Source organism: Giraffa tippelskirchi, chromosome 1 (assembly GCF_054371585.1).
Source record: "Giraffa tippelskirchi isolate mGirTip1 chromosome 1, T2T-mGirTip1v1.2.pri, whole genome shotgun sequence".
NCBI classification, from domain to species: Eukaryota; Metazoa; Chordata; class Mammalia; order Artiodactyla; family Giraffidae; genus Giraffa; species Giraffa tippelskirchi.
Genome location: NC_137275.1, coordinates 226,676,499 through 226,728,672, shown reverse-complemented (window position 1 = coordinate 226,728,672; position 52,174 = coordinate 226,676,499). Strand labels below are relative to the sequence as shown.

At 43.3% G+C, this 52,174-nt stretch overlaps 1 protein-coding gene across 1 annotated transcript; it reads right to left on the bottom strand.

Annotated features, from left to right (window-relative positions):
* Nucleotides 1–1,879: 1,879 nt before the first annotated feature.
* Nucleotides 1,880–7,317, bottom strand: FAM110C (family with sequence similarity 110 member C). The gene is made up of 2 exons (XM_081576839.1): nt 6,189–7,317; nt 1,880–2,587 (listed from the first exon to the last, which is right to left on the bottom strand). The coding sequence occupies exon 1, from the start codon at nt 7,125–7,127 to the stop codon at nt 6,219–6,221; it is 909 nt and encodes a 302-aa protein (XP_081432965.1). The 5' UTR covers nt 7,128–7,317; the 3' UTR covers nt 1,880–2,587; nt 6,189–6,218.
* Nucleotides 7,318–52,174: the final 44,857 nt, after the last annotated feature.

The window sequence follows — 52,174 nt, the reverse complement described above, 5'->3', positions numbered from 1 at the left end:
CATGGGTGGTTGGTAAGGCTTCTGCTGCTTAAGTCACTTCAGTCATGTCCGACTCTATGCGACCCTATGGACTGCAGCCTGCCAGGCTTCTCTGTTCATGGGATTCTTTAGGCAAGAGTACTGGAGTGGGTTGCCATGTCTTCCTCCAGGGGATCTCCAGGACCCAGGGATCTAACCTTTGTCTCCTGCATCTCCTGCACTGCAGGCAAATTCTTTACTGCTGAGCCACCAGGGAAGCCCACATAAATGGCTGAGTTCACATCATTTTGATCTCAGATAAATCTGACCTAGGATACACTTTATCCTATTCTGACAGTAGAAAGGCACATAACAATTCCACTTAAAGCATTCACATAAAAAATTAATGGAATCTGCAAATAGAGAAACTCCAAATACAAAAAGATCCTTTAAAGAAAATTCTCATCTTTGACATTATCTTTTAAATTAAGTATAATCCAGTGAATAGTGAATAGCAAAATAGCAGCATTAAAAAAAAAAAAAACAGGGAAAATTTTCTTAGAGCCGGGAATCTTTGTCTTTATAGAGTCTACATTGAAGAGGTACCCTCCCCAAATGCACAACCGGGACTTATTGACAAACAAGTCCCTCCAGTAGTGAGCACAGTCCAGAGTACCGAACGTGCCGCTGACAGTCAAATGGAAAATTCAGTTAAACAGCATACAAAAAGATAACCGAGGACAGCATGACTGAAAGTTATGCTGGTAAAAACCAAAACCACATGAAATGTAGGAAAGCTATGTGAAGACCAATGCTTATGTAAAAATAAATATTTAACTCTAGGACCTATTCTCACAGCAAAAGTTACAAAAATAGAATACAGTATTAAACAAATACATGAATATATCAAAATTGGTTTATTTACTTTTGAGAAACCCATTTCTCTTCCCTCCCTGTTCTAATAATTATATTCTTATTAGATATATTTTGATAAAACATTGTAAGCTTTGACCAGGTGACAGATTGTCTTTGGGTTGTTTTCATGGATACAAAATTTCTCCCAGAAGGTTCTGAATTTGAAATTTCTTTACTCTGAGTGTCAGGAGATGGGACACAGTAACTCCTTACCAGGAACACTCCGATCCTGCAGTCTCCCAGCCACCCAAGGGACCGCCCTTGTCTCAAACATCCTATTCAGACAGAGTGAACTGCTGCCACACTTGGAATGACTGCATGATAGATGAGGGTGTGAATTAGACCAAAATGTAGGGCATTTCACGTCATGAGTCCATGTTCTGCCTAAACAGAGGTCTTTTTTATCCTTTTCGGAAGTTGAGGACAAGAGAACCATGGAGGCATATTTGACACGGTGCTGCAGAAGAGAACCACTGACACAGATCTGAAGGAAGGAAGCTTCAGTACTCTTCTGCCAACTCTCAAGAAACTGTCCAGGTACACAAAAAGGTTTCCTAGCGGAATTTCAACTCTTTATCTTTTTCTGTTATCACTGCATGTCTACAGCCCAACAGGCGTGGCCTTCATAGGGACCCTGCAGCTGTCAAGTGGACAGAATGAGAGACACAGATGCATGGAACAATTTTATGGACTCTGAGGGAGAAGGTGAGGGTGGGACGTTCTGGGAGAATGGCATTGAGACATGTGTATTGTCATATGTGAAACAGAGCACCATTCCATGTTCGATGCATGTGACAAGGGCTCGGGGCCGGGGCAGTGGGATGATCCAGAGGGATGGGAGGGGGAGGGAGGTGGGTGGGGGGTTCGGGAAGGGGAACACATGTAAACCCATGGCTGATTCTTGTCAATGTATGGCAAAAACTATTACAATATTGTAAAGTAATTAGCCCCCAAGTAAAATAAATAAATTTATAAAAAAAAAAATAAATAAATAAATAAATAAAAGTGCCTCCTGATTCACTTCATAAGATGATCAATTGCACAGCTGGGAATTCACTGTAGTTTACGGCGCGGCGGTACTTAGAAAGGGAGGTCTATGTGTGAGCGCGGCGGTACTTAGAAAGGGAGGTCTATGTGTGAATGTGCAAGTGTGAACACGTGTTTGCTCTTTGTTAACCACGGTATTTGTGTAGAATACATCTTCTTATGATCACAGAACTTTGATTTAAATAGTGCCAATCTGTCCAGTATGATTGAAAGCAGTAAATACCATGGCATTTGTGTTTGAATTTCATGCTCTTTGCCTTTTTTCTTTTCAAAATTAATTATCATTAAAATGTATCATGGTACCTATTTGTCAGCAAGCCACTCAAAAAGATGCCCTTGAAAATATTTCCAAGCAGCTTTTCCTTCTTCTGCTGCCATCTGGAAGCAAACAGATCCACCTAACACAAGAAAATATTTTCCAGAGCTTCAGCTGTGCCATACGGTTAAAACTCAGCTAATTTCCAAGTTCTGTGTTCCCACCTTCTCCACAGCATTTCAAACCTTCTGAAATGACAAGCTTCTTCAATAGTGTGTTTTATTCCTGGGAAAAGAGCAATTGTATGGATACTTGGGTACTCTAGACAAAACCTGGCAGTGAAGATGGGCCTGGGGTCCCAATCATCCAGACATACTGCAAGGAGTCCCCATCGTCCAGAAGGCTTGCTTCCTGAGGAGTAAGGAAAAAGCTGTCAATCAACACCAGTTTAGGCAAAAGTTATAAAGTCAAGCATTGAATTACAAAGTTTGGTCCCTGCAGTCTTTGGTTTTATGATACTTTCTGTATTTCAAACATCTCCTTTGTGCATTTAAAAATTTGAAAAGAAATCAGTAGCAAACATAGCTATCATCTGGTTTCTCTGTATCCATTTCCCTGTAGGCCTTTTTCTGAGGCAGTAAAGAAAAACTTCTTTGAATGTTGATCGGTAAGGCCAGTGCTCACTAGCACAGAGCTGGACAACAAAATAGAACACAAAGCAAGCAGTACAAATAAAATGTAAAAGGCAAACAGATTCTGCCCTTTCAAACACAGTACTCTCTAAAAGACTCAGGGGCTGGCCTGAAGATGGAGGTAGCCTTATTACAGCTCACATCACTATGTTCACCTAAAATGCACTCCTAGTTGGTGAGTATGAGCTTCCAAGCTAGTTGGAAAAGACAGAAGTGGAAAGGCAGGAGTGTCCCAGTTTGTCTGCTCTGTGCTCCATGGCATCTGTGCAGATGTTCAGACAGTTCTACCTCCCAGCTTCCAGTTACCCCACATTATCAAAGAGAAATGTGAAAAGAGCTGGGGAATGTCTGATATTTTTACTTTAGAATTGAACGATATTTATCCCTAAAAAATTCAAAAGACAAGTTGCCATTCTTTTATAACGATACTAAAATCAGTAAAACCAGGGATGGCGGAGCCTGGTGGGCTGCCGTCTATGGGGTCGCACAGAGTCGGACATGACTGAAGCGACTTAGCAAAATCAGTAACATATATTCTATGCAAAAGATTTTGAAAACCAGAAACCTAAATTTTGGCAGGCCTCCCATTTTAATGAATTGAAGGACAGGAAGATGATTAAACACCAGTAGACAGAAGAGTGGTTTTCATGAACTTTACACTGGGAAATAGAATACCAAAATTATCCACGTGTAACTATCAGTCATGGATCCCAGTGGAATCACATGCAGCTTCTGTAAGTCATTCTCTAGCTCTGATGGTCTCACTTTTGAAAAGTAAATATTTTTAATCCATGGGGTAATAAATTTATGAACTTATTTAATTCTGGATGGAATATTTTTATTTTACTTTATAGTACCTCTATCTACCAAGGGGACAAAAACCTTCACATAAAATATATCTTCTTTTTCACCTAGAAAAGACATCTTCATTCATCTCAAATTTTCTGAATTTTTCATGAAATCCTAAAACACATCTGTGTGGATTCCAACACAAATGGCACAATAAACTAGAGAAAAATTGCAGCTGTAGTTTTGTTTCCATAGCTTCCAGAAGTTAGGGAGCTATTCTCAGGCAAGTAATCCTGTGATGAAAGGTCAGCTGCATTTTGTTCAGGCTGCCAGAAGACCCTCACCAACGAAGGTGAAGGGTCTGGAGTCTGTCCTGACTCTTTCTCAGAGGGGGTTTCATGTCTGAAGGTGGTGAATCGAGGGGACTGTGGTCAGGATAGACATTGTCCTCATTTCAGAATGAGGACATTCCACTGGGATCCATGACTGATAGTTACACATGGATAATTTTGGTATTCTATTTCCCAGTGTAAAATTCATGAAAATCACTCTTCTGTCTACTGGTGTTTAATCACGTTCCTGTCCTTCAAGTAATTAAAATGGGAGGCCTGCCATAAGTTGGAGAAAGGGCATGCATTTCTTCCTCACAATTCTCCAAGCAGCAAGCCCTTAGGTCTCTTGGGTTGAAGTTCAAAGAACTTGAGCTGTTTGGGGTCTATGAGAGTAAATTTGTAGAGAAAAATCTTTACAGAGCTGGTGCCTGCCAATGACACACAGCAAACTGGGCAGGTTCTGTGTAACAACCATCTCCCTTCCCTGAACAGTAACATGAAGCAGGTCAGAAGGCAGGTGACACGGCCCTCCACGTGAAACAGCAGCACTGTGGGGAGGCAGGGAGGAGGCGAGTGAGCGCCCTCCGTTTCCCTGCAGAGCCATCCCGGGCAGTCCCCCAACCCCGCGTCACTCTCCTCTGGCCTCGACTACTTCCCTTCGCCGTAAGTCATATCACAACAGACAACAGTTTTTTGTTGTTGTTGTTGTTATTGTTGTTTTCCTTCTCTAGGTTACAGTCATGGAACACAGACAAACACATTTCAGACGATATGGAATTACAAAGTGTAGAGGTTGGAAACCCTCTGCCACCCGCGTTCATTTTCTGGACAATGGGAGCCTAAGCTAAAAGTGGGGGAGTGACTGCTAACAGAAGACAGGCTCCCAACTCCCCACTGAGGGCTCCATCTGCTACACCGTCAAGCCAGCCTCTCCTCCTCCATATCAAGGCGTTCATGGCCACCCCTAACCCTGGCCAGCAGTCACTCACCTCAGGCCCCAAGACAACTGGTGAAAAGTACGAATTAATGTACTGCTTTTAGTTTAAATTCTGATTGCCTTTATACATTCCGTGGGGACTCAGGCTAGGGGAAATGCAATGATCCTCAATAAACTACAAGGGAGTCTGCAAGTCATGACCCTTCTGAATTCAAAAGAAACACTGAGCCCTTCTCTTTGTGTGAATTGTCACATCTGTACTAAGACCACGGCCACTTGGGGAAGTTAGGCATTTTTCAGGCCTCAAACACAGGTGAGCTATGTGCAAACACGTCTTAGGGCAGACTCCCCCACCATGCTGAAGACTGATACCATGTCTTAAATTAGTTTATCTCAAGGGCAGACAAAATACTTCCATCACATTAACTTTACAAACACTTATAGCAAGTTGTCAGTGCAGGGTCAGAGAAAACAAGATGCTGTAGTGCTTACAATCTTGGTTCTCAAAGAGAACCCTGAAAAGGTATCTTCCCTTCTCCCTTCACTACCCCAGAAATACCCTCTCCACAGAGGTGACAGTGAAAATAAACATTCCTTAGTTCCTCGAGGAAAAAGAACTTCCTGCGATCAGCCTTGAGATACTGACTCCAAGGGGAAGAAATACACCTTCCCTGCTATCATCAGAGGCAAATAAAATACAGAATCACTGCCAAGTAGAACTCGAAGACATTAGTTATGATCTAGTCTCTCCCTCAATTCAAAAAACTGAAGCTCTTTCTTGGGCACAAAGCTGCCCGAACGCATCTCCTTAGAAAGGTCTCGAAACAATTTGAACAAAATTTAGGCAAAAATCTTTTACAGCTAAATGAGTGTCAAACGGCTGAGAAGATCCTGTAGAGACGTTCTCCTCCCTCTCGGCTCGGTGAAGGCCTCCAGGAAGCGCACAGCCTTCCTTTCTGGGGAGGGGAGATCGCAGTCCCCCCAGGGCCCCCGCGGACCGGTCAGCGGGCATCAAAGCCCTGGACCCACGCAGGGCGCTCGGGCTATTTCAACGCAGGGAAACAGCAGGGGTGCACTTGGTGCACAGAGCGACCTTTCCTGGCAGCCGGGAGAACCGACCCAGGCCGGGTGTGGCAGCCCTCTGACGCAGGCGCCCCTGCGGCTCTCTCTCTCGGCCCAGAGTTACTTTAGAAGGCAGGGTCCCCCAGCTCGGTCCCTCCCCAGGACCTCACAGACACCCCTCCCGGGCCCCGGACGCACACCTCTGCCCGGGTCTCCTGGGGCGCGGGCTGTCACGCTGGGCCCTGCAGCCCCTGGCCGGGCGTCTCCTTGGCCTTCTTACAGGTGTACAGCCACTTGATGATGCGCGCGTTCCTCTCGACCACCGAGGTGGTGCTGGGCACCTGCTCCGTCAGCTCCTCCTCCTGCAGCCCCTCGTCTTCCCCGCTGCGCCGCGAGAAGCCGCTGTCGGAGGTGGCCACGCTCACGCTGCGGACCTTGAGGGCGCCGCGGTCCGACCCGGCCGAGAAGTTCTCCCGCCCGAGCGCCTCCACCACGTCGGGCTCCAGGCCGCAGTACTGGAAGAAAGTGTCCGATTCGGCCAAGGACGCGGAGTAGCGCGAGCTGAGGTCGGACTGCGAGCGCTGCAGCCCCCGGCGCCTCGCCCCCAGCAGCTCCGCGCCGCGGGGCGCAGCCGAGACCCTGGGGGGCGTCCCGACGGACCGCGCGGGCGCGGGGGGCGCGGAGGGGCCAGGCTCGGCCCGGGCGGCCCCCTGGGCCCTGACTCCCCACTCCGCTTCCACCCGGGCGGCGCCGGGAGGCTCGGGCGTCTTGTCCTTGCTCGGCCCCTGGAAGAGCTTCTTCACCAGGCTTGCCCTGGGGCTGTCGGCTCCCGACGCTCGGGCGAAGTCGCACTTCTGACGGTAGATGACCAGCGAGTCCGGCCTTAGCGGCTTCCGCGCTATCGCCCGGCGCGCCCCGGGGCCGGGGACGCGCGCCTGCCCTCCGGTCGCCTCGGGGCTGCTGCCCCTGCCAGCCGGGCCTGGGCCGGCCCCGAGCGGGCCGCGCACGTACTTGGCGCGGTCGGCCGCCAGCCTCTCCACCGCGCTCCTGCGAGCTGGCCCAGCCGCGTCCGGGGCCGCTGGGGTCCCGGAGTCCGGGGCCAAGAGCCGCGCGCTGGCGGGCGCGTCCAGGGCGCGCATCCTCCAGGCCCGGCCCACTGCGGAGACGCTCTCGGACTGCGTGCGGTCGTCGGTGGATCAGCTCCGAAGTCGGTTCCGTGTGGGCAGCGGCGCCCGGGTGCCCGGGTGCCCGGCCGCCCGGGGCGGGGGCAGAGTCCGCTCGGACTGGAGAACCGCCCGCCGGCCCCGCCCCTCCCGGCCCCGCTCACCTCGCGCCGGGCCCGCCCGTTCTGGGTCCCGCCAGGCTTCGCGCGGACCTGCTCCGGGGGCAGCGCCGAGCCCCGCGGGCCCGCAGGGCAGAGAGGCGGGGAGGGCCCGAGACGGTGCGGCCCCGCGGGCTCACCGCCTCTTCCCGGACGCGGGGCGCGGTCACCTCCGACGCCGGCACTTCCGGAGCGGGGAGGGCAGAGCGGCTCCGGCGCCACCCCCCACCTGGCAGGTGTCTCCTGCCCTTTGAATTCTTAAAGTGACCTCGGGATGTTCGGAAAGTGACTTGAATTTCCTGGAGTGCTCTTGCAGGGCACTCCTCTTAAACTGTAGGAAAGGAAAGGCTATGACGCGCCGCAGGACAGGTCAGTCTGTGTGTCAGGCAGAAGGGAACCAGGAACCGGGACTGGGTCCAGGCTCAGCCAGACGGCCTGCCGGTGGCCCGACCAGACTGGACCGTCTGATGCCGGCACTCGCGGGAGAGCGGCGACTGCGGAGGCAAGGCTCAGGGATTCGGGAAAAGCCTGAACACAGTCCCAGAAGACTGCTGTTTTTACCGTAATCAGTGTAACACGGAAACCCCGGGTTCACCAGAGGAGTGAGTCAGTCTAGGAATGCTGAAAAAGTCTAAGGGAAAACATTGCCAAAATTCCATTCTTTCAAAAGTTGGACAAAGGACTAACAATACCTGCCAGACGAGTGATGTGTCCACGTTATCTCCTGTGAAAGCCAACTCCGTGATGCGCTGACCTTTCAAAGCTGTGGTTGAGTGCGCCTGGCGCAGGGCAACACAGCAACACCTGGCTGCAGACAGGAAGTTGCCTTAGTTCTGGGTCTGATTTTTTTTTTAACAGAAATGCCGATGGGCACCAAGCGGACTGGTGGTGAGTCAGCAGGGGCCGAAGCTCAATGATTTCAAACGGGTTTGGCAAACCTGCACCCACTGACCACCAACTACCCAGAATCCCAGCAGGTGCCAACTGGGTCTTCAGACCTTGAGTTTCTCTGAGGTCATATCCTATAGTCAGTGATAGAAACACAAGAAACCAGGTCTCCTGAGAACCAGGCTACCCAGTTAGTGTCACCAGAAAATGCCACACTGACGTGAAAAGATGACTGTGGTCCCGAAACTGTCAGAGAGAGAGAGATGGAGCCTCTGCTAGCTCCAGGGATGGACAGATAGGATATTGGTGGTGGGAGGACATGGTTGGAGCCCAAAGCCCAGCTTTTACTCAGGCCCCCTTGTCTATTGTCAGTCAGAGAAAAAACATTTTTAATTGCTTAGCCCCAAATGCCTCCTTTCTGTGTTTACACTGGGACCGTTGCAGCAGTTCAGAGAGAGAGAACTCCTAAGCACAGGGTATCTGGAATTTGTCTGAGCCTGGGTCCACCATTTATTAGCTATGTTCCATTGGACAGAAAACAAATCTCTCAGGGCCTTTGCTCTGTCATTTGTAAAAGTCTTCATTTGTATAGCGTAGAACATTCACTGCTTTTTAGTGAGCACTAAATGAGGTCTCTGCCCTGGCTTCTGGAGAGGCTGTCAGGTTGAACTTCTCAGTGTCTCTTGTTAGGGTCAGGTTGCTCCTCTGTAAACCAGACCTCATTACTTCCACCTGCTAGGACATTTATTAATGAGATTATGCATATAAAGGGCTTAGCACTATGTCTGGTACAGATCAAAGTTTCTTTTTTAAAAATTTGATTTGGAAGAAAATTGCTTTAAACACAGACCAACTTTTCAATAAATAAATGTTTTAATTATGGTGGTTATGATTAGTGGATTATCACATTTTAAATAAGGTTAGTGAATTCACATATGAGTATTGAATAAAACTACTATAAAGTTGTATTTAAGACATAGATATTAAGATACAAGAAAATTTTCTCCGTAAATTTTTCTCACTGCTCAGCTGGTGGCTTAGACTTTGAGCCTCATTTATCCCTGGCATCATCTCCAAAGACATGATCAGAGCAGGAATAATGCTTACAGACCCAATGATCCAGAAACTCTCCTCCAGAGAATATGTCCTGTGGAACTAAGAAGAGATGTGTTCACAGTATGAAGATATTCACCGCAGATAAGCAGTTGAAATCAACCTACATTCAACAAAAGGAAGAAAGTTAGATAGTGGATGACATACCCATGGGATGGAGCATCATGCAACCGTTTACAGTCATGCTTCCGTAGGGTATTTTATGGAGTGCAAAATGATCAGGGTGTATGTGAAATTTTAAAAATGGGAAAAATATAGTGGCAGTCTTGAGTAAATAGCTAAATATCATGAAACCTGCAAAGACTAAATCATGAAGAAATAGAAAATCCACATAGACCTATAGCTAGTAGGAGATTGAATGAGATATCAGATGTCTCCCATCAAAGAAAAACCTTGTAACTGATTATTGACTGACGAACTTTTGAAGAAGAACTAATAACCAATTCTTCTTAACTTTTCACCAAAAAGTGAAGAGGAGGGAACACTTCCTAACTTGTTCTATAAGGTCTGCATTACCCTCATACCAAAATCAGACAAAGATAAAATAAGAAATCCATATATTAGTATCCTTTATGAACATTAATGCAAAATTGCTTAACAAAATACTAACAAGCATAATTCAGGAGCATATTGAAAGGACTACCTACAAGTGGGATTTATTTCTGGAATGCAAGGGTGGTTCAATGTATGAAAATAAAACAATATAATATCAACAGAATGAAGAGAAAGAAAAACATACAAGGTCATTACAACTGATACCAAAAAAAGCACTTGACAAAATTCAACATACTTTCAAGATAAAAACACTCAACAAACTAAGAATAGAAGGAAATTACTTCAATGTAATAAAAGTCATATGTGAAAAAGCTAGAGTGAACATTAAACTCAACAGTAAGAGACTGAAAGCTTTTTCTCTAAGATTAGAAACAGGGCAAGGGTGCCTGCTTTCATCACTTCTATTCAATGTAGTACTGAAAATTCTAGCCAGAGTAACACGGCAAGAAAAAGACACAAAAGCCGTGCAGATTAGAAAGGAAGAAGTAAAGTTTCCTCCGTTTGCAGATGAGATGATCTTATATGTAGCAAATGCTGAAGATTCCAGAAAAAAAAAAAACTGTTAGAACAAAATTCAGGAAAGTAGGAGGATGCAGGTTAACACACAAAAATCAACTGTGCTTATAAATACTAACTGATCAATCTGAAAAGAAAATTACAAAACATTTGCATTTACTATGGTATCCAAATAATGAGTAAAATATTTAGGAATTAAACCAAGAGGTAAAAGACTTATATGATGAAAACTACAAAACACCACTAAAAGAAATTAAAGAAGACATAAATTGAGCTACATCCCATGTTAATAGTTTGGAAGACTTAACCTTGTTAAAAACCCAATATAACCTCAAATGATCTATAAATTAAATCTAATCCTTATGTAAATCCTGATGATATTTTTGCAGAAATAGGAAAAAAACCTATTCTAAAATTCATGTAAAACATCCAGGAACCCCAAAGAGCAAAAAAAAAAAGCTTGAAAAAGAAGAAAAAATTGGAGGACTTACACTCCTGGTTTTATAACTTACTGCCAAGCTAAATCAAAAAAGTGGGACGTTAACATAGAGACAGATTAAAGACCAGTGGAATAGAATAGACTCTTAAACCCTCAGATATATGGTTGAATGAATTTTTATAGGGAGTGCCAAGATGCATAGATAAGGTACAGTCTTTGCAACAAATGGTGCTAGATAAACTGGATATCCTCATGCAAAGGAATGAAGGTGGACTTTTACCTAACTCCATATAAAAAAAAAATTAAATCAAATTGGATCAAGAACCTAAATATAAGACCTAACACAATACAAATCTTAGAAGAAGACATAGGACAAAACTTTGTAACATTGAAATTAGCAATGATTTCTTGGCACAGGCAACAAAAAAAACAGACAAATTGAAATTCATAAAAATGTTTTAAAATGTATGTATCAAAATCACTATTCACACACTAACATGGCAACCCACAGAATGGGAGAAAATATTTGCCAGTCATGTATCTGATACAGAATTAATAACCAGAGTATATAGAAAACTCCTAAAATTCAGCAACACAAAAACCCAATTCAAAAGCTGACCATAAATTTAGACATTTCTCCAAAAAAGATTACACAAATTGTCAATAAGCATATGAAAAGATGTTCAGTATCAGTTATCATTAGAAAAAGGTAAATCCAAACTACAAAGATGTACCACTTCATGCCCATTAGGATGGCGACTATTAAGAAAGAAAGAAAGAAAGGTCAGAAAGCAACACGTGTGGGTGACGCTTTGGAGACACGGGGACCCTTGTGCACTCTCAGTAGAGAACAGTGACACCTCCATGGCAAACAGCATGGCAGTTTATCAAAAAATTACAACTAGAGTTACTGTGTGTCCCAACAATTACACTTCTGGTTATATATCCAAGAGAAATGAAAGCAAGATCTTGAGGAGATATTTGTATACCAAATTCACAGTAACGTTGTTCACAATAGCTAAAATATTGAAGCAACCCAAGAGTCCTTCAGTAGATAAATGGATCAGCAAACTGTGTATATATCCAACAGAATATCATTCAGCCTGAAAAAGGAAGAAAGTATTGCAATGGACTGCAACATGGACAACCTTGAAGACATTATGCCAAGTGAAATAGGCCAGTTACAAAAAGACAGATACAGTGTGCCTCCACTTATGGAGTTACTTAGGGTAGTCAAAAAATTGTGAAGACAGAAATTTTAATGGTGGTTGCCTGGGCTAGGGGAGGGGATTCTGGGGAGTGATTGTTTAATGGGTCGAGTTTCAATCTTACAAGATGGAAAGAGTTATGGAGATGGATGGTGGTGATGGTTGCACGACAATGTGAATACATTTAACATCACTGAACTGAACACTTTAAATGGTTAAGACATTAATTGCCATGTTATACAAGTAACAAGAAATATTTTACCATAATAAAAAAGTGGAAAAAAGCAAAAACTGTGATACAATCATACCATGGACTATTACTCAGAAATATAAAAGAATAAACTGATCTACCCAATTAGGGTGAATCTATAGTGAACTGTGTTGAAAAAAAGCCCATCCTGAAAGTTTAAATATGTATGGTTTTATTTGTGTAGCATTCTCAAAATGACAAAGCTGTAGAAATGAACAAATTAGTGGTGCCAAGGCTAAGGGAAGAAGTAGGAGAAAAGTGGGTCTAACGACAAAATGACATGAGACACTACTGTGGTGATGGAGATGTTCTGTACCTTCACTGTATGACTGTCAGTATCCTGGTTTTGAAATTTTATTGTAGTTTTGCAAATATCTACATTGGGATAAACTGGGTAAGGGACACACTGCACATCTCTGTATTTTTTCTTATATCTGCATGTGATTCTATCTTTGTATCTCAAAATATGTTTAACAATTAAAGACTAAAACAGTAATGTAAATCAGTGAATAAATAAATCTGTGTATCAGTTATTCCAGTCCTTCAGGTTCTGAGCATGTTGTAGAACATGTTTATGTATGTAGAACACATTTACTGGCACTAACTGTATGCAGAACACCATTCCAGCTGCCAAGATACAGCAACAAACCATGCTAAAAAAATAAGCATAAGCCATACTTCAATTTATGCATTTTTTCACGAGTTGATTTACTGTTAGTTTTTCTGCCTTGGTGATCAAAGTGTTCCAAATGTCTGCGTGTTCCTCTGCCAGTTCATCCTTTTCTAGTTAAGCCTGTTTTACTCCAACATATGCACAACCAGGAAAAAATCACTACGGCATTCTGCTCTCTGTTGTGTTTAATGATAGGGGCTCCCTGGCTTATCAACACCTGGACTCAACGGACTAGATCCGATAGACAGAGTGCCTGATGAACTATGGATGGAGGTTCATGACATTGTACAGGAGGCAACGATCAAGACCATCCCCAAGAAAAAGACCTGCAAAATGGCAAAATGTTTGTCTGAGGAGGGCTTACAAATAGCTGAGAAAAGAAGAGAAGTGAAAGGCAAAGAAGAAAAGGAAAGACATACCCATCTGAATGCAGAGTTCCAAAGAATAGCAAGGAGAGGTAAGAAAGCATTCATCAGTGATCAATGCAAAGAAACAGAGAAAAACAACACAGTGGGAAAGACTAGAGATCTCTTCAAGAAAATTAGAGCTACCAAGGGAATATTTCATGCAAAGATGGACACAATAAAGGACAGAAATGGTATGGACCTAACAGAAGCAGAAGATATTAAGAGGTGACAAGAATACACAGAAGAACTATACAAAATAGATCTTTATGACCCAGATAACCACGATGGTGTGATCACTCACCTAGAGCCAGACATCCTGGAATGCAAAGTCAAGTAGGCCTTAGGAAGAATCACTATGAACAAAGCTAGTGGAAGTGATGGAATTCCAGTTGAGCTATTTCAAATTCTAAAAGATGATGCTGTGAAAGTGCTGCACTCAATATGCCAGCAAATTTAGGAAACTCAGCAGTGGCCACAGGACTGGGAAAGATCAGTTTTCATTCCAATCCCAAAGAAAGGCAACACCAAAGGATGCTCAAACTACCACACAATTGCACTCATCTCACACACTAGTAAAGTAATGCTCAAAATTCTCCAAGCTAGGCTTCAACAGTACCATGAACTTCCAGATGTTCAATATGGATTTCAAAAAGATGGAACCAGAGATCAAATTGCCGACATCCTTTGGATCATCGAAAAAGCAAGAGAGTTCCAGAAAAACATCTACTTCTGCTTTATTGACTACACCAAAGCCTTTGACTGTGTGGATCACAACAAACTGTGGAAAATTCTTAAAGAGATGGGAATACCAGGCCATCTGACCTGCCTCTTGAGAAATCTGTAGACAGGTCAAGAAGCAACAGTTAGAACTGGGCATAGAGCAACAGACTGATTCCAAATCGGGAAAAGAGTATATCAAGGCTGTATATTGTCACTCTGCTTATTTAACTTATATGCAGAGTACATCATGAGAAATGCTGGGCTGGATGAAGCACAAGCTGGAATCAAGATTGCTGAGAGAAATGTCAATAACCTCGGATATGCAGATGACACCACACTTATGGCAGAAAGTGAAGAACTAAAGAAACTCCTGATGAAAGTGAAAGTGGAGAGTGAAAAAACTGGCTTAAAACTCAACATTCATAAAACAAAGATCATGGCATCTGGTCCCATCACTTCATGGCAAATAGATGGGTAAACAATGGAAAGAGTGAGAGACTTGATTTTCTTGGGCTCCAAAATCACTGCAGATGGTGACTGCAGCCATGAAATTAAATGATGCTTGCTCCTTGGAAGAAAAGCTGTGACCAACCTAGCCAGTATATTAAAAAGCAGAGACATTACTTTGGCAACAAAGGACTGTCTTGTTAAAGCTTTGGTTTTTCCAGTAGTCATGTATGGATGTGAGAGTTCGGCCATAAAGAAAGCTGAGCACTGAAGAATTGATGCTTTTGAACTGTGGTGCTTGAAGAATTGATGCTTTTGAACTGTGGTGTTGGAGAAGACTCTTGAGAGTCCCTTGTACTGCCAGGAGATCCATCCAGTCAATCCAAAAGGAAATCAGTCCTGAATATTCATTGGAAGGACTGATGTTGAAGCTGAAGCTCCAATACTTTGGCTACCTAATGCAAAGAAGTGACTCATTGGAAAAGACCCTGATGCTGGGAAAGATTGACGGTGGAAGGAGAAGGGGACGACAGAGGATGAGGTGGTTGGATGGCATCATTGATTCGATGGCCATGAGTTTGAGTAAGCTCTCGGAGTTGGTGATGGACAGGAAAGCCTGGCATACTGCAGTCCCTGGGGGTGCAAAAAGTTGAACTCTCCTGAGCAACTGAACTGAACTGACTTTAAAAATTGTTAGCTTATTCTATCCTGAGCATAAGAGAACACGAAAAGGTTTACCTTTCTGCTGTAGTGAGACATTCCCCCCATAGACGTATTACTTGAAATCATACTATTTAATCATAGTTCTAGTGTTATTACTAGAACAGTAGCTTATACCATTCAGCCAAAGTCACACCGCTATTAATATGATAGTTCTATTTGTTATTGACACACATGAAATTGGCACAGCTTCAGCTGCTTATGGACTAAAATAGTGGTTGTGGTTGATTATCCATAATGTATATACTTTCTTTTCCTAGTTAGGTACATCTAGGTCATTCGCTGCTCTGTGCTTCAGAAGAAGGTGGATAACAGAAGAAAGAGAGATACAGAAGACATTTCCTGGCCTTTGGGGGGTTGATGGAGAGGAAGTGGAATGAGCCCAGTTCAGACAATAAAGCTGATTCGGGTGGCACGTGATGCTGTAAGAGTCACACTTTGGCACGTGATGCTGTGAGAGTCACACTTTGGCACGTGATGCTGTGAGAGTCACACTTTGGCACGTGATGCTGTGAGAGTCACACTTTGGCACGTGATGCTGTGAGAGTCACACTTTGGCACGTGATGCTGTGAGAGTCACACTTTGGCACGTGATGCTGTGAGAGTCACACTTTGGCACGTGATGCTGTGAGAGTCACACTTTGGCACGTGATGCTGTGAGAGTCACACTTTGGCACGTGATGCTGTGAGAGTCACACTTTGGCACGTGATGCTGTGAGAGTCACACTTTGGCACGTGATGCTGTGAGAGTCACACTTTGGCACGTGATGCTGTGAGAGTCACACTTTGGCACGTGATGCTGTGAGAGTCACACTTTGGCACGTGATGCTGTAAGAGTCACACTTTCCTGGTTCCTCTCTACCTCCGGACTGGATCAAAATCTCCTGCACCTGGATTGGAAGATGCATCAGAAAGGAAATTAGAGGTTAATAATGGTGAGTGTCTTGGTCCTGCCCTTCTCCTTCCAGCTGAGCTTCGGAAACTGGCTGGTGGGGCAAGGATGAGACAAAGTCATGACCGGCTTGGGCTCTGAAAGCAGAGGAACCCAGGAGACCATCTCTTGGTCTGTGTGTCCTCCCTAGAGGCTGCATCTTGGCGGGGGACATGCATGACTGAGCAGGGCCTCAGAGCTGGACCTGGACCCCTGCGGGTGAGTAGCAGGACTCAGCAAAGAGTGGCACGGATGGGCGACCGGAGACCTGAGGGGGCAAGGCAGGCAGATGACAGCCCGAAACCCACTTGCCACACAGCCCCTGGGATCCTGGGTGGGACCCTGTGTAAATGAGTGGGCAGGAGATCCAAATCAAGGGGGCAAAAAGAGCTGGAGTTTTTTCCTGCAAATATTAGGAGCTCAATGGACATTTGTTAGCAAGATTTGTTATCATAAACATTCTAACACTCCTCTTAAGACAGAGAATTTTGATTATAAACCATAGACTTACAAAATTTAATTTATTTTGCATTCAAATACATGTTTAAAGTTAAGGATTGCATTAATTTTTTTTAATGAATCTCTTGTTTGAGTAGAAAGTAAATTATAGAATCATATATACATTTTGATAACTTTAAAAGAATAGAAGACAATGTGCTGTTTTGCATGCGAGCCTATAAAGATAATAGAAAAATATGGTATGAATGTACACGAAATTTATCATAGAAGTTTCCTCTAAGGAGGGGCAGAATGGAACAGGAGCTTCAACTATAACTACAATGTTTGTTTTTAGAAAAAAAAATGTATTTACGACAAGCATTAAAATATGTGAGTTTCACCTTCTCTCACTCTTTCTGGCTCTCGGGTGAGCCTTTAGAATTAAGTGCTGATGTATCGTCGACTAGTTTTTTTTCCTCAGTTGCAGTTGGTATTGATGATGGGGCAGTGTAAGTGTGTAACGATGTGTTGGATTGTGACTATTATTGTAAATTTGACATACTGGTAGTCAAGTTGGATGTTACAAATAGAATTTCAGCATGAGGGGATTGGGGGTGAAACTTTCCAGGGAATGGAAACAAAGGCTTCAACCTAAAACAGTCGATGCCATTTTCAAAGGGGGAAATCTGGTGACAGGAAAAGTGGAATAATAACCTGAAAAGAAAGAAGCTGCTTTGATTGGTGAGAGGGGAACATTGTGTAGACCTGAGGCAGAAAACCAGCACTGAAGGTGTGTGTAAAGAGGAAGTGGCTGGTTGGCTGGCTGAAATATATGTGGAAGTGAGCACACAAGAGCCAAACCTGGAAGGAGACTATTAACTCCAGAGAGAAAATAGTGGAATACAGTACGAGATCAAGCAAAAGAAAACAACCCATCAAACAACCTCTCCCCAACATCAGGACACACTCCACCCTCTTTCCTGTTGAGGGTAGTGCTAACAAACTCCACAGAAGGAGTTTAAAGGAAAATATTTAAAAATAAAAAAGAGACTGGGTTCTGGTTTCTCTTTAAGATGAGGAATACCTGATATACTATAAATAAATACATTTAATGAAAATGATATTAAACCACACTTTGCAGGATAAGATTGAATCATATTGTTTTCTAAACACAATAATCAAGTCAATTAAGCAAAAAAGCCAGTATGAAAACCTCAAAACTTAGATGAAATCCAGCTATTGAAACCTGACTAATTTGTAACAACAAACCCACAAACAAAATCATAGATGCTATCTGATCTTACTGTCTCAATTTGGTTACAGTAACTTTGGATCTTAGAAAGTTCTTTAACAAGAGAAACTTATCAAATTACCAGGAAGTATTCTTGTCTTTCTTTCTTTCTCTATTATTTGAGAGAAATAAACATTGAGTATAAGATGTCCATGCATTATTTACTAAATTTTTCCATTTTTAATTGAATTTGATATATGTGGTGATATGCGGAGTTCAAGTATCTAAAGAAATACACTGGAGTGTAACTGTTACAGTAAAACTGCCCCCAAACCAAGGTAAACCTTCTCTACCATGGGACACGTCGGGTGCCTCGTTGAATGCTCCTTAGGAGAAATAATGAACAGACACTGGAAACCAAAGCATGAGCGATGCTACACAAATGAGCTCACTCTGCTGTCTACTTATGGCCAGACTACTGCTTTAAAATTAGATACCCCCAGCTGAGTGCATAAAATTATGTTGAAACACAATTATTTTCATTCTAAGAGAAAGTCAAATAAAAATTACACAAAATACCTTCCCATAGTCTAAAACCCATCAGTGCAAGCTGAGCAAATTAGGAAAGTTTTGACATGGTGCTTCTTTAAATATTTCACTAAGATTATAATGAAAAGATGACACCTATTTGGGGGAGATGGTTTAATATCTACCCAATAGGAGAAACTGAAGTTATTTGCATATCTCTTTATTATGGTAAAGAATCCGCTTGCAATGCGGGAGACCAGCCTGGGTTCGACCCCTGGGTTGGGAAGATCCCCTGGAGAAGGGAAAGGCTACCCACTCCAGTATTCTGGCCTGGAGAATTCCATGGACTGTATAGTCCATGGGGTCGCAAAGAGTTGGACACGACTGAGTGACTTTCACTTATTATTTTTAAGGCTTATTTTTCCCATTCTAAATGTAACATAGAAATGAAACCAAAACAAATAGCACTGCCCATGGCACCTAGAGGCATAAACTTATAGGGCAGGGATACACTGATTCCAAACCACCACCTGGTTTGGCCTAAACCCTGCAAGTTGATACTTGGGGGCCCTGCTGACGTTAGGTGTTTCCCTGCTGCTCAACCAACCCTCCTCAGTGATCTCTGCTTCCAGCCACATGCCCCTGCAGCCCACCTCCATCGTCTCTGCTTTGTTCGTGCTCTCCCTCTGAAATTATTCAGCAGCCCTACTCACAGGAAACCTGATAGGAGTTCAGACTGCCTGGTGCTGTCAGTTCAGTTCAGTTCAGTTCAGTCACTCAGTCGTGTCCGACTCTTTGCGACCCCATGGACTGCAGTACGCCAGGCCTCTCTGTCCCTCACCAACTCTTGGAGTTTACACAAACTCATGTCCATTGAGTTGGTGATGCCATCCAATCACCTCATCCTCTGTCGTCCCCTTCTCCTCCTGCCCTCAATCTTTCCCAGCATCAGGGTCTTTTCAAATGAGTCAGTTCTTCACATCAGGTGGCCGAAGTATTGGATCTTAAGCTTCAGCATCAGTCCTTCCAATGAATATTCAGGACTGATTTCCTTTAGGATGGACTGGCTGGATCTCCTTGCAGTCCAAGGGACTCTCAAGAGTCTTCTCCAACACCACAGTTCAAAAGTGTCAATTCATCGGCACTCAGCTTTCTTTATGGTCCTACTCTCACATCCATACATGACTACTGCAAAAACCATAGCCTTGACTATATGGACCTTTGTAATGCCTCAGCTTTTTAATATGCTGTCTAGGTTGGTCATAGCTTTTCTCCCAAGGAGCAAGCGTCATTTAATTTCATGGCTGCAGTCACCATCTGCAGTGATTTTGGAGCCCAAAAAGATAAAGTCTGTCACTATTTCCACTGTTTCCCCATCTATTTGCCATGAAGTGATGGGACCAGATGCCATCCATGATCTTCGTTTTCTGAATGTTGAGTTTTAAGCCAACTTTTTCACTCTCCTCTTTCACTTTTATCAAGAATCTCTTTAGTTCTTCTTCACTTTCTGCCATAAGTGTGGTGTCATCTGTATATCTGAAGTTATTGATATTTCTCCTAGCAATCTTGATTCCAGCTTGTGCTTCCTCCAGCCCAGCGTTTCTCATGGTGTGCTCTGCATAGAAGTTAAATAGCAGGGTGACAATAGACAGCCTCAGTGTTCTCCTTTCCCCATCTGGGAACCAGTCTGTTGTTCCATGTCCAGTTCTAACTGTTGCTTCTTGACCTGCATACAGATTTCTCAGCAGGCTGGTCAGGTGGTCTGGTATTCCCATCTCTTTAATAATTTTCCACAGTTTGTGGTGATCTACACAGTCAAAGGCTTTGGCGGAGTCAATAAAGAAGTACTGTTTCTTAAACTTTATGCACTGTTCCCTAATCACATTATGTAGGTTCCTCAAGACCAGAACGTTTATTTTTCCATAATTGAATCCCACACTAGCATAGTATCTGCAAGTAGGTAACCAATAGAAGTTTGCCAGTTGGGACCTTCCTGGCAGTCCAGTGGTTAGCACTTTGCCTTCCAACGCAGAGGCTGTGGGCTCAATTCCTGGTAAGGGAGCTAAGATGCCACATGCCTCTTGGTGAAAAACCCAAAACATAAAACAGAAGCGATATGTAACAAATTCAATAAAAACTTTAAAAATGGTCCACCTTAAGGGGAAAAAAAAAACCTTAAAAAAAGCTTGTCAATTGATTTGTATATGTATTTTGTTGGTCAGTTATTGACATCTCTGCTTTTCAGTGACTTCTTTAAATGCTTATTAAAATGCATCACTGGGATTTTTATAACATATTTTCATGCTTTAACTTCATTTCATTATCAGAAGTTTAATTGCAGCATTTTTGTTTACAAACTTTGACATATGCTTCCACATACAGATAACGGCCAATTCCTGAATCTAATGTGAAAGCTAAATTATAATTTTCAAAGTTACTAAATATAAATCTTTGATGAATGGGTTCTTTGCTTTCTTTTATTCAAGCTGAGGAATTTGAAAAATGACATTACTAAGTCATTTTATTAAGTGCTTTGTTGCATTCTAGTTATAATAATGCAAAATTATATTAGAGTAATGCTAATGAAGATAGAGGTAGTATTTATTATAATTCATTGCATAAACTTTAAAATAATTTTTTCAAAATGAGTTTGTGAAACAAAATATCAATTATTTTCTCCATCAAAGGCTGCTTTTATTTTCAGTAAAACCATTGCACGAAAGTGCTTCCTACTCTGTGTACTAATCAGTGTTAAGGTGGGCTGAGTATAAGATGCAGATCTGATTATAGTCAGGGGGACCATGGATCTTTGTTTGCCTGGAACAGTTCCAGTTTATACATACTGTTCTGACATACTTATTAATATTGCCCCTTTACTTTAAAAATACCTTAGTTTGGATGGTCACCCTAGTTACACTGCCAGGTTAAACCAAGTGTGGGTCTCCGTGTAGGTTAGTTCACCTTTCCTGGGCTCAGTTCACCATTGTAAAATGAGGATTTTGCCCTAGGTGATACATCAGGTCTGTTCAGCTTTACTATTCTGACCTGTGAATAAAGCGTAGGTCTCAAGAGTCATGTTCCTTATATTAGTTTTCTCGTTTTCAGTATAACAAATTTCCTCAACAAAAATTCACAGAAAGGCTCCCTTAAAACAGTTACTTAGTATAAAACAAAAATCCACATTCTGCTCTTTGATTGGACAGAGGCAGGCTGACATTCGCTCAGCTCTGCGTGACTCATTCCTCTTGTAAAGGCTTGTCAAGAACGGCAAGACCCTGTCGACAATCAACCATTTTCCTACGTAGGTCTTAAAGTTACACAAATAAAGTTAAATAAACTTTACCTCTTCTGAGGAAGGAGACAGAGAGCTGGGGGAAAGCGTGAGAAACAATATAAACCAACAGCAAGGCAGGGGAAGGAATATCTGCACGCCGGCACCAGCGACGCGGGGGGTGTGACCCTGCGGGAGGAGCAGGCACCCGCCGGGGGTTCATCCGCTACAGCCAGATGCCCAGGATGTCTGAGATCCTCGAAAGGAATACAAGGGAACTATAAACTGTTTCAGTATTTTGAAAATGCAAATGGAAGGTGTTCATCAACTTCACAGCTGTGTTAGCTTATCCAGAAGATCAGACTCCTGAGGTTTCAGCCCGCATTCTGTGAGCCCATGCAATGGGAGCGGGATAGGACACACAGCCAGACAGAAGAAAGCCTGGCTGAGACAATTCTGTAACAAAGAAGTGCTGACCTCCCTCTATTCATTTTGGATGAGACATTTTTACTATAGAAGTCAGAGTCACATGCAGTCCAGGTGTTATATACACCCCAAGACTAGTTCTTTAGCTTGGGAATTTACGAGGAAGATTATAGGCTTTGTTGAGAATAGCTGAAAGCACTCTGCAGTGAGAAGGATACACCCTGCCTGGTTACAAGCTTCACACGCCAGAGTGCATCAGGCAGGCGCTGACGTCAGACAGTAATTCTGTCTTCCCCACGCTCTGCTCTGCTCTTTCAGGGCAGCTGGAGACATTACACTGGTTTGTTCCTTCCAGACCCAGAAAACCCTCCTGTGTGCCTCGTGGCCATTGCCCTGTGTGTCTTTGCTGCACACTTGCTCTTGTCCAGGGGTTTTACTAATAATTACACAGAGTTATTGAATTTTACTAAGGCATTTTCTCAAATTGCAGTCACTATATGCAATTTTTTTCCTACTAACTTCCATTTGATTTGCTCTGAACTTTGCCTGATGCCTGCTTTGCTAGTTACAGAGGTCAGTGTTTCTTGTATAGTAAACCTGACCCAGGAGGAGGGGGCCATGGGCAGGCTGTGGGGAGCAGTGATGGTTAAATGTGGCAAGCTTGGAGAGGGCCTTGAGGCCAGGCAGGGATGAGGTTTGAAATGTTGGGAGACAGGCTCACCAAATGTTTCTGAGTAGGAAAGTGACAAAACAGTGGGTTCTTAAATAAATTAGAGTATTCTAATTTGGGGGACTGTAAACTAAAGTCATACTCTAAAAGGGATGTTTTACTTTAGGCCCCAACTCCAGGAAGAAAATTGTTTTCCCAAGTGGTCTACAGAATTGTTGAAGAAGATATTCATAAAAATGCCCAGGGAAACAGGTTTTGTCATGAGGAAAGTTTGGGAAATTGCCTCTTAATTTATCCTTTTTGTAACTAAGATTTCACAATAGCACTTTAAACATCTACACTAAAGAAAGCCATTCAGTTTTGGCTGCCATGTCACTCCTCGGACTTACTGGAAAGCAAGGTTTGTGCTTGTATGTTTATGTCACAAAGCATCAATGTTCTGCAAACTCTGACCCAGGCTTTGTTCAGAAAGAACAAAATCATTCAGTATAAAAACCCGTTTAATACTGAAAGATCTGAAAGGATACTACATTTGTTACTTTCTTATTATACATCAGGAGCTCCTGATGTTTTATACACGTCCTCTCCTCTCCTTACTGCAGAGTAAGACATCACTGTAACCATATCAGTTATGAAAAGATGAACGTTCTTTCTCTTAAGCTACTAAAATATCTCTGCTTTAATTTAAGCCTATTTCCTTTTGCTGATTTTCATAGAAAATCAGAAAAAAAAAAAAAGGATCAATATCCTGTTTCTAGAAACTTGCTTCAATAATAAGGAGAACACATTTCTATTAATAACTTTCTCTTAACTTTTCTCTTACTAATCAGTCACCAGTCTGAATCGCTATGGTCACTTTTTTTCCAACCTCTTTCTTATAATCACTCAAGGCAGCTTTGAGTTCTTCAGAAAAGAAGAAACAAAGAGAACAGAAACTTCCTGGTGCAAAAGAGGCCACTGAGTCATTGGTCCTGGAGCAGAAAGCTCCAGGTCCTGCGGATGGGAAGGCTCCAGGGATTGGCCTGAGAGAGGGGGACAGAGGGGAGGCTGCTGCTCCCCAGCAGGAGCGAGGCCATGGAGGGAGGGGTCCATGTGTGCTGGAGGCTCTCAGGACGTCCAGAGCTGGAACACTATCCCCAGCTGCCCAACAGGGCGTGAAGCAAACACCCCACTCCTCAGGAGTATGACTGGGAGCCAACCGAGATGACAAAGGGACCCAGTTGTTCTTTCTTACCAAGAACCTGGTGTGCTTCATCTCCAGTTTAATCCTTCAAATAGTGACAGTTTAACCTGAGAAGGAGAAAACATTGCTGTCAAATTGTGGTCACATGCTTATAATTCTCTCTATAAAGGTACAGAGGCTTTAACCTTCAATGAATATGATTTCACATAATTGGCTGACAGTTCACATGTTACATGAACTTGTTCTGAGGGAGCAGATGAAGGTTAAGGAACCTAAAGATCTATATTAGGAAACCTAACTATTCTGTCCATGGCTGTGCCAAGTAATGAAGGGGCAGTTGGAAGAAAGCCAATGGCTTGGCACCTTCACCCTGGATAGCACAGGACGAGTGACCTTCTGGGACACAGTGCAAGCTGGTATCTTAAGCAACACTGCATCCCCCTCTGAATCAAAGGATTAGGAAGTTTCTAAAACTGATGACTAAGAACTGGATATTAATTAAACAAGGAGGTAAATAATAAATTACCTGTACAAAGATATACTTCCTGAGATAATCGAGAGTTTAATAATCTATGTTGTACTTTGGAAGGAAGTTCATTCATTTTGGGAAACTTTTTTCTTAAAGATCCAGACAGTGATAGACCAGGAGGCCTGGCTGTGTGGGCCTGCTCCAGGGCCTGGCCCACAGAGCGGGTTCTGATTGTAAATCAGCCGGGGATGGAGGAGAGTGCTGGTTTTAAAGCCAGGAGTCTGGAGCCAAGTCCTGGCTCTGTCAGCAACTGGTTACAAAGCCTGACATATTGCACAGGGTAGGCTCACCTTCCTCGTGAGGTTTTGTAGGGACGGTGAAGGGTAGTATGTGGAGAAGTCTCGGATGCAGTCAGTAGCCTTTCCTCCTCCTCTAATGAATTCTTTTCCCGTTCACCCACAGATAATCCTCTTTCCCTCAATTCTGAAGCCCTCGGGCTCCCAAAGTTACAAAGAGTGCTGGGTGCAGCAGGCAGGCGAGTATGTGTCATTCCGCAAAGTCCCTGCAGGGTCCTCGGGGCGGGAAAGTCTACCGGAAATTCACGACGGCCATCCGTCTGGTACTCCAGCTGAGTAGATTTACACTAGTCTTTTTCCCCAAGAACTCTCTCTCCTCTGTCCCAAGGGTGCCCTCGGGTTCCCGTGATGGGGAGTACGCACCCATGTGTTGTGAAAGAGCCACATCAACCATTAGGACTTTACTCTGGTTTTTATTAGACAAGGGTGAAATAACTCACGTGGAGCCTGCTCTGTCGATCATGATAATTTCTAGCAAACCGGAAGTGTGTCCTACTCACGGCACAGTCCTTCACCTCTCACTGCTTCTGTGCCCTCTGCTCTGACCCTGCAGTTCCTCCCTCAAGGGCTGAGGCCCCTCCCAGCCCTTTGACCTCAGGCAGTCACGTGACTCACTGAGGCCGACAGGACACCAGCTGCCCTGGAGCCCAGGGGCCTGAGGACCCTTCTGCTCTGCTGCACCCTTGCTTCTGGCCTTGTGAGGGGTGCAGGGCTTTTGAAACGGGGCCCGTGGTCCTTGCCCCCGTGTCCTTCAGCCTGGCATTTTCTATGGAAAAACTTTAGCCACAGAGCGAGTTTAATCTGAGAAGTGAAAACAGCAGAAACAAATGAAAACAGTCAAAGGAGACCAAATATTAACAGTCACTAAGCAAAGTCAAGGACATTCAGTTCCTCCTCAAGGGATAGAGATAATATTCTGAGCCGTGTCCTGCGAGCTGTCTTGTAGATACTGAACCCCCAGCAGTTGGAGGCCTTAACTACATGATGACCGGACTGTAGCCATGTCACAAGGCACCATAATTCTGAGAACTGGCCTCAGGGAAACGGGGAAAAACTGACCCTGGAACTGAAGACTAACTTACTTAAAACAATCAAGATGATGCTGATCAGACCACCGATGACCAATTTCAAGATGACCATCAGAGCCGACCGCGCTGTTTCTACATGGAGCCCCCTCCCTCTGTCTGTAAAAGTTCCTGCCCCCGATTGTCAGCGGGAGTTGGCCTTTGGACAGGAGTCCACCCTCCTACCCAGTTGCCAGCATCCAAAATAAAGCGAACTTTCCTTTCCATCAACCTAAGAGATTTGGAAATGTTGTGCTTTCCTGAAGCAGGTAGAAGAGAAGATCACTGATGACATTGTGAGAATAAGGACCTTTCAGGACCTGTAGGGATTCTCTCCACCATCACAGGGGGGACTGAGACATTTCTACAGCAGGTAGATGAACATTCCTCTCTTCTCCTCATGTCACCATCCCTACCTTCTCCAGGCTGGGTTAACGGGCATGTGTGTGTGTGAGAGAGAGATTGATCCCTGGGGACGGCACCCATAGTGCAGAGGTCAGGGATACTGGTGTCAGCTGCTGGACGGCCTGTGTCCCAGACAAAAGGCAAGCCACTATTTCTGCATGTAATCAAGCCAGGCAGTCAGGGCATACATTGTGTGTTGGGACTAGTTCTGGTTAGTGAAAAAACATTTCTGCCTTGGGGCCTGGGATTAGAAGTGGGTGCTAGCAGAACACGTGGACTTTCAGATTCCAGTGAAACATCACACATCATGAATAGCAAAATGCTGAGTGAATGATTCTAACCCTGGAAAGGACAGACTGAGGTGACTGATTCAAAGATCAATGTGCTGTTTCAGCACTGACTTATTGCTAACTTCCCTCCATTTGCGTTTCCTTGTTTGACAATTATTCCCCATCGGTTTATTCCTGATGGGGAAAGCTGGCCCTCCCTTTTCCTGGAGAAACTCTGGGTTGTGGGTTTCAGCCTGGCTTCCCTTTTCCTGGCCAGTCTCATTTCTGCACAGCCCCTGTGGCCTCAGCATCAAACAACACAGCCTCAACTGAAGACAGAACCAGCTGCTCCGGAGAACTCTCTGGAAATCCACTGAAGACTTTGCCAAGGGAAGGAGAAAGTTTCCTAGTTGACAAAAGGGGATAATAGCTTGGGACTGTTCAGGGGCCTCTGGTGATTTAGCAAATAAATTCTGATCAACCCAACACAGATTCAATCAAACCCCCCAAAGTCGTCTCACCGGGGTTTCCGTCTCATCTGAGTTTAAACTGTGCTATAGTGACCACCCATCTGTTACGGAGACACCTGGAGAAGCTTTCTGGGTGCCATTCTGCCAGCACAATATTATTTTTTCTACTAGGTTTCAGAATAGAAACCATTTTACTTCAGTCATGAATAATAAAATGCTCTTTGGATGAATCTCAGTGACTCACAGTGGAAAGGTGCTATTTAGGAATTTTCAGTAAGTATCTTAAAGTGAGGTGATTAAATATAATAGTATCCAAAAAATGGAAAATAAGTATCATCAGGTAGATTTGGTGTATGTTCCTCTTTAATGCTCTATTTGGGGTAAATATATCAGAGACAGGAGTTCAAAACCAAGTTCCACCAAGTCAATAGAGGTGAAGTCTTAGGCAAGGCATGTGGCCTTTTCTAGGACTTATTTTCCTAACTTGTAAAATGAGGGGAATACCATCTAATGGTAGAAAGTGAAGAGGAAGTAAAGAGACTCTTGATGAATATGAAAGAGGAGTGAAAAAGATGGCTTAAAACTCAACATTAAAAAACCTACCACCTGAGCCATCAGGAAAGCTCAAGATCATGGCATCTGGTCCCATCACTTCATGGCAAATAAAAGCAGAAAAAGTAGAAACAGTGACAGATTTTATTTTCTTGAGTTCCAAAATCACTGCTGATGGTAACAGCAGCCATGAAACTAAATGACGCTTACTCCTTGGAAGGTAAACTCGGACAAACCTAGACAGCATATTAAAAAGCAGAGATGTCACTTTGTCAACAAAGGTGCATATAATCAAGGTTTCTCCAGTAGTCATGTATGGATGTGAGAACTGGACCATGAAGAAGGCTGAGCCCTGAAGAATTGATGTTTTCTAATTGTGGTGCTGGAGAAGACTGCAAGGAGATCAAACCAGTCAATCCTAAAGGAAATCGGTCCTGAATATTTATTGGAAGGACTATTGTGAAGCTGAAGCTCCAGTACTTTGGCCACCTGATGCGAAGAGCCAATTCATTGGAAAAGACTCTCATGCGGGGAAAGGTTGAAGGCAGGAGGAGAAGGGGATGACAGAGGATGAGATGGTTGGATGGCATCACCGACTCAATGGACATGAATTTGAACAAACTTCAGGAGATAGTGGAGGACAGAAGAGACTGGAGCTCTGCCGTCCATGGAGGTCACCATGCTGTCACAAAGCGTCAGACACGGCAGCAACTGAGCAACAGCAGCCATCCACCCACAACACTTGGAGAAATGCGTAATTCCTTGTCCTGTGCTCCCTCGGAATTGTGGGTGTTTGGTCACCATGGCCTGATGCCAGCCCTTCGACTGCATTAGAGATGATTCCTCACTTACTCTCAGGTGAGCCCAGTTCCCCGAGCGGGCAATGCACAGAGTCCAGAGCTCAGAGAGGGTCCGTGCGACCACATGGCTCCTTCGTCCTGACTCTGTGACTTGCTGGTGGAGGGGTACTGAGTGGGTTATAATGTTTCACCCTCCTTCTGCTTCCGCCTCATGGGGATAAGCAAATAGTCTCTACACTATTGTGAGAATTTAGTAGGTTTTGTAAGAAAGAGAAAGCCTTCAGTACACCACCTGTTCATGGTAGGTACACTATTCTTTTTGGATAAATGAAGGAGCTTATTCTCAGATTCTAACAGCCAGGTGTCTTGAAAGACCCACCTGAGTTAATTCGCTGCTGCTTTCTCTATCTTCTTTCCCTGCTTCCACATCTGGATACTAGACAGCTGGTAGCAGGTGGCCATCCTCTGAGGTATGGAGTTTTCTTTGCGGTATCAGTAAAGAAGGAAACACCAGTGATAATACTGAGAAAAAACTACAGGGTCTTCACATAACAGAAGTCACCTTTCTCACTCACATTGGGGCAGGGATGGGTAGGTGGGGAGACTCTGCCAAAGGTGTGTGGTCCCGTCTGCAGTGCAGATAGTTTTCTGAGAAGTCGCTGCCTGTGAGGCCTGCATTCACCAGCATATCCTGCGTGGGGGACGCGTGCAGCTGAGGCCCAGTCAACGGAATACGGACAGAGTGACGTGCACTCCTTTAGGGCTGACCCTTAGGCGTGTCCTGTTGGTCCCTGCTGATCACTCTGTCCTGACCCCATCGGCCACCAGGTACCGATGGAGCCGCCTTCAGTGGGCCTTAGAAGCACACCTGGAAGACGGCGGAGTCACTCTCAGGCTGAGTCCTTGCAAGTCTGCTGATGCTGAGTTCTTTCTCCAGGTCCAAAACAGCTAATCTTGGGCATTCTTGACTGTTACTCCAATGTGACAAGCAAGTCCTCATTGTCTCCCCGACTGCTTGTAGTACATATGGGCTCATATTCTTTACCCATTAATTTTGATGAATATGGGAGTGTGAGTTCAAATGCATTTGACCAGAGAAAACAAGACAAGAATGTTTGTGCTGATGTAAGCTGTCACCACATTTTTGAATATTGGTTTACTGCACCTTTTTCTTTATCCCACTCTATTAATATCTAAACATGACAGTAATGTTTCTAAGATTTAAAAATATTTTCATTATTGATATTTATGTATGACTTTGCCCAATAAGTTGACAGAAGGAAATATTTTATTCCTAGCTAAGAAACATATCCCTATATCCAATGCAGAATTAAAAAAATAATTTTAATCACAAAGTATTATACGTAAGTGAGAAAGTACATAAAGCATAAATGTATAGTTTTAATGAATTGTTACACGAACACTAATGTGGCCACCACTCAGACCAAGAAATGAAAGGTCAACAGCGTCTCCTGTATGACATGTCCTGATTTCCCGTCTTTCTGCCAAGCATCACTAAGGCTCAAATTACCACTCGTTAAAGAGGAGGATCCACCACAGGGGGACCCTCAGGCTTCTCCCAAGAGGCTGGTAGAAAGGACCCCATTGGATTGGGCTGTGTTCAGTGATATGAGGTAGAGTCTGAGGAAGCTCTGTCTGGGCTGGAGGCTCCAGGCATCAAAACTATGGGCGGTTGTATGACTGGAGGGTCTCAACAAGTCTGAGTAGGAAAGAGGCTGGGCCGGTGAGCTGGGCACTGCCACTCGCCTCGGCCGGTGCTCTGTGGTTTGGACCAGCTTTGCGTCTGTCTGTTCAGACACGTTCCTGAGAGCTCTGCTCCTGTCCTCCTTCACGCCTGCTGCTGACGTTTATGAGCAGAACACCAGCCAGCTTCGGGTGTTGAGTGGCAGCCTTTCTCTCAGGGTCCACACCCACTCCCCGCTGTGTCGTTTAAAAGTCTCTTTCATGATGCTGGGAATTAAGGATTTGGACTTGTCCACTAGACAGAAGCAGGTGCATTTTTTGACCTCACATTCAAGATGAAGTTTCTTTCTATTCTCCAAGGAGTACTGAAATAATATATAATTTTCCTCAATTTTATAATTAACTCCAGAAGCAAGCATTTAAGGATTGAAGAAAGCAATCAGATGGATTTTCCCAGAAATGTTTTTATTTTCCTAATAATTCTTTATATATGATTTTTAAAAGACCCGCTTGCAGCTTTATATGTGATTATGTTGCAGTCTTTAACCTTTCTCTGCCCTCAATTTCATGCTAAGTATCTAATCTGTGAAGATGTAAAAAGAAATGATGTGTAAAGAACAACTTAATATTCAGCTAATTTTCAACAAGAAATTTGCTTCAAAACCATATACAACATATTTTCTTTATTTGACCATAATGGTAGCTAACCTATAACTCCATGATCAGGACATTTGCACTATTCAACTTTGATGTAACTCGTGGAGCTTTGGGGTGACCTCCCTGTCTGTAACATGAGGATGATCAGAGGGATAAAAGAGGTAACACTGGAGAAGGTGCACTAGAGAGTCGCCACTGAAGCCTGTAACAGTTGATCCTCACAACCACCAAAGGAGTTGGCAGATACCAAGATCACCTTTTACAGGCACTTTGAGGAAGTAAATAATTAGCCGAAAGTCTCACCCAAGCATCACTAGATTCATAAATTGCTTCATATTTAACAAAGTTCTTCTAACTTACCTTTGCAAATTTTATCTGTGTTACACTCCTGTGTAACAGTTCTTATTTTCCCTAGGAGAGTATTCAACCAAGAGTGGCTCAACAATTTGCCCAAGTTCATTAAGTTTGTGTCAAAGCCAGAAGCCAAGCTGCTTTTTCCCTCCAAATATTTATAGTCTTGCCACTCTTCTACTGCATTTTCATGCATGGCTGCTCAAGTGTTTTTCCTAAAGAAAAATATACTAATTTCCTATTAAGAATCTCATTTGCATGCAGGGAAAGCAGAAAATACAAAGCTAAGAAAAACAAAGGCATATATCGCCACTAGCATTAAGGCTGTGGCTTTTAGTTCAAGAATTATTGCAAGTAAAATCATGACTGAGTAGATCTTTCTGGATTCAAGTATGGTTGCTTCCTGATGACTGTTTCCTAAGTCTGTGCCAGCTGCAACTGGTAATTACTAAACACCAGGCCAGCTTTCCCAGCACTTCCAACAAGCAGTGCCACCTATTCTGTTATTAGTTGTCAGTGTTTTGGAATATTCGGAGGAAACCTGAAGTGGAAAACCATTAGGCATTAGTCAAAACAGGAGAAAAATATGCAAAGTTCTAACTACTGACTTCAGAAGACATGCATCACCTACAGACCCTCTGAACTTCCTCCTGGCACAAATGCAAAGCGGTGCATTTTTCTTTCTATTTTATCCAAATGTCAATAGTATCATGACTATTATACAAGCAAGAAGAACGAGACATAATAACAGATAGCGATGGTCACAACTCTAGTGACATAGAATTATTGCCAAGGGTGAGAGGGATTAATGTTCCTTGACTGAAAAATTCATGACTCTAGAAAGAACAATGGACCTTAAGGCCAAATAACAAAGATTGAAATCTGCCTTTGCATCTCCTGGGTGAGACTTTTGGCTAATTATTTAATTCCCCAAAGTGCCTGTAAAAGGAGATTTCAGTATCTGCTCTGCCACCTCCCTGGGTGGTTGTGAGACTCAACTGTTACAAACTTCAGTGACCGAGACGTCTTTACTGATTCTTTTACGTACCTCTTACCAACATTAGTAATAAACTTTATCTGTAAAGTAAAAGGATTAATTTGAAAATTGCTCAGATTATCTTTTAACTTGAAAACTGAGAAACTGTGTAACCTTTTGCCTTTCCCATTTTCTGAGCACCGACTTCATGCTCAGTCGTGTCTGACTCTGCAACCCCACAGAGTGTAGCCCGCCAGGCTCCTCTGTCCATGGGGTTTCCCAGGCAAGAATACTGGAGTGGGTTGTCATTTCCTCCTCCATAGGATCTTCCTGACCCAGGATCAAATCTGTGTCTCCTGCCTTGGCTGGCAAATTCTTTACCATTTAGCCATCTGGGAAGCCTTTTCATATCCTAGGACCTCATAAAGCGAACAAGGGTGCAGAGAACGTATCATAACTCAGGCCCTTTATGTGCTACTCCATTGTGTTATGATTTAGTTACATACACTTTACCAGGAACACACACACACACACACTCATACACGCAATCCCCAGTTTAACAACACTTGTAAAATATTTATATATTATTTATTGGATGATAATTGGGCACCTGATATATACTAGGCACTTGGTACCGAATAACAATATTCCAGATTTACAAATGAGAAAACTAAGATTGCACAACATGAGGTTATATATTTAGTTCGTTCAAGAGTCAGGATTCAGACTGAGGTCTCTCTTATTCCAAAGGCTGTGCAACACCGTTCTGCTAGGCTGCTGTCTCTCCAAGACTCCCATTCGATAAGAGAGAGCTGTCTTTATCTTTTCAAACTACCTCTGCTGAGTAGAAAGAGAGTTGAACAGAATCTTGGAGGAAAAAGCATTGTCTGGTTGTGGGAACCAAAGTCTAAACATGCTTTTGCTAATGTGAGCAACACACGTTCACGCTTTGTGCTAGTCACCTTAGCTGTGTCCGACTCTGTGCAGCCTACGGACTGCAGCTTGCCGGGCTCCTCTGTCCTGACTCGGCGACTTCATGAACTGCAGGACTTCCCTGTCTTTCACTATCTCCTGGAGTTTACTCAAACTCATGCCCACTGAGTCAGTGCTGCCATCCAAACATCTCATCCTCTGTCCCTTCTCCTCCTGCCTTCAATCTTTCCCAGCATCAGGGTCTTTTCCAATGAGTCAGTTCTTCCCATCAGGTGGTCAAAGTATTGGAGCTTCAGCTTCAGCCTCAGTCCTTCCAATGAATATTCAAGACTGATTTCATTTAGGATTTCTTTTAGAATTTTCCACAGTTTGTTGTGATCCACACAGTCAAGGCTTTAGTGTAGTCAATGGGGTTCTGGCCTTGAGAAGAACCATCTCATCCTCTGTTGTCCCCTTCTCCTGCCCTCAATCTTTCCCAGCATCAGCGTCTTTTCAAATGAGTCAGCTCTTCGCATCAGGTGGCCAAAGTATTGGAGTTTCAGCTTCAGCATCAGTCCTTCCAATGAATATTCAGGACTGATTTCCTTAGGATGGACTGGTTGGATCTCCTTGCAGTCCAAGGGACTCTCAAGAGTCTTCTCCAACACCACAGTTCAAAAGCATCAGTTCTTCGGTGCTCAGCTTTCTTTATGGTCCAACTCTCACATCCATACATGACTACTGGAAAAACCATAGCTTTGACCAGACAGACCTTTGTTGACAAAGTAATGTGTCTGCTTTTGGTTGGTCATAACTTTCCTTCCAAGGAGTAAGCGTCTTTTAATTTCGTGGCTGCAATCACCATCTGCAGTGATTTTGGAGCCCAGAAAAATAAAGTCAGCCACTGTTTCCACTGTTTCCCCATCTATCTGCCATGAAATGATGGGACCAGATGCCATGATCTTAGTTTTCTGAACGTTGAGTTTTAGGCCAACTTCTTCACTCTCCTCTTTGATTTTTATCAAGAGGCTCTTTAGTTCTTCTTCACTTTTTGCCATAAGAGTGGTGTCATCTGCATATTTGAGGTTATTGATATTTCTCCTGGCAATCTTGATTCCAGCTTGCGCTTCCTCCAGCCCAGCGTTTCTCATGATGTACTCTGCATATAAGTTAAATAAGCAGGGTGACAATATACAGCCTTGACGGACTCCTTTTCCTATTTGGAACCAGCCTGTTGTTCCATGTCCAGTTCTAACTGTTGCTTCCTGACCTGCATACAGGTTTCTCAAGTAACATAAGTAAACAGCACCTATTCTGATTCATGAAACTGTGAGGTTGAATGGCATCCTGCACTGTTACTCTAGGATGGAAAGCACTACAGCCTAGGCAGCTATGCTTTAATGGAAAAGTAAGGCTTGGAGTTAAAAACTGGGTCCTGGCCCTTGCTCTGTCCCTTAGGAGCTGCATGCCTTTGAAGAGATTGTTTAGCTTCTCAGAATTGTGCTTCTGCTGTTTTCAGGACAAAAGATAAATCATATCATGCTTCTATCACAAAGACATGTGAAAGGATTTTATAAAACATAATGCTCTGTAATATATAAAAAAAGGTTATTGTTCACATTGGTAGCAGGCATTGCAAGCACCAATTAAAGTTGAGCTTGCAGTTATGACCTGAAGAAAGAAAGATTGTTCAGTGAGCAGGTGAGTGAAAAAATGCCATGAGATTCCAATTCCAGCCTTCAGGGTTTGGACACCCAAGAGGGAGCTGAGGGAGCTGAATCAGAGAGTGCTTTTGAGGCTAATGTTTAAGTTCATAAGCAGAACCAACTTGAGGTGAGGACAGCTCGCAAACAAGTGTTAGTGGGACAGTCACTGCAAAGTCCAGCTGGAACCTCACTAGGAGAAAGCGTCAGGTCGCCAAGGCCAGAGACGAGCAGAGTGGACTGCTGCGGGGAGACCCAGGCCGAAAGCAGCAAGCCGGCGGAGCGGTGTGGAGGCGTCAGGGTCTGGGGGTCCAGGCCCAGGGAGGGTCATCTGGGGCAGTGCGGGCTGTGGCCTGCTGGTCTTTTGCAGCCACTTCTTCAACTTTAGCCGCAGTTCCTGTCCTGAAGGGGGCAGGACTCAGGGCCACGATGAGGAAGTGAATGAGCAATGTCAGAGAACTCGGGAAAAGTGTGTGCATCAGAGGAAGACTCTTTGGTACGGAAGACCCTAAAGTCCAAAGCTACTAGTAATGAGGGAGCCGTGAGGCAAGAAACTGTAAGCGTAGTTGCAGTGAAGTCTGCCAGAACCCGAGGAGGCTTAAAACCAAAAACAGCGATTAACATTCTTCATCTAATACGAGAGCGATTTGAAAGTTCTTATGTTGTCAAATGCTGTTGACAGCTGCTGCTTTTCAGAAAAGGTACACACATGTATATATTGTTAAATTTTTTTTTTAATCTTAGCACCTTTTATTAATGATAATAACAGTTTCTTTAGGAGTCCAGATGATTTACATTTTTGTTGATTATAGAGCAAGAAGATGTGAAATATAGATATAGATACTTCTCATACACAGTGAATATTATCCATTCATGACAGAGAAGGAAATTCTGCCATTTATGACAACATGGATGAAACTTGAGGGCATTGTGCTAAGTAAAACAGGCCAGATTGGGAACTACAAATGCAGTATTTTATCACTTATATGTGGGATCTAAAAAAAAAAGCTGGATTCATACAGAGTAAAACAACAAATGGCAGAGGCTAGGGTGGTATATTAAGCTATACAATACTATATATCAATTATATCCCAATAAATCTGAGAAAAAAATAAAGTAACAACTTTCACAAACTAGAAACTACAAAGGCTATAAGAAAAAATAGAAACACTAAAATAAATATTGAAACATCAGACTAAACCACTCTCTGCTCAAGATATATTAAGAACATTATATAATCAATAATATAGCTCTTATGGATATATTAAATTCAGGCTTCTGATGAAAAAGACTACATTTTATTTCAAATAATGAAACTTTCCAGAAAACTGGAAGACACAAACTGAAAGACACAAAACCTCAATAAATTAAAATATTAGCATTCTCCAACAAAGATGTGCTAAAAAATATAAATTAATGACAAAATAAGAGTATAAACAGCTTCATTCACCCAATTATAGCCAAAAGACATGCTATTAACTAACTGAGATTTCATATTTTCTAGAAAGTAACAATGACAACATAATATAATATCTGAATCTGTAGAGCCAAATGAAGCAATTACCAAAAGAAATTTTATATCAATACTTATGTCTAAAAAAATAAAAAGTTAATCCATCAATTCAAAAAGCTAGAAAGAAAACAAAAATTCAAAAGAAAGCAAATGAAAGGTATTACTAAAGGCAGAAACAGAAATTAATTAGGAAAATGTTGAACTATGTAAACTAAAAGCTGTATAGAAAAAAATTCATTCTTGCTATTATTATTTTGAATTACAGAACTGTCTTTGTGTGGACATATAATTTCATTTCTCTTTCATAAAAACCTAGGAGGATTCTTTTTTTGAGTTGTGATTTTTTTCAAAGATTGACAGAATTTTCTAATTTTAAATTCTTAAATTTAAAAAATTTGAGATGGTGAGTAACTCTTAGCCACTTTCAATTACAAATATAATAGCAGAGGATATTGCTTGAAAGTAGTTTATGAAAAAAAAAGTAGTTTTATGTTACAACATTAAAGATTGTTAAAATTTTTCAAATTCTGAGCATAATGTAGAAAGCTCTCAGCTTTCATCTAGGCAGGATTTAGGCATATCTGGGAAAACCTGCCCGGCATCTGTGAGGGGCTGCCTGCAAGTGGCTCTCAAGCTCAAGGGCAGACACTCAGCCCTCCTCTTGCTGGGATTCAGACGGGTCCAGTGTGTCAGCTGAGGTCACAGAAGCTTTTCCTCGAGTGTATTTACAGTTGTGGGACAGTGGGGTGCGCGAGAGGTTCCAGGGCCTTCAGAAGGACTCATCTTTAGGGAAAAACTCAAAAAACAGACGCAAAGAGTCAATCCAGTCTCTGCAGCCATTCATCAGACACTTGAAATAGAAAAAGTGAAACAAACTAGATAAAAGTAAAAGATCTATATATAGTCCAGTTGTTTTAAAACATGACTGCTCATTAAAAACATTCATGGAGCTCTGGAGCAACAGACGGGCATTTATATTTTTCAAAAAAAAGTCAAGAGAATTCTGATAACCATGATGGTTTGATCACTCACCCAGAGCCAGGCATCCTGGACTGTGAAGTAAAGTGGGCCTTAGGAAGCATCACTATGAACAAAGCTAGTGGAGGTGATGAAATTCCAGATGAGCTACTTCAAATCTTTAAAAATGATGCTGTGAAAGTGCTGCACTCATATGCCAGCAAATATGGAAAACTCAGAGGTGGCCACAGGACAGGAAAAGGTCAGTTTTCATTTCAATCCCAAAGAAGGGCAATGCCAAAGAATGTTCAAACTACCCCACAATTGCACTCATCTCACATGCTAGCAAGGTAATGCTCATAATCCTTCAAGCTAGGCTTCAACAGTATGTGAACTGAGAACTTTCAGATGTACAAGCTGGATTTAGTACAGAAATAAAATTGCCAACATCCTTTGGATCATGGAAAAAGCTAAAGAATCCCAGAAAAACATTTACTTCTGCTTTATTGACTACACTAAGGCCTTTGACTGTGTGGATCACAACAAACTGGAAAATTCTTTAAGAGATGGGAATACTAGACCACCTTACCTACCTCCTGAGAAACCTGTAATGCAGGTCAAGAAGCAACAGTTAGAACTGGACATGGAACAGCAAACTGGTTCCAAACTGGGAAAGGAGTCCGTCAAGGCTGTGTATTGTCATCCTGCTTATTTAACTTATATGCAGAGCACATCATGAGAAACACTGGGCTGGATGAAGCACAAGCTGGAATCAAGATTACTAGGAGAAATATCAATAACCTCAGATATGCAGATGACACCACCCTTATGGCAAAAAGTGAAGAAGAACTAAAGAGCCTCTTGATAAAAGCGAAAGAAGTGAAGTGAAACTCACTCAGTCACGTCCGGCTCTTGGAATTCGCCAGGCCAGAATACTGGAGTGGGTAGTCTTTTCCTTCTCCAGGGGATCCTCCCAACCCAGGGATCGAACTCTGGTCTCCCGAATTGCAGGGGGATTTTTTTACCAGCTGAGCCACAAACGAAGCCCAAAGTGAAAGAGGAGAGTGAAAAAGCTGGCTTAAAACTCAACATAAAAAAAAAAAAAACAAAAAACTAAGATCCTAGCATCTGGTCCCATCACTTCATGGCAAATAGATGGGGAAACAATGGATATAGTAACAGACTTTACTTTCTTGGGCTCCAAAATCACTGTGGATGGTGACTACAGCCATGAAATTAAATGACACTTGCTCTTTGGAAGAAAAGCTGTGACCAACCTAGACAGCATATTAAAAAGCAGAGACATTACTTTGCCAACAAAGGTCCATCTAGTCAAAGCTATAGTTTTTCCAGTAGTCATGGACAGATGTGAGAGCTGGATCATAAAAAAGGCTGAACCCTGAAGAGTTGATGCTTTTGAACTGTGGTATTAGAGAAGACTCTTAAGAGTCCCTTGGACAGCAAGGAGATCAACCAGTCCATCCTAAAGGAGATCAGTCCTGGGTGTTCATTGGAAGGACTGATGTTGAAGCTGAAACTCCAATACTTTGGCCACCTGATGCGAAGAGCCAACTCACTGGAAAAGACCTTGATGCTGGGAAAGATTGAGGGCAGGAAGAGAAGGTGATGACAGAGGATGAGATAGTTGGATGGAAACACTGACCCAATGGACATGAGTCTGAGCAAACTCCAAGACATGGTGAAGGACAGGGAAGCCTGGCATGCTAAAGTTCGTGGGGTCACAAAGAGTCAGACACGACTGAAAGACTGATAAACACAATTCTGATATGTATCTGGTTTTAAAAAGTGATTACAGGTTTTAGTATTAAATCCTAGTTTTGGTGATATAGAGTTCTATTATTTTTTTGTTGCCCAATCATGATACAGTGGTATTAAGTGAGTAATAGTTATATAACCACAATAGTAAAAGATGTTTATCAAATTTTCACAATCAAGAGCCAGACAAAAATAAAAGATAATTAAAATTGCAAGCCATAATGGGAACGTGATTAACCTAACAATATAAAATAATTACATACAACTTGGGTGATCAAGCAGAGGGATGTGGTAAGCGGAAGTGCACACAGGCACGTGTTTTCATCTGCCCAGCCAGTCTATGTCTTTTGTTCTTTTTTATTTTTAATTAATTAGTTTTTTTCAATCAAGCTTTGAATGAAAAGATCATAAACTAGCAGTGTCTCGTCGGTGTACATTAAGGGTGCACACTGACTGGAGAGGTCAGTGACCAGCTTTACTGCGACACTTGCGGGCCATGCCCCTGCGGTCTGACCTGAATTTATCCAGACTCTGGAGGGAGGTGAGCGCTCTGTGGTGACTGACAGTGGCGGTGGCCCATACAGGAGTCTGATCACGGCCCCCCTTCCTGGGAAGGGTGCCTAGCAGGACGTGATCCCCCTCCAGGTCCTGCGCAATGAAACAGCGAAACCCCATCCCCCTGTTCCAAAGAGGTGCTTGTGAATGGGCCAGCACCCAGCCTGGGGTGCCCCCGTGCGGGGCAGGGAAGTAGTGATGGGTGGCAAGCAGAGAGGCTCCCCTTGGCACCTGGGCCCATGGGGCCTGGCCAAGTGTGTGCGGGGAGCCTCCCTGTTCTGAATGAGGTCTGTTATACAGCATATTTGAGGTCATTAAATTACAGCAATAAACAGCAAGGTGAGGTGGGGGGCTCCAGGTAGAAAGTTAAAGTGGGGTGACAAGCAGGGGCTTCTGAGCAGGGGGTCCCGGCATCCTGGACTTCCACAGCACACACCCATCCCTGATGGGGAGTGTCAGGCTGAGGCTCTGGTCAGGCGTCTATCAACTCCTCCAGGCATCAGATTCATGGGTTCACTGACTGGTTTCTGGGGAAGCCAGGCCTTGGTCCCTGCAGGGGGCAGCTCAGAGCTGGGTCCTGGTCTGTTCTAAGGCCTGGGGCCTCTGCTCTCGTGCCCAAGCCCAGGGGACGGACAGACGTGGTCCTGAGCCCTGCCCTCCTGGCTACCCAGGCCTCACTTCAGCCAGTCTATGTCTTTTGTTCTTTAATTTTTTAATTAATTAACTAGCTTTTTAAAAAATGTATTTATTTTTAATTGAAGGATAATTGCCTTACAATATTGTGTTGGTTTCTACCAAACATCAAGATGAACAGTCTATGTCTTTTGGTTGGTGCATTTAATCCATTTACATTTAAGGTGATTATTGATGCCTATGATCCTATTACCATTTTCTTAATGGTACTGAGTTTATTTTCTGTAGATCTTTTCCTTCTAGTGTTTCCTGCCTAGTGAACTTTCATTAGCAATTGTTGTGCAGTTGGTTTGGTGATGCTGAATTCTCTTAACTTTTGCTTGACTGGAAAGCTTTTGATTTCTCCATCAAATCTGAATGAAACTCTTGCTGGGTAGAGTACTCTTGGTTGTAATTTCTTCCCTTTCCTCACTTTTAATAGATCATGCCATTCCCTTCTGGCTTGCAGTGTTTTTGTTGAGGAATCAGCTGATAGCCTGATGGGAGTTCCCTTGTATGTTACTTGTTGGTTTTCCTTTGTTCTTTTAATATTTTATCTTTGTCTTTAATTTTTGTCAGTTTGATTACTATGAGTCTCGGTGCATTCCTCCTTGGGTTTATCCTACCTGGGACTTTCTATGCTTCCTGGACTTGGTTGATTAGTTCCTTTCCCATGTTAGGGAACTTTTCAGCTATTACCTCTTCAAATATTTTCTCAGGTCCTTTCTCTCGCTCTCCTCCTTCTGGGACCCCTATAATGCAAGTGTTGGTCCATTTAATGTTGTCCCAAACATCTCTCAGGCGGTCTTCATTTCTTTTCATTCTTTTTTCCATATTCCGCTCTGTGGCAGTGATTCCCACCATTCTGTCCTCCAGGTCATTTATCTGTTCTCCTGCCTCAGCTATTCTGCTATTGATTCTTTCTAGTGTATTATTCACCTCTGTTTCTCTGTTTGTTCTTTAGTTTTTCTAAAAAAGTGAAAGTCGCTCAGTTGTGTCCAACTCTTTGCAACCCATGGACTATAGCCAGCCAGACTCCTCTGTTCAGAGAATTCTCCAGGCAAGAATACTGCAGTGGGTTGCCATTTCCTCCTGCAAGGGCTCTTCCTGAGCCAGGGATCAAATCCATATCTCCTGCATTGATGGGTGGAGGTGGGCTCCCTACCTGGTAGTTGTTTAGCTTGAGGCGACCCAGCCTTGGGGTCTATGGGGTCTGTGGTAGAGTTAATAGCAACCTCCAAGAGGGCTTTTGCCAAGGGCTACCTTCATGGACTCCTGTTGCCAGCGCCCTTTCCTGTGGTGAGCCCCTACCAACCCACACCTCCACGGGAGACCCTCCAACACTAGCAGGTAGCTTTGGTTCAGTCTCCTGTGGGGTCACTGCTCTTTTACTCTGGGTTGTGTTGCCCTCCAATACTGGAGCCTCTGTTTCCCCCAGTCCTGTGGAAGTCCTGTAATCAAATCCCGCTAGCCTTCCAGGACATATTCCATGACGATTCCCAGTCCCTCTGTTGTATCACCAGGCTGGGAAGCCAGACTTGGGGTTCAGAACCTTCACGACAGTGGGAGAGCTTCTTTGGTATTATTGTTCTCCAGTTTGTGGGTCGCCCACGTGGTGGGTGTGGGATCTGACTTTACTGTGATTGCCCCCTCCTGGTGTCTCACTGTAGCTTGTTTGTCTCTGGACGTGGAGCACCTTTTTCTTGATGGGCTCCAGTGTCCTCCTGTCAATGCTTGTCCAACAGCTAGCTGTGATTTCGGTGCTTTCACAGGCAGAGATGAGTGCACATATTTCTACTCTGTCATCTTGAACTGAAATTTGTTAATCCAGCATTCAGTTTCCATAAAACAACTTTTCTGCTTTTGTTTTCTGACCCTTGTGCTGACCCAGCAGTATAACAAATTGGGAATCTGTGAACTAATCATAAACTGTATATTGCTTAACTTCCTTTCCAAAATATTTGCATAATACAGAGAGTTTTACAGTCCTATTAAGTTAGTGACTTAAACCACCTGGCTGTAATTTCTTAGAAAAACCACTGTAAGGTTTCTGTTTGGTGATTTGATAGGGCACATAATAATTTGAGCAGTTTTGTTTTCCTTTTGTAAGAGAGTGTCCACAGAGTATAAACTTTTCAAGGTAAAGTTTACTTATGAGCTGACAAAAACCAGTGCTGGCTGTGCCAAGATGTTATATTAATAGAAATTCTTTAAATTAGGGAAAATGGAAGAGGCTGTGTTTGTTTGAAAAGCTGGTTCTACACGCATGTAATTGGTGTGTATTTAAGTAATGACTTACAGGTTGGCTGTCAACTTGCTCAGATTATGAGAGCCTCTCCATCCTTCATTCATTGTGACTTTCAGGCGTAGTTAGGAACTGCTAATAAATTAGAAAAATTAACAATTTCCTGGTTTCTTGAAAGCAAATCAAATGAGACACAAAGGTCAGTACCACTAAGGCAGGTATAATCACAACAAACTGTGGAAAATTCTTCAAGAAATGGGAATACCAGACCACCTGACCTGTCTCTTGAGAAATGTATGGAGGTCAGGAAGCAACCGTTAGAACTGGACATGGAACAACAGATTGGTTACAAATAGGAAAGAGAGTACGTCAAAGCTGTATATTGTCACCTTGCTTATTTAACTTATATGCAGAGCACATCATGAGAAACGCTGGGCTGGAGGAAGCACAAGCTGGAATCAAGATTGCCAGGAGAAATATCAATAATCTCAGATATACAGATAACACCACCCTTATGGCAGAAAGTGAAGAAGAACGGAAGAGCCTCTTGATGAAAGTGAAAGAGGAGAGTGAAAAAGTTGGCTTAAAGCTCAACATTCAGAAAACTAAGATCATGGCATCCGGTCCCATCACTTCATGGCAGATAGATGGGGAAACAGTGGAAACAGTGGCTGACTTTATTTTCTTTGGCTCCAAAATCACTGCAGATGGTGACTGCAGCCATGAAATTAAAAGACGCTTGCTCCTTGGAAGAAAAGCTGTGACCAACCAAGACAGCATATTAAAAAGTAGAGACATTACTTTGCCAACAAAGGTCCATCTAGTCAAAGCTATGTTTTTTCCAGTAGTCATGTATGGATGTGAGAGTTGAACTACAAAGAAAGCTGAGTGCTGAAGAATTGGTGCTTTTGAACTGTGGTGTTGGAGAAGACTCTTGAGAGTCCCTTGGACTGCAAGGAGATCCAACCAGTCAATCCTAAAGGAAATCAGTCCTGAATATTCATTGGAAGGACTGATGCTGAAGCTTAAATTCCAATTCTTTGGCCACCTGATGCAAAGAACCAACTCATTTGAAAAGACCCTGATGCTGGGAAAGACTGAAGGTGAGAGGAGAAGGGGACGACAAAGGATGAGATGGTTGGATGGCATCATGGACGGGAAGGACATGAGTTTGAGTAGGCTCCGGGAGTTGGTGATGGACAGGGAAGCCTGGCATGCTGCAGTCCATGGGGTTGCAAAGAGTCAGACACGACTGAGTGACTGAACTGAGCTGAACTAAGGCAGGACTAAAATTTTAAATGTTTCTTACTGATATTAATCATTTATTATTTATATGTTAATCCAAAGGCTCTAATGGAGGGTGCGCGTGAACGCACGCACACCCACCCACACACACATACATACTCCCCCAGACATGAGGATGTTTCCAAACTGTTAACTGTTCAGACTCATAGACAAACATCTGGATATGTGACTTAAAAATCTTTCCAACTCTATATTTTTGTCCGGTGAGTAGTATTTTGTTAAGTCTCAGGATTGAAAATGGCTTATCTTTTAGATCTTGTTAAAAGAGTTGGTGCACCTCAAAATGCCCCAGGAACAAACAAAAAATTCAACAGATTCTAGCATTTTGGCAAATTCCACTTTTATTTCAAAAACACAGTTGTAATACACTGTGAATAGAATAAGCAATATGTAAAAGCAATATTTCTAATTTAACCCCACTTTTTATAAAAGTCTGTCTCTATATTTATACCCATATGTTGATGTCGTTCAGTCGCTAAGTCATGCCCAAATCTTTGCGACACTGTGAACTGCAGCATGCCAGGCTCCTCTGTCCTCCACTATCTCCCAGAGTTCGCCCAAACTCTTGTCCATTGAATTGGTGATGCCATCCAACCATCTTATCCTCCATCATCCCCTTCTTCTCCTGCCCTCAATCTTTCCCAGCATCAGGATCCTTTCCAGTGAGTTGGCTCTTTGCGTCAGGTGGCCAAAGTATTGGAGCTTCAGTTCAGCATCAGTTCTTCCAATGAATCTTCAGCATTGATTTCCTTTAGGATGGACTGGTTTGATCCTGCAGTCCAAGGGACTCTCAAGAGTCTTCTCCAGTACCACAATTTAAAAGCCTTAATTCTTTGGTGCTCAGCCTTCTTTATGGTCCAACTCTTACATGACGACTAGAAAAATGATAACTTTAAGAACCTTTGTAGGCAATGTGATGTCTCTGCTTTTTAATTGTGGTTATTTTTAATTGAAATTATTTTTTTCTAACTGAAACTCATGACTGATTATTATACTCAAAGGGAATATGCTATGTTTTAAAAAGCTCTTGGTGACTCCTTTCTTTCCCTGCAGAGCCCAGAGGGTGAAGTCCAAGGTTCCCGGAGTCCTGCTGTGCCGGCTGAGCCATCTCTGGGCGTTTGGAGACAGCTGGTGTCTGGGCTAGCTCACTCACTTGAGTTCTCAGCTACTGCAACTTTACCTTGTTCACTTTTTCATTTTTGACGTTGTAGCAACTGATATTCACCAGAGCATAGAGAATTATAGCATAAGTAAATTTTCTATTTTTCAGACAGCCTTTAAACTTTAACTTCCGAATATAAAACCAAGAAGAATGTAACTCCTAATACTCCAAAAGGTAATACATTGTGCCAACCAGCAAAACTGTCCTTTCATGACGTTTTCAGGTAAAGAAAGTAGATTGGAATTAAGATCAGCATCAACTTGAGTTGGATTAGAATTATATTTGTTGAATGAAATAAAGTGCTAAACGTATTCTTTTCTGTGTTATTGAGTAGAAAGATAATAAAATTTGATCAGCAAGATTTTTCACTTTTGAGACATAAATATGGCAACCAGAGGTCAAAATTAAAATTAAAAATCCAGAAATTTATCTTCCTTCTCCTCATGCTTGAGGAACAGACCACGTGTGCTCTTGTTTGCATGCCTTGTCTCTGTGTAACTCAGCAATGGGCACAGAGGCAGTTTGAATACTCGTTACTGATGTTCAACAAATATTCTGTTACCTAACCTGGGACTGTAGCATAAGGTGAAATTTGCTTTACTTTTCCACCTGCATTGTTGGGTTTCTTTTCTTTTTTTTTCTTTTTTTTTTTTGTACTTTTTCATTCTTTGTTTTTTCCTTTAAGGATTTTGTTTTTAAATTTTTATTGGAGTACAGTTGATTTACAATGTTGTATTAGTTTCAGGTATACAGCAAAGTGAATCTGTTATGTCTATACACATATCTACTCTTTTTTAATGATGGATTCTTTTCCACTATAGGCCATTATAACACACTGAGTAGAGTTTCCTGTGCTGCATGCTAGTCCTTATTAGCTGTCTGTTTTATACATAGTCGTGCACTATGCATCGTTGATTTATTTTTAGTATGGGACCTCTAGAAATAACAGTGACATTTTCATGATATCTTTTGTGTGTCTGTGTGTGTGTAACTAAAATCACACATTTCATTTTAAATAGTTAGCCAGGATCCAAACCAGGTCTGTAAGATTCTGTTCAGATAAAGACTCTTTGCTCCTGAGAAGGAAGGAGCTGGGTGCTAATGCAGATGCTGATGAGATTGCTGATACCGAACATGGTTTTGACCAATAAATCCTATGTGTCACACACCCATGCGCGTGTGTAACCCAAAAGTCAGGATGTGGGACTCAAAGTGCTTCTGTGATGGGCTTGGAGGCTGCAGTGAGGTCACACTGCTGCAGCGCCTCCTCTAAGCAGAGACGGTCTCTCTCTCTTACGGTCTCAGAGAATGTGGGGCAGAGCTCAAGGGTGTAAAAAATCACACCAGGTTCCATTTCTACACCGTGGCACTGAGGTGTAACTACTCTTTATCACACTCAGCTAACGGCCGTTAATAGATGTTTCATTTAATGGACGTCAGTAGACTCCTAACATCCCACGGTTTGAAATGTTGGCTCTCAAACAGCTATGGTTAATTTTGCTTTTGCTTGGTCTCTTCTGATCCTTCTGACTTGGTATTTATGTTCCATCTACTGACATGAGACTGTTTCCTGGCATAAGGTTTATGTAAGGAGCGAGGGCTACTTTTGTTTGAAAGCTAGAACAAGGGCTTAATGAGTCTGAAACAGTCCTGCTGTTTACACTCAGGCAAGGAGAGCTCTCCTCCACCTTCGAGTTCCACGGGAATATTTACTGATTGCAGATAGAGTCTCCTTCCCGCCCCCAGGAAGATGGTGCCAGTGGCTGAATTCTCAGACAAGAATGATTTATGATGAGAACTTATCCAGACTGGTTCCCATTTCTACAGCTTATAGAAGAAGAAAATCTCCTAAGCCTCCTTCTTGTATAACTCCTGAAGTCTCTTTGACTTTCTGTCACTGCAGCGGTGTTGGCACGTTCAGGGGAATGTTGGTGGGATTCGCTTTCTGCTTTCCATCATTTTGCGGGTGGAGGGGTTTGTCACCACGCAGCAGTTACAGCTAATAACTAGTCCTCACTGCCCCTGTAACAATGATTTTCTCACAACTGTACAGCTGAGGGGGAAGCCCCCTCTTCTGGCCTTTTAGGACTTTGGTGGGGAAAGAGGGGGCGCCGGCTCGGGGGGGTACAGGATCCAGCCCTGAGGAGGGCGCAGCGGGGTGAAGGCTCTGTGGCTCACAGTGCCGGGTATGCCGGCGAGCGCGGCAGGGGGCTCGGAGGTCCGCGCTGTGGGGTCTTGTGGGTACCAGTCGCTGGGTAGCTGCTGTGTCCTCGTGTTCTTCTCCCATGAGGGCAGGTTCCAGCCCGGGGATCCCTCTTGGCAACGGGTGTGGCACCCCAGGGCTCAGAGGGCAGCGGAGAACCTGGCGTAAGGAGAGGTCTGGAACTTCTGGATCTGCAGCCTGGGGCACGGGGCCAGCTGCTGCAGCGCCGCGCAGCGCCGCGTGAGGTGTGAGGGTGTGAGGCGTGAGGGGGCAGGTAACCAGTGGAACTGGCTCCCAGGCCCGGTGGGGTGGGACCGCCACCGTATGCGCCCAGGGCCGGCAGCACAGCAGCGGCCTGGCCGGGGCGAGAGGTGCGGCTGCAGGAGGGGCCCCGGGATGGCGGGTCAAGGGCGGCCTCGGGCCCGGGGCGCAGGGAGCTGCGGCGGAAACGGCGTCCCGCTGCGCAGGCGCAGCAGCCACTGGGGCCCTTGGCCGTGGGTCTCCCGGTGCGGGGTGCGCAGGCGCAGCAGCCACTGGGGCCCTTGGCCGTGGGTCTCCCGGTGCGGGGGCTCCGGCCCCAGGGGGCGCGGGCAGTCAGGCGGTCCCCCCCGCCCCTCCGTACGGGTCAGCGTGGGGATAGAGCCTCGCTGACATCATGGGCGGACTTTGCCACTGAGCCACCCGGGAGCCCCAAAGAAAGCGCTATAGCAGCTGCATAAATGTGACCGGTTTTCAATAAGGTTTTTATTTTAGAATAGTTTCAGATTTATAGGAGATTGTAGAGACAGCATAGAAATTGTTCCTACACCTCATATTCAGCTTCTGTTATTAGTAACACTAGTGACTATTAGTGAACCAATATTGATGCATCATTACTAACTAAAGTTAATAGTTTGTTCAGGTTTGCTTCATTTTCTCTTAATGTCCTTGTTCCAAGATCCTGCTGGAATATCAAATTGCATAGAAGTAATCATTTCTTCTTAAGCTTCTCTTGGCTACGACTGTTTCTCAGACTTATGTTTTCACAACCTTGTAGTACTAAGAAGTGCTGGTCTAATATTTTGTGTAATATTCTTTACTCAGAATCTGTACGTCCCTTTCCATTATTAAATTGGGATTATGTGAGTTGGGAGGAGGGCCACAAAGATAAAGCGCCATTTTCATCACATCATACCAAAGTGCATATAGTCAATAACATACCTCGTTGATGTAAACCTACATCATCTGGCTGAGGTCATGCTTATCAGGTTTCTTCACTTAAAGTTAGTATATCCCCCCATCATACACACCCTTTGAAGGAAGTCATTATTCACAGCCCACATCTAAGGAATGGGGGGTTATGCTCCAACATCTCGAGAGAGAAGTGCCCAACTGAACCCACAGTCCAGTGGAGAGCTGACAGGAAAGGTGTGTAGGACATGCCCTCCTGCAAAGTTTAAAGACTTGGTGGAAGGAGCCACCCTGCCTCTTGTGCGGCTGAAGGATGAATCAGTCAGAGGTGAATGTAACCTGAGCTCAGTGATTTGCTTCTGGAGTTTACCAATCCTGAGTTTTTATCAGACTCTTCCAGGATTTGAAATATGAGCCACTTCTTCCAGTATGTTAGTGTTTAAATCTGTTCACCGGTTCTAATTTCCCCACTCTGTACCTAACTCATTAGGATGGGGAGCCTATTAACAGAAGGAAGGGCCTCCATACTCACCATAACAGAGGCCAGTGGTGATTTGCAAACCAAGAAATGTCTGAAATTGCTTGCACCTTTAATTATTATCAAAATCCATTGCTGTGGGCATGTAGAAACTGCCAATTGAGGTTAAAATTAGAGCCAGGTTCTTTGATATTTTGCTTGCATGTCTGTGAAGTATTCTGTGAGCTAAGGGCAGTTACTGATAATCATAGAAACATTGGTCTGCTGAAAGAGGATTACTATATAGTTGCAAGCTCAAAAAGAATCAATCTATACATGCAATAAGTGCATTTTTTTTCTGATTAGTACAAAACAGCTGCCAGGATGAAGGGACCGCTGAGGGATAGAGCTTGTTCTGTGCAACCCGCAGCTACATTTCTGAAGGACAAACGCAGGGCCACAGAAAGAGGAGAAGAGCAAAGAGCAGCACTCCATGTGCCATCACTGGGGCTAGAAACGTTCAGCACACGATCCTTTGACAGGGTACATGTTTGTTTCTATCATTTTGCAACATCTCTAATGACTTAAACGTTATTCTCTTTCTGACTCTCACTGTGAGTCAGTTTTAAACCAGCTCCTGCTCTACCGGGTTAGAGGAAAAAACTGCAGCTGTCAGGGTGATGTCCAACTAGGACAACAAACCACACAACACAGCTGCAGGCCTAGGAGCCAGAACATTTAGTTCCAACCTTTCCTCTACCATGATTTGGCTTTAGAAACCTGAGAAAACTCTACACTTTTCTGGGGCCTTGGTTCCTGCATCTGTGACAAGCTGGGATGAGTGCTCGCTAATCTCTTACAGATCCAAAACAGGGCATGACTCCAAGTTGTGTAATTACAGTTTGGGGAAAGACAGAGTTCCCAGAAGGGTGAACTCTTTTCCAGGAAGGTGGAAAGACAATGGGTCTGTAACCCTGGAGTCAGAGGTATGAGGCCCACTTCTTAGAAATATGACATGTAAGCAAAACATGGACTCTACACAGGGACATCACCAGATGGTCAATACCATCCGACTGACTGATGTGGTGAACGTCTCTAGCCACAGTCAATAAAATCTGATTGATTATATTCTTTGCACCCAAAGATGGAGAAGCTCTATACAGTCAGCAAAAATAAGACCAAGAGCTGACTGTGGCTCAGATCATGAACTTATTGCAAAATTCAGACTTAAATTGAAGAAAGTAGGGAAAACCACTAGACCATTCAGGTATGACCTAAATCAGATCCCTTTTGATTATACAGTGGAAGTGAGAAATAGATTCAAGGGACTATATCTGATAGAGTACCTGAAGAATTATGGACAGAGGTTCGTGACATTATATACGAGGTGGTGATCAAGACCATCCCCAAGAAAAAGAAACGCAAAAAGGCAAAATGGCTTTCTGAGAAGGACTTACAAATAGCTGAGAAAAGAAGAGAAGTGAAAAGCAAAGGAGAAAAGGAAAGATATATCCAGCTGAATGCAGAGTTCCAAAGAATGGCAAGGAGAGATAAGAAAGCCTTCCTCAGGGATCAAAGCAAAGAAATAGAGGAAAATAAGAGAATGGGAGAGACTACAGATCTCTTCAAGAAAATTAGAGATACCAAGGGAACCGCTCATGCAAAGATGGACTCAATAAGGACAGAAATGGTATGGACCTAACAGAAACAGAAGATATTAAGGAGAGGTGGCAAGAATACACAGAAGAATTGTACAAAAAAGATCTTCACAACCCAGATAATCATGATGGTGTGATCACTCACCTAGAGCCAGACATCCTGGAATGTGAAGTCAAGTGGGCCTTAGGAAGCATCACTACAAACAAAGCTAGTGGAGGTGATGGAATTCCAGTTGAGCTATTTCAAATCCTGAAAGATGATGCTGTGAAAGTGCTGCACTCAATAGGCCAACAAATTTGGAAAACTCAGCAGTGGCCACAGGACTGGAAGAGGTCAGTTTTCATTCCAATCCCAAAGAAAGGCAATGCCAAAGAATGCTCAAACTATTGCACAACTCCATTCATCTCACATGCTAGCAAAGTAATGCTCAAAATTCTCCAAACCAGACTTCAACAGTACGTGAAATGTGAACTTCCAGATGTTGTAGCTGGATTTTGAAAAGGCGGAGGAATGAGAGATCAAATTGCCAACATCCATTGGATCATCGAAAAAGCAAGAGAGTTCCAGAAAGACATCTACTTTATTGACTATGCCAAAGCCTTTGACTGTGTAGATCACAACAAAGAAAATTCTCCAAGAGATGGGAATATCAGACCACCTTACCTGCCTCCTGAGAAATCTGTATGCAGAAATGATCAAGAAGCAAGAAGCAACAGTTAGAACATACTGGTTCCAAATCGGGAAAGGAATACATCAAGGCTGTATGTTGTCACCCTGCTTATTTAACTTATATGCATAGTACATCATGAGAAATGCTGGGCTGGATGAAGCACAAGCTGGAATCAAGATTGCCAGAAGAAATATCAATAACCTTAGAAATGCAGATGACACAGCCCTTATGGCAGAAATGAAGAGGAACTAAAGAGCCTCTTGATGAAGGTGAAAGAGGAGAGTGAAAAAGCTGACTTAAAACTCAACTTTCAAAAAGTGAAGATTGTGGCATCCAGTCCCATCACTTCATGGCAAATAGATGGGGAAACAATGGAAACAGTGACAGACTTTATTTTCTTGGGTTCCAAATCACTGCAGATGGTGACTGCTGCCATGAAATTAAAAGATGTTTGCTCCTTCGAAGAAAAGTTATGACCAACCTAGACAGCATATTAAAAAGCAGAGACATTACTTTGCTGACAAAGGTCCGTCTAGTCAAAGCTATGATTTTTCCAGTAGTCATGTATGGATGTGCGAGTTAGATCATAAAGAAAGCTGAGAGCGGAAGAATTGATGCTTTAGAACTGTTGTTTTGGAGAAGACTCTTGAGAGTCCCTCGGACTGCAAGGAGATCAAACCAGAGAATCCTAAAGAAATCAACCCTGAATATACATTGGAAGGACTGATGCTGAAACTCCAGTACTTTGGCCACCTGATACAAAGAACTAACTCACTGGAAAAGACCCTGATGCTGGGAAAGATTGAAGGCAGGAGGAGAAGGGACGAGGTGGTTGGATGTCATCACCAACTCAATGGACATGAATTTGAGCAAGCTCCAGGAGTTGGTGATGGACAGGGAAGCCTGGTGTGCTGCAGTTCACGGGGTCACAAAGTTGAACATGACTGAGTGACTGAACTGAACTGAACTGATTAGTTTCAGATGAACAGCAAAATGGGTCAGTTATACATATACATTTATCCACCAAGTCTTATTCATATTTATGCCCTGAAAACCTTTCATAGAGTCAGACACAAGAGAGACGATAACGTGTGACTCGTTATGTTTTGGCGTTAAGGTAGATATTATGGGCTACAGAGAGGAAGACAAGGCAAAATTCTGAAGGAGTTTAAGCTATGGACCAGCCCACTTGGCAGAGGCCAAAGTGTAAACCAAGGAC

What these genes read in the sequence shown, in the direction of transcription:
- FAM110C (XM_081576839.1), bottom strand. Translation starts at nt 7,127, where the DNA reads ATGCGCGCCCTGGACGCGCCCGCCAGCGCGCGGCTCTTGGCCCCGGAC.